This window comes from Nicotiana sylvestris, chromosome 8 (genome assembly GCF_000393655.2).
Source record: "Nicotiana sylvestris chromosome 8, ASM39365v2, whole genome shotgun sequence".
NCBI classification, from domain to species: domain Eukaryota; kingdom Viridiplantae; phylum Streptophyta; class Magnoliopsida; order Solanales; family Solanaceae; genus Nicotiana; species Nicotiana sylvestris.
Window position 1 is genome coordinate 29,671,922 of NC_091064.1, and position 72,089 is coordinate 29,744,010.

The 72,089-nt window shown below is 38.7% G+C and overlaps 1 protein-coding gene and 1 long non-coding RNA gene across 4 annotated transcripts; one reads left to right on the forward strand and one right to left on the reverse strand.

Annotated features, from left to right (window-relative positions):
• The first annotated feature begins 34,377 nt into the window (after nucleotides 1-34,377).
• Nucleotides 34,378-37,482, forward strand: LOC104217226 (cytochrome P450 703A2). The gene is made up of 3 exons (XM_009767415.1): nucleotides 34,378-34,680; nucleotides 35,299-35,999; nucleotides 36,776-37,482. Exons 1-3 carry the CDS (start codon nucleotides 34,410-34,412, stop codon nucleotides 37,430-37,432), a joined length of 1,629 nt encoding a protein of 542 aa, XP_009765717.1. The 5' UTR covers nucleotides 34,378-34,409; the 3' UTR covers nucleotides 37,433-37,482.
• A 1,060-nt stretch (nucleotides 37,483-38,542) lies between these two features.
• On the reverse strand, nucleotides 38,543-53,944 carry LOC104217225 (uncharacterized). Of its 3 annotated transcripts, XR_708717.2 has the most exons (4): nucleotides 53,818-53,944; nucleotides 53,331-53,726; nucleotides 52,143-52,294; nucleotides 38,543-51,786 (listed from the first exon to the last, which is right to left on the reverse strand). It is a non-coding gene; the product is annotated as an uncharacterized lncRNA (long non-coding RNA). The 3 variants fall into 3 exon arrangements; XR_708718.2 differs by lacking the exon at nucleotides 38,543-51,786 and having other exon boundaries at nucleotides 51,947-52,294; nucleotides 53,826-53,944; XR_708716.2 differs by lacking the exon at nucleotides 38,543-51,786 and having other exon boundaries at nucleotides 51,947-52,294.
• Between the last annotated feature and the right edge of the window lie 18,145 nt (nucleotides 53,945-72,089).

A 72,089-nucleotide genomic window follows, 5' to 3' on the forward strand; every position in this document is an offset into this window, starting at 1 on the left:
CTAATTACGCCAAATATTCTTAATGGTATTATGGGTTTTCCACGAATTGTTTATTATATCTACACATTTTATATGAAAATCCTGAGAAATTCACATTTAAGGGATGCCTTTAAATTTTTTTAAAAGAATTCACAACTTATTAAATGTTGCCCGTCGATTATAATTTTCGAGTATAAATTATATTTATCCAAACTATTCAAATTCAAAGAAAAGAATAAAAATATGATTAATACTATTTTTAGCAAATACAACATATATATATGCCAAAGAATGAATTGTATATGAAACTAAATAATGATATGAAGGGAAGAAGTATTTTTGAACAATTTTTATTTATTTTTATTTAGTTCAAATTCTATTTCTAATTACCATTGATATAAAGTGTTGCAATTTGTGCTTGTACATCTCATCTTATTCTCATATACTTGCTTTTAATCTAATAAGCCTAATTATTTTATTAATTCTGCTTACGATGGTAGCTAGGCATCAAGTTGATAAGAAAAGGAATTAATATACAAACCTGATTCGATAAAATTTTCTTACATGCAACCCAACTGTACATTGAAAACATTCATAACATTCTAACATCGTAACGAGTTATATCAAATCACTTTTCACTAATGGTTATACATGCATTTGTTATCTTATACATGAAAAACACCACCAACACCATTTTAACCTTATTTAACAATAGAGGTTACTCGTGTAGTTTTCTTGATATTTCTACATTACTCTTTATAACACCAAAAATAATGGCCAATCTTCATGCCATGTTCCCTACCTTGACAACTTAATTATATCTTCCCTTAATGAAAATTTAGAAATTAACCTTATTACAACACTTATACAAACTTCAAGAAATGACATTTAACTTATAGTCATCACGTCAACATATACTACTTATTTGACCAACATGAAACAAAGCTGAATTTTTAACTAAGGAACTCAAATGAATAGAAGACAGTATTACAATTCAAACTTTATTTATTTGTCATGTTGAATCTCTTTCCAACATAGAATTTAAAAGATATGTACCTGAAAATGAAGGTAGAAGGAGTAAATTTCAGCAGTTGCAGCAGTAACAAAAATCAGCAGAATAGCAGTATTTCCACAGATTTGAGCAATAATAAGACCCGAGGAACCCAGATGCACAGTAGCAGTATTTTTTAAGAAACTTCAGATTTTGACTGAACAATGGGATCAAATAAACCCGAACAGATTCAACGAAAGAATAATATTTCAGATTTCAGTTTCTTTTCTGTTTCAGATTCCTATTTCTGATTTTTCTGTTTCTGCTTTTGTATCTATTTCAGATTGTGTGTGTGTGTGAATGTTCTCTTTTTGTTTCTTTTTCTGTTTCTTCTTCCTCTTCAGATTTTCATTTCTGATTTTTTGCTTAATTCTCTTTCTTTCTATCTCATTCTAGGTGCATTCTTTCTTTTCAAAATCTGAATTTCAAAATCAGTTTCCTAAAAATCTTCCCCTCTTAAAAAACTCTCTCTCAAACTCTTATCTTCAGTCTTAAAATCTGATCTTCTAAAAAACTCTCTGAAAAAAACTCTCTTCAAAGTCTGCCTTTCAAATCAGATTTTTTTCTCTTCTTCTTTCTCTATCCAGCTCCCTGTATTTATACAGGCCTGCCCCTTTCTTTTTTAAGTGCTGCCTGGACCCCTTTCTTCTTTTAAAATCAGAAAGTTCCATTAACATCTGCTTTTGAATACTTTAGGTGATCTTATCCTGATTCTAAGCAGCCCCATTACCCTTTGTTTCCCATTATCATTTTAAATAATAGCCATTAACTTCCACTTTCAGCATACTACTATTAACATATTACCCTCATTGTTTTAACTGTTTCATTCCCAGAAAAGTCCCAGATTTCCTACTGTAATTATTGTCCAAGTTATCTGAATTAAACTGGTTCAGCAGCTAACAACCAATTCCTAATGATTAACCTCCTAATACAATTGTATTTACCCAACCTTTGTAAACTTGAATTCAGAACTAACATCATAACAACATTACACTGAAATTATTATAACAATTCAAACTGAACTTCAACATTGAACCAGAATCAAACACACAAGAGCATTGTCAATATACTGACAATGCCCTGAAACTCAATGCTCAGAAATCAACACTCATACAACATCCATTTGACGGATTTTATTGAACTATAAACAAAGATGTTTTAATTGTCGAGTATTAATTAAACTGATTATCAAATAAGAAACAACTGATTACAATAAAATAATCCATTCAAAACAGGTTGTTTCAGTGAACATTTTCAGAAACAAGATTTACAATACAACTAATCGACGAACTTAATCGAGTCGATCACACACATTGTAATTAGTCACAACCAATAGAAACAATTCATTTATTTGATCAAACATATGGGTATGAGACAAAAATGACAGAATTAATCAAACAAAAATATGAAAAAAAATTAACAGGTTATTGAAACATACAAAAATACACGTAGAATACACAAAAGAAATAGAAAAATACCTCTGAATCCTTCAAATTTATTCAGACTAGAACTCCACATGGATTCGGACTTTTTGAAATCAAACAGACCTTAGTCGAAGTATTTTCAACTGAAAATACTTTGACTAAGGTCGATTAAACCTCAATCCTTCATTTGAATTGAAAAAGATTCCAAGATTGGAAATTTAGGGTTTCAGATCTTGGATTTTACATCCGAACATTTCCGGGTAGATTCGAAGGGAACCAAAGACGACACAAGAGTGAGGGAAGCCTAGGGGTGATTTGGTGTTAACTAGGGGCTGTTTGGTTTAGATCTGAGTTTGGCTCGAATCTTCAAATGAAGATTCGAGAACCTTCAGGAAGATTCGAGCCAAGCGGCTAACATATTCGGATAGAGGGTGTTCAGGGGGTTCTGGGGTGTTAAGGTGGTGACCGGCGGGGTAGGGGTTTGGGCCTTATATAGGGGTGGGGTGGATTGATCTCATCCGTTGGATCAATTAAGATGCACGGTTGAGATCAATCCACTTAACCAAACGTTGTCGTCTGGTTGAAATTCGGGGTCAGGCTGGATAGGGTCAAAGGGTCGGGTAAAGGGTTACGGGTAAGGGGTGATATCTCCGCCGTTGGATTGATTCAATCCAACGGTCCTTGATGAAGCGTGACCAAACGCTGTCGTTTTGGCTCGTGTAAATTGGACCGGACAGGCTTGTTTGGACTGGGCTTATGGGGCTCATTTTGTTTGGGCCTGGATTTAGGTCCAGGTCCGATTTTCTTTTTACAACTTATATTTTTTTATTTTCTAATTTTATTATTAATCATTAAAATCTTAATTAAAATTATAAAAACAAAAATTACCCTTCCAAAGATATTAATTACCTTTTAACAATTATTTAACACACAGACCAAATATTATCACACAGTGAAATAGAACAAATGCATATTTTGTGATTTTATTTTGAATCAATTATTAAATGCATAATTAAATCCTAGATATGCATGAAACATATATTTTTATTTTAATTTTCATTTTGTTATGACAAAGTAAACATTTACGGATATAAGACAAATATTTAACAAACACCACACAAATTCAAAAATTGCACAGTAAAAGAAAATTATTTTATTTTTGATTTATTTTGGAGTAGTTTTCGTAAGGCAAAAATCACGTGCTCACAATACCAATAATTGGCATAAAAGCATTTTGTTCTCCAAATAAATGCACAAAATGTGATAGTGTCTGTTTGGGTTTTTGGGAAACCCAGGGGACTTTGGACAAGGCTATCTTAAAGAGTCATTATACGGACAACATAACTGACTCGGCTAGGTTTGACCATGATGCATGCACAGTTTAAACAGAGTAAGGTTTCTATGGGGTTTTAGACTGGTACCCTTGAGCGAACAACTCAAAAGGGAAAGGCACGAAACCGTCGACTACACCGTTGATCGACTGGTTTTACCGCAAATACGCCTTTGCCGGATTTAAAGGGTGATAATATTGGAAGAGTGCAACCACTCATTATAAGCGTTGCTATGGTATTTGTTTGGCATGAGTGGAATATGATGTTGAAAACATGCTTATGCAATAATTAAAACAAGTTGTCACGTATTTGCAAGTTCATAAAGTAATAATTACAATAATTTAAAATAGTAATAAAGGAGTGCAGTAAAGGAAAGCAGTGAAAGAAACAAGGGAAAGAAATAAGAGACAAGTTAATTTTTTGCAGTAGAAGAGGGAATTAAATGCTTAAAGGTATTAAACAAATAAGGCACATAAGAAATGTAAAGTCACAGTAATAGATTGAAATGGTAGAAGCCTAAAAGATATCCCCAGCAGAGTCACCACGCTGTCACGCCCCCTTTTTCTCGCGAAAATCGGGTTTGTGACATTTAGGAGACAACTCGTTCCCTTTCGGGAATTGAGTTTTAATTGAAGAGTCGTCACCTAATGATTTAAGTGCATTAGGACACTAATAAAGGTTTGGTTTGAACAACCAAAGATTGGGTAAGGGCTTGAAATTATCCCAAGGGGAAGGTGTTAGGCACCCCTCAGGATCCACTAGTGTGGTTCCCGGCCAAGCTATTGTTGTGACTTAAGAACAAATAATACATAGGCAAATAAAGACTTCAAATAAGAGGGGATTTTCACATAATGGTTATAAATAAACAAAAGTAAGAAAAAGGAACTAAAAGGAGTTGATTTTCTTAAAAGAAATGGTTTTAAAAGATTTAAAAGAAACAAAGAAAACAAAAGGAAGGGGGGTCCTAGGTTTATTAATAATATGGATCACCCCACACAACATCCGGTAATCACTCCTCAATGAGGGGCTACACGAGATGTTATCGCATGGTCATCATATCCATATCTACCCTTTCCCACCCCGTTGAGGTATTAAAGTGCGGAATGGTCTTGCTTACTTATTGCATGCTATTACCCGTCCCCATCTTATCAGCCCCGGAGGCACTTGGGACTACTAATCCTAAAGGGAGGAGGTATTGGGCTTGTTTGTGGTTTCAAAAGGTAAAATACTAAGGCGACAATCAAAACACGTATAGCAAGTATGGGGAAGCATATAAACAAATGAAAAGGCTCAAACAGACCTCCTTTAAGCAGAAAAAAACAAGTAGTTAGCATGACTTACACATACTATTTAGGGTCTGATTAAACTTAAAGGATTGAGGCAGTCTGTTTTATTACATAGTTCAGATAAGAAGCCCGAATCAGGCCTGCCTGCTGGTTGTAGCATATAAAATCTGATTCAGTTTATAAACTTTCACCCTATGGCTTGCCTAAGTGTTAGACAAAGACCCCTATAGGCATGATATCTATTGATTCCAGAAACAATGAAACAAACATGAATACATACTGATTTGAGAAAATTGTCTGTTATTAAAGAAAGGCGAGTTTTAACAAAAGAGCATGCGTCATTGTTACTGGTTTTAGACCTATAAGCGAGTGAAACGATTCAGATTCGATCAAGGCTCCTATAGGCATGTTATCTATGTGTTGTTAATTTTGGACACCCTTATAAACGTAGTAAAAAATGCAGAAACCTTATAGGCATGACATCTAAATGCTAAAATTTCATTTAAAGCCTATGAACATGATATCTTATTGCAGTTGATTATTTAAGACCTACGAATATGTTTGCCTGATGAGGAATGTATATGCAAGATTCAGAAAGAACCTATAGGCAGGATACCTACATGATGTGCAGAAATTCAAAAATTCCTATAGGCAGGATATATATATGCTATGCAGAAGTTTAGAAATAAACTATAGGCATGGTACCTACATGAGAATGCAAGATTCCTATAGACATGGTATCTATATGAGAATGTAGAAATTCTTATAGACATGGTATCCATATGAGAATGCAGAATTCCTATAAACATGGTATCTATACATGAAAATGCAGAAATTCTTATAAACATGGTATCTAGACGCGAATGCAAGATTCCTATAGACATGGTATCTATATGAGAATGCAGAATTCTTATAAACATGGTATCTATACATGAAAATGCATAAATTCTTATAGACATGGTATCTAGATGCGAATGCAAAATTCCTATAGACATGGTATCTATACGAGAATGCAGAAATTCATAAACTCCTATAGGCAGGTTATCTACCCCTTTTTGCATACATAGTTACCCTCCCTCTTTACTGATCATCCCCGATAGTTTTATTAAAAAATTATTACAACCCAGAAAAAGTAAAGTAAAGGAAAAATACATCAGAAATTAAAAAGTACAACCAAGGAGAGCCTGATTCAGACTTCCTGTCTGAAGTATGAAGTAAATCAACTCCAAGAGATCATATTTCAAAGCCTTTCTCCTATTTGGGGTGTGTCAGAGTTCCCTAAGAGTCTCATATGAACTCCGGGCAGTGCTTACACCCAAATGTATCACGGATTAAGCCATAGTGCAGTGTGGAAGGGCCAACCCTCAGGTGTCCAAGTTCAGAGGGAGCTCGAGGTCCTAAGGCAAGGCTCACAAGAGGGGGCAGAACTTAGGGACTAAGAGAGAGTCCAAGTGCAGAAGTAGGATTCTGAAAGGGGAAAAGGGAAAAGGGAAGCAGCTCACATCATTACACATAAGGGTATAGGGGAATGGGAAGCTGCAAGAGGCAACAGAAAAGCGGGCTGAAGGGCATACCCAGTAATGGGAGATGCTGACACACCCTCTGGCCTGTTTGCTTAGAGGTCAAGACCCCAGTGGTTCAAACTTAATTCATGGACAACAACTTACATTGCCATACCTTAAGTCACCACTCAAAACACATAGGGGTGATAGAGGAATGGGGGTTCATAACAAAACACACATAAGGAAATCAGCATGCTAATTTAAGTGCTGAGATATACAGAATAGCACATGAACATGGATACAAAAGCAGTAATTACACATTGTTGTGGTGCTAAGAATTAAATCAGAACATACCAATTTTCAGGGAAACAAGTAAAGGAAAGTAGTAAGTCTTGTAAAACAGGCCACAGTGCAGTCAAAAAAAGAATATTATTATGAGAGAGTGTGAGTTCAGAAGGATTCTCATGTTGTAGTATGTGAAGAGGGTCGTGCCTTTTATAATGTAAAAATCAGGTAGAAATAAGGAAAGAAAAACAGTTAAGGAACTGATTGTCAATCAATTACATAACGCTTCCCTTAATTAAGGGATTCAGATTCAAACGGGTGAAAACCATTTAAGGAAAGAAATTGAGTAAGCACTTTGTGCGCAACATGCAATCAGGGGCAAATACATAAAAAGTTATATAAGGACAAGGTTTTGAAATACACAGTTTGTGCAAATAAGGTAAGCAAATAAATTAACAAATAGTAAATCAAAAGAGTCTGAGATTTTGCATGAATGAACCGAGTCAGAAAAAATGAAGAAGGGTTTTAACTTAGGTCGAGTAACAGGGAGAATCAACAAACAATGGAAAGAAATCAATCAAGCCATATTCAGAAGGAAGTTTGCACTAATTACAAATTTAAAGACCATTTAGAGGAAAATTCATCATATATAAGGAGCATGTGAGCATGAAAGAAGACTGTCATGTAAATCAGTAGAAAAAATCCAATGTAGAAGAGTTTAGCAAAAAATTCAGCATTGTATGAAAACAAAGATGTCCAAACTCAGTTCAGAGACTCAAAGTCAGTCTGAAAGAGTTAAGGGTTCTAAAATAAAACCCTAGTTCAATCAAACCTCGGCAGAACCCCCCAAATTCTAGGGTTTCCTCCTTGAATCAAGTACAGAGATGAGGAGGCAAGTAGTCGAATAGAAACATGTTTAGAGGTTTCAGAAAAGAACTGAAACTTCTAACATACTTCTTCCAGCAACAAAACTCATGAATAGCATGTAAATACAATAGAGGGGTTCAAGGCAAACAGAGTAAAAAAATTAATTCGAAACATGATGAGAAAAGACTGATAAGAACAGTAGAAGAAAGCATGCTTAAGAAGATCCTTTTAAAAGAAACTTAAACAAAGTTCAATAGAAGCAAAATAGTAAGAACACTTAAGAACACGGTAGAACAATACAGTAGGCGAAACATACCAGAACATAGTAGAGGAAAATAGCAGGATATAGTAGAAACGCATACAAGAGCATAGTATAGAAAGAACAGTAGAAGAACATACAAGAACGAAACATAGAAAGCACAGTAGAAGAACATACATGGTAGAAGGAACATAGTAGAGGCAAATACACACAAAAGAAAAGGAAAAGAAAGTCAGAGAAATACTTAAGCATTTTCAGAAAATCTTAAATCGTAAAAGAAAGACTTTGAAAAGTAATTTTCAAAAGAAACGTTAGGGAGATCATTTGAAAACTCAAAGAGAGCACAGATACACAACGGATCTAAAGAGATCGGAGAAAACCTTGAAGGGTTAGGGTTTCAGAAGAACCCTAGAAATGAGAAAGGCTTTGAAAAGGTCACCGATCTGAGTCGGAGAGGTCAGAACCAGGCTCAAAACACCATGGTATGCCTGAGCATGGTTGGCGATGACTCTGGAACCTTGAATCAGCAGAGGTCTGGGTGCAAACCTTCAAGGCCAGGCCTTGAATCTTCATAGATCAGGTGTGTAAGAGCAACATGAGGTAGGTATAAGACTCCCACAGCCCTTGAAGCCAAGGATTCCCGTGGCTTTCAGGGTGGAAGCGGTGAGTGGCGGCTAGGGTTCTGAGAAGACTCGAGAGAGTTTGAGAGAGTGCAGGGTTTCAGAGGCGGCTAGGGTTGTGAAATGGTTAGGGTTAGGGGGTAGGTCAGGATTAAAAAGGAAAGGGTATTTGGTGGTCGTTGATCATTTTGATCAACGGCCTGGATTAATTGAGTATGTGGGGCAGTTTAATAGGGTTGGGTTTGGGTCGGTTCAAATAGGGATTGGGTCAGGGTAATTGGGTTTAAAATTGGGTTCAATTGGAGGTTCAAATAAGGCTAAAATTGAAATAAACGGGGCTAACATATAGATAGTCATTTTTCCCTTATTTTTTTTATAAAAAATATTAAAATAATTTCTGGAAATAAATTAAAGGTACTAAAATAATTAATAATATATAATAATAAAATTAAAGATACTGGAGTCAATTTTATAATTATGAAAATAATTAAATCTTAAAATAGGCTAATATTGCAATTATACGCAATTTAGATTTAAAAATACTAAACAAATTTGTAAAAATATGAAAAAATTATGCCAGCTATATTTTAATATAAATATAAGAATCCAATAAGTGAATCAAGCAAAATGATAATTTTGGATATAATTATTGGGTTTTTCTTGATAAAATAGTTGAAAGAGTTAAGGGTTCTAAAATAAAACCCTAGTTCAATCAAACCTCGGCAGAACCCCCCAAATTCTAGGGTTTCCTCCTTGAATCAAGTACAGAGATGAGGAGGCAAGTAGTCGAATAGAAACATGTTTAGAGGTTTCAGAAAAGAACTGAAACTTCTAACATACTTCTTCCAGCAACACAACTCATGAATAGCATGTAAATACAATAGAGGGGTTCAAGGCAAATAGAGTAAAAAAACTAATTCGAAACATGATGAGAAAAGACTAATAAGAACAGTAGAAGAAAACATGCTTAAGAAGACCTTTTAAAAGAAACTTAAACAAAGTTCAATAGAAGAAAAATAGTAAGAACACTTAAGAACACGGTAGAACAATACAGTAGGCGAAACATACCCGAACATAGTAGAGGAAACTAGCAGGACATAGTAGAAAAGCATACAAGAGCATAGTATAGAAAGCACAGTAGAAGAACATACAAGAACGGAACATAGAAAGCACAGTAGAAGAACATACATGGTAGAAGGAACACAGTAGAGGAAAATACACACAAAAGAAAAGGAAAAGAAAGTAAGAGAAACACTTAAGCATTTTCAGAAAATCCTAAATCGTAAAAGAAAGACTTTGAAAAGTAATTTTCGAAAGAAAAGTTAGGGAGATCGTTTGAAAACTCAAAGAGAGCACAGATACACAACAGATCTAAAGAGATCGGAGAAAACCTCGAAGGGTTAGGATTTCAGAAGAACCTTAGAAATGAGAAAGGCTTTGAAAAAGGTCACCGATCTCAGTCGGAGAGGTCAGAACCAGGCTTAAAACACCATGGTATGCCGGAGCAAGGCTGGCGATGACTCTGGAACCTTGAATCAGCAGAGGTCTGGGTGCAAACCTTCAAGGCCAGGCCTTGAATCTTCAGAGATCAGGTGTGTAAGAGCAACAGGAGGTAGGTATAAGACTCCCACAGCCCTTGAAGCCAAGGATTCCCGTGGATTTCAGGGTGGAAGCGGTGAGTGGCGCCTAGGGTTCTGAGAAGACTCGAGAGAGTTTGAGAGAGTGCAGGGTTTCAGAGGCGGCTAGGGTTGTGAAATGGTTAGGGTTAGGGGGTAGGTCGGGATTAAAAAGAAAAGGGTATTTGGTGGCCGTTGATCATTTTGATCAACGACCAGGATTAATTGAGTAGGTTGGGCGGTTTAATAAGGTTGGTTTGGGTCGGTTCAAACAGGGATTGGGTCAGGGTAATTGGGTTTAAAATTGGGTTCAATTGGAGGTTCAAATAAGGCTAAAATTGAAATAAACGGGGCTAACATTTAAATAGTCATTTTCCCTTATTTGTTTTATAAAAAATAGTACAATAATTTCTGGAAATAAATGAAAGGTACTAAAATGATTAATAATACATAATTATCAAATTAAAAATACTGGAGTCAATTTTATAATTATGAAAACAATTAAATCTTAAAATAGGCTAATATCGCAATTACACGCAATTTAGCTTTAAATATACTAAACCAATTTGTAAAAATATGTAAAAATTATTCCAGCTATATTTTAATATAAATATGAGAATCCAATAAGTGAATCACCCAAAATGATAATTTTGGGGATAAGTATTGTGTTTTTCTTGATAAAATAGGGCAATAAATAGATTTAAAAATCTATAAAAATTAAGAGAAAAAATAGTAAAACCTTGGGACATACTTATATATGCATATACCTACTATTTTGTTGCATATAAAAATATACAAGGAAAAATTAGGTATCAACACCGGTTCTACTAGTACCCACAGTGATCGTTCTTTGCTTCTGAGTTATTTCCTTAATTGTAGTTATGTACTCAGTCACCTTCATCATTTCATATCATATCTCAGTCTCTGTTGTTGTTTATTGTCACATCTCGTATCATTGATTAGGGCTTCTTAGCATGAGTGTTGTGAGCCCGAGAGACAGGAGAGATTAGTGATTGAGTTGGGGCCTAGGCGTTGTGATGTGAGTGATATATATATATATATATATATATATATATCTGTGTGTGTGTGTGTGTGTGTGTGGAGGGGGGATCGGGTTGCACACTACAACAAGCCTTATCTCTATATATATGTGGATCAGTTTACACGCCGCAACAAGCCGTATGGCTATATGTGGATTGGGCTGCATGCTATAACAGGTACCATATAGTGCTGAGTGACTGAGTGTGATGAGCGAGAATTTAGATGGTCAGGTCGAATGCTCTGAGAGTGTGAGTACTTGGGATTTCACTATGTTGCATCACATACGGTATTCATATTGGCATATAGATATAGAGATGTCATATTCTTCTTATTAGTCACACCTGACATACTTTATTTATGATGAACTTAACTGTTGAACCTTGAAACATGTCTACATTTTCGGTATTGTTAAACTCTATATTTTTATGTATTGTTTGAGCTTGTCACTACTTTCAGTCCTAAGGTCTGATTTGTTACTTATTGAGTTGGTTGTACTTACGCTACACCCTACACTTCATGTGCAGATCCAGGTATTTTCGGTCATGGTGGTTGCTGATTTACAGAGTTTAGTCATTTGGAGATTTTCGAGGTAGCTGCTCTAGCATTCGCATACCTTGACTCTCCTCCCCTATCCCTCAATTCTATTTACTCAGTTTCAGTTTCTTAGATGGTGTTTCAGTCTTGTATTGTATAGATGCTCATGTACTCAGTGACACCCTGATTTTTGGGAAAACTTATATGTCAAATTGTGATAGTTATCCGGTTTGTGAGATCTTTTACTTATTAAAAACCTGTTTTGATATATTCCAAATTTGAAAGTGTTGGTAAAGTTTGAATTGTCGGCTTGCCTAGTAGTATGATAGGCGCCATCACGACAAGTTGAGTTTGGGTCGTGACAAGTTGGCATCAGAGCATAGGTTACATAGGTCTCACGAGTCATGAGCAAGTTTAGTAGAGTCTTGCGGCTCAGTATGGCGACATCTGTACTTATCTTCGAGAGGTTGCTAAACCCTTAGAAAAACTTCACATTCTTGTATTCTTGTCATGCGAATTTGTTGATTCCGATTACTAAAATTTTGTTATTCTATTCTCTCAAAGAAGGTGAGGACACGTGCTACCGAACCGAATGAATACCACCGGCTAGGGCCGTGAGAGGCCAAGTTCGCGGTAGGGGCTGAGGTGCAGCTCGTATAGTAGCCGCAGGAACCACTTCTCAGTTCGCACTGGCCTTGCTTAGGCGGTCTCAGTTCCGGCTGCAGGAACCACTTCTCAGTTGGGGGAGACACTCAGACTCCCGCCTCCCATATGCAGAGCAAGTAGTGCAGGGACTTTAAACACCAGGAGTACTACCAGCCAAGCCGGTTGTAGTGGCTCAGTCCCAGGTGGGTCTCGTTATGAGTGATGAGGAGCAGAAGACACTAGAAAGATTTGAGAGGCTCAGGCCTCCATTATTCAGTAGGGCTGAGTCGGAGGACGCTCAGACTTCTTGGATAGGTGCCAGCGGATTCTTCGCACGACGGTTATTCTGAAGACCAGTGAGGTCCTATTTACTACTTTTTAGTTTACTGGGGCTGCCTTCAGATGGTGGAAGGCCTATGAGAGGTGCAGGCTAGTTGTTGCAACACCACTTTCATGGCATTAGTTCTCTGTTCTCTTCTTGGAGAAGTTTGTGCCACAGACCCGTAGGGAAGAGTTGCGTAGGTAGTTCGAGTAGCTACATTATGAGGGCATGTCTATGAACCAATATGAGATAAGGTTTTCATAGTTGGCTCATCACGCAGTTTGGTTGGTTTCCACTGAAAGGGAGAGGATTAGGAGGTTCATTGATGGCCTCACCTATCAGTTGTGTTTGTTTATGACTCGGGAGAGTGTATCAGGTGCTATGTTCGATGAGGTGGTTGATATTACTCGATAGATAAATATGGTCTGTAGTCAGAGCGTGAGGAGAGGGAGTCCAAGAGGCCTTGCGGTTCGGGTGGTTTCAGTGGTGTTCCTTCGGAGGAGGGGGAGCAGTCCTACCACAACAAGGGTCGTCATTATAGGACCGCTCAGATGACTCATCTAGTTCACCGTGGTCCATCATCTATCCATGGTTCATATAGTTCACGTCCGGGTCAGTCATCTCTTAGTGCTCTTCTAGATCAAAGTTCATCCCTTGCTCCTTTAGTTCAGGGTTCATCTGTGCCAGGTTTTTCTAGCGAGTATTTTGGTTCTCGGGGTCCGATCCAGTCCCCATCACCATTTTTTGGATTGGAGTTGCTACGAGTGTGTGAAGTTTGGTCAGATTAGGAGGCAGTGTCCCCATCTCTTGGGAGGTCCAATTCAGAAGAGGGGTTAGACTATGAGTTTTACACTAGTCACTTCACCACCCACGCCGCCATCTCGGGGTGGGGCTCAGGCAGTTGGAGGTCTCCCTATAGGGGGAGGCCAATCAGGTGGTAGTCAGGCTAGATTCTATGCTATTCCTGCCAGGCCAGAGGTTGTTTCTTCAGATACAATGATCATAGGTATTGTCTCAGTATGCTACATGGATGCTTTTGTATTATTTGACCATGGTTCCACTTATTCGTATGTATCATCATATTTTTCTTGATATCTGAATATGTCCCTTGAGTCCTTAGTTTCATTTGTTCATGTATCTATGCTAGTGATCGATACACTTGTTGTTGACTGTGTATATCGGTCGTGTGTAGTGACCACTGGGGGATGGAGACTAGAGTTAATCTCTTATAGCTTAGTATGGTCGATTTCGACGTGATTTAGGGTATGGATTGGTTGTCTCCATTTCATGTTATTCTAGATTATCACGCTAAGACCGTGACAATGGCGATGTCGGGGTTGCCATGGATCGAGTGGAGAGGTTCTCTAGATTTCATATTTGAAGGCTCAACGTATGGTTGGGAAGGGGTGTCTATCATATTTGGCCTTTGTGAGGGATGTTGGTGCTGATACTCCAACTATTGATTTTGTTTCGGTGGTGCGAGACTTTCCGAATGTGTTTCCTTCAGACATGCCGAGCATGCTGCTCGATAGGGATACTGACTTGGTGCTGGGAACTCATCACATTTCTATTCCTCCGTATCGTATGGCACCAGCTGAGTTGAAGGAATTGAAAGAGAAGCTTTAGGAACTTCTTGATAAGGGATTTATTATGCCTAGCATGTCACCTTGGAGTGCATCAGTTCTACTTATGAAGAAGAAGGATGGTACTATGTGGATGTGCATCAATTATAGGAAGCTGAACAAAGCAATCAAGAAAAAGTATCCTTCGCCGCGTATTAATGATCTATTTGACCATCTTCAGGGATCGAGGGTGTTCTCTAAGATGACTTTAGGTCTGGGTATCACCAGTTGAAGATTCAAGACTCTCATATTCTAAAGACGACATTGAGGACCTGTTATGGTCACTATGAGTTCCTTGTGATGTCTTTTGGGCTGCCAATGCCCCAAGAACATTCATGCATCTGATGAACAGTGTATTTCTGCCATATCTCAACTTATTTTTCATAGTATTCATTGGTGATATTCTGGTGTACTCACGTAGCTAGGAGGAGCATACCCAGCATTTGAGGATTGTATTACAGTGGCTGAGAGATGAGAAGCTTTATGCCAAGTTCTCCAAGTGTGAGTTTTGGTTTAGTTCGGTGGCATTTTTGGGGCACGAGGTGTCTAATGAGGGGATTAAGGTGGATCCAAAGAAGACAGAGACGGTTCAGAGTTGGCCCAGATCATCCTCAACTACTGAAATTCGTAGCTTTCTCGGCTGGGCCGGTTATTATCGTCACTTCGTATAGGGTTTCTTATATATTGCATCGCTTTTTACCAAATGGACCCAGAAGGGTGCCCCATTTAGGTGGTCGGATGAGTGCGAGGAGAGCTTTTAGAAACTCAAGACTGACTTGACCACCGCTCTAGTTATAGTTTTGCATTTAGCTTTTGGCTCTTATATAGTGTATTGTGATGCTTCTCGGATTGGTATTGGGTGTGTCTTGATGCAGGAGGGTATAGTAATTCCTTATTCTTTGCGCTAGTTGAAGCCTCATAAGAAGAACTACCTTTTCCATGATTTGTAGTTGGCAGCGTTCATGCATGGATATTTGGAGGCACTATCTCTATGGTGTGTCTTGTGAGGTATTTATGCATCATCAAAGTCTCCAACAGTTCAAATAGAAGGATCTAAATTTGAGGCAAGAGAGATGGTTGGAGCTGCTAAAGGACTATGATATTATCATTCTGTATCATCCTAGGAAGGCGTCGATGCCTTAAGTATAAAGACGGTGAGTATGTGTAGCCTTGCATTTATCCCTATTAGTGAGAGACCGTTTGTAGTTGATGTTCAGGCCTTAGCCAACTAGTTTGTAAGATTAGATATTTTGGAGCCTAACCGGGTTCTATCTTGTGTGGTTTCTCGGTCTTCCTTAAATGATCGTATCAGAGAGCGCCAATATAATGATCCACATTTGTTGTCCTTAAGGACATGGTTCAGCGTGGTGATGCCAAGGATGTTACTATTGGGGATGATGGGGTGTTGAGGATGCAAGGTCAGATTTGTCTGCCTAATGTAAATAGGTTACGTGAGTTGATCCTTGATGAGGCCCACGGTTTGTGGTATTCTATTCATTCAAGTGCCGCAAAAATGTACCAGGACTGAGGAAGCACTATTGGTGGAGGAGGATGATGAAGGATATAGTCGGGTTTATAGCTTGGTACCTAAACTGTCAGCAGGTGAAGTATGAGGATCAGAGACTGGGCGAATTGCTTCAGAGGCTTGAGATTCCGGAATGGAAATGGGAGCATATCACCATGGATTTTGTAGTTGGGCTTCCACGGACTTTGAGGAAATTTGATTCTATTTGGGTGATTATGGATCAGTTGACCAAGTCCGCGCACTTCATTCCAGTTGGGACTACTTATTCTTCGGAGTGGTTGGCTGAGATTTACATTCGCGAAATTATTTGCCTTCACGGTGTGCCGGTGTCCATCATTTCAGATTGGGGTATGTAGTTTACATCTCAGTTTTGGAGAGCCGTACAGCGAGAGTTGGCACACAGGTTGAGCTGCGTATAACATTTCACACTCATATAGACGGACAGTCCGAGCGCACTATTCAAATATTGGATGATATACTACGCGCTTGCGTCATAGATTTCAGGGGTTCATGGAATCAATTTCCGCCACTTGCAGAGTTTTCCTACAACAACAGCTACCTATTGAGCATTCAGATGGCTCTGTATGAGTCTTTTTATGGGAGACAATGTCGGTCTCTGGTGGGTTCGTTTAACCCGATGAAGCTAGGCTATTGGGTACTGACTTGGTTCAGGATGCTTTGGACAAGGTTAAATTGATTCAGGATCGGCTTCGCACGGCACAATCTAGATAGAAGAGTTATGCCGATTGGAAGGTTCGTGATATTGCTTACATAGTTGGGGAGAAGGTACTGCTCAAGGTTTCACCCATGAAGGGTGTTATGAGGTTCGGAAAGAAGGGCTTGTTAAGCCCTCGGTATATAGGGCCATTTGAGGTGCATTAGAGGATTGGAGAGGTGGTTTACAAGCTTGCCTTGCCGCTTACTCTGTTGAATGTTTATCTAGAATTTCATATTTCTATGCTCCGAAAGTATGTCGGCGATCCGTCTGATGTTTTGTATTTCTACACGGTTTAGTTGGATGGTGATTTGACTTATGATGTGGAGCCGATGGCTATTTTGGATTCGCAGGTTCGAAAGTTGAGGTCAAAGGTCATAGCTTCAGTGAAGGCACAATGGTGCGGACAGCCAGTTGAGGAGGCTACTTGGGAGACCGATCGGGAGATGTGGAGCAGTTCGAAGACGAACATTTGTTTAAGAGGGGGAGGATGTAACGACCCAGCCTGTCGTTGTGAGTGTTATAGCCTCGTACCCCATCTACTGCTCATTTTATGCTTAATTGTGGTCATATGACTTGTCGGGGTAGTTGATTCAGTTCTGGGGATTTTTTGGAATGTGATGAGACACTTATTCTCAAGGTAAGAAACTTAAGTTGAAAAGGTTGGACGGATGTTGACTTATGTATAAATAACACCAGAATGGAGTATTGATGGTTCCGATCGCTCCGTTGGATGATTTCGGACTTAGGAGTGTGTCAGGATAGTGATTTAGAGGTCCGTAGTTGAATAAAGCTTGAAATGGTGAAAGTATGAAAATTTAGAAGTTTGACCGAGAGTTGGCTTTGCAGTTGTGGGGATCAGATTTTGGTTCTAGGAGCTGGAGCAGGTCCGTTGTGACATTTATGACTTGTGTGCAAAATTGAAGGTCAATAGTACTTGATTTGATAGGTTTCAGCTTCAAATGTAGAAGTTGGAAGTTCATAAATTCACTAGGCTTGAATCGATGCATGATTCGTGGGTTTAGCATTGTTTGATGTGATTTGATGCTTCATGCGAGTTTGTATGATGTTTTAGGACTTGTTGGCATGTTTGGTTGAGGTCCCGTGTAACGACCCAACCGGTCGTTTCATGAGTTATCACTCCGTTTCCCCTATTTCTGCTTCTTATTGCCTTGTTCAACTGTATTTTGTGTTATTGGGTTAGTTGGCTCTGGTTCATAGAGGTTTTGGTAAGGTTTAAGACACTTAGTCTCTTTTGAGTAAGCTTAAGTTGGAAAAGCCAACCGAATGTTGACTTGTGTGTTAAAGGGCTCGGATGTGAGTTCGATTGTTCGGATAGCTCCGGGAGGTGATTTGGGACGTAGGAGCGTGATCAAAATGTGTTTTGGAGGTAGGGAGTAGATTTAGGCTTGAATTGGCGAAATTGGAATTTTGGCGTTTTCTAGTTGGTAGGTGAGATTTTGAAATCGGGGTCGGAATGGAATTCTGGGAGTTGCAGTACGTCCATTGTGTCATTTGGGATGTGTGCGCAAAATGTTAGGTCATTCGGACGTGGTTTGATAGACTTTTTGATCGAAAGCAAAATTTGGAAATTTTTAGAATTCTTAGGCTTGAATCCGATGCACATTTGGTGTTTTGATGTTGTTTTGAGCGTTCCGAAGATTGGACCAAGTTTTAATGAGTTTATGGGATATGTTGACATGTTTGGTTGAGGTCCCGAGGGCCTGGAGTGAATTTCGGGTGGTTAAACGGACCATTTCAAGTTGGATAAAATTGCAGAAAATCTGTTGTTGATGTTGTAGACAGTTGTTCTTCGCGTTCGCAAGTGGTCCCTCGCATTCGCGAAGGGTTGAGATGTGAGGCTGGGAAATTGGCCTTTGGGTTTGCGAAGGTGATCCCACGTTCGTGAAGGGTCGAGGCTCGTGGTCATCGTGCCTGCAAGGTTCATGCTGCGTTCACAAAGAGGTAAGTGAGCAGATGGGGTCCTGGAGGATTTGTTCTTTGCGTTCGCGGGTGGGGAGCCGCGTTTGCGATGAGAGGGGAAATCAAGCTTTCGAGTTCGCTTATGTGGAGTTGCGATCGCAAAGGAAAAAAGTGGTCAACGCTAGGTTGTGCTTCACGAACGCGAGACGTTGACCGTGTTCGCGATGAAGGATTTTTAAGTGCTGGGCATAATGTTTAAAAGACCCATTTCCGTGATTTTGGGTCTAAGTTCCTCCATTTTTGGGCGATTTTGAAGATTTTTGAAGGGGATTGAAGAGGGAATCAAGGGGTAACACTTGGAGGTAAGATTTATGGATTTAATACTCAATCCTAGTGTGATTTCTATCTAATTAATCATGGAATTTGTAGAATTTAAGCCTAAATATTGAAGAACTAGGGCTTGTAATTGGAGACCTAGAATTTGGGATTTGAGGGGTCGTTTGTGGTTGGATTTTGGTGCTTTTGATATAAATGAACTCGGAGAGTGATAAGGAGTCTATTGATGTAATTTTTATTGGATTTCGAGACGTGGGCCCGGGGGTCGGTTTGGCCAATTTCGGGATTTTTGTTGTAATTTGATTTCTTTCGAGTGGGCTTTGTTCCCTTAGCATATTTTGATAGTTTTGCACTGATTTTGGTTAGATTTGGAGCATCCGGAGGCTGATTTGAGAGGCAAGGGCATTGTGGGTTAGAGTTTGGACCGGATAGAGGTGAGTAATGATTGTAAATGTTGTCCTAAGGGTATGAAACCCCAGATTTCACAGCATTATGTTATATTGAGGTGACGCACACGCTAGATGATAAGCGTGGGACCGTGCCCCATTGGGGATTGTAACTTAGTCCATCCGGAATGACTGTTTTACCGCATATTTGATTGAAAACTGTTTGCTATCATCATGTTTTGGGATGAATGTCATATTTGGGCCTCGTACCAACTGTTTGGACCCTTAGGGAATTTTTACTACTATTTCCTCACTATTTTGACTTTATACTTGTACTCAGTCATGCTATATTTTACTATTTTTATAACTCAGCCATGATTATTCTATTTTGACATCTTAAATAATATTTTGGGTTGAGCATCACATTTTACTATGCCCGAGTGGCTTTTAGAGATTTTTGACTGAGTAGGGCCGAGGGCATGTGTTGTGAGAATTATTATGGGATCGGGCTGCACGCCGCAGCAGTGTTGTACTAATTATGATTATGAGGCCGAAAGCCTGAGTTGTACACCACAAGGTGGCTTGATATAAGGCCGAGAGCCTATTGATTATGCCACGAGATGGCTTGATATTGCGCTTGGGCCGTAAGGGGCCCCTCGCAGAGTCTGTACACCCTTAGTGAGCGCGGGTACCCAGTGTAATATGTGATATAGCCCGAGGGGCTAGCGTTGTTCCATGTTATTGCCCCAGGGGCTGATTCTGTTGATATTGTGCCCGAGGGGCGGATTTTATGTGTTTATCTTTTCTCGCTGCTTTTCATTTACTTGTTTAACTGTTCAAAAAGGTGTTTTAAAGAAGCTTATACTGAACTAAGGTGTTTTCTATAAGATTTCACTGTTTTATTGCATTGTATTGGTTTTACACTCCCTCTTGTAGCATTTTGCTGTGTTTTACGTATTTTCTTATCGTTCAGTCTTCATTTAATTTTATTACTCACAAAGTTGGCGTATTCACATTACTCCTTGCACCCTGTGTGCAGATTCAAGAGCTTCGGCTCCCGCTAGTGAGGGTTGATTGCTCCCAGCAGGCTATTCGGAGTCTACTAGGTAGCTAGCTGCTCGGCGTTCGCAATCCAGTGTTTCTCCCTCCTATCTTACTTTCTGTTTCTAGTTTTGTAATAGACTGTATAAACTCTTTCCGACTCTTAAACACATGTTTAGATGCTCATGACTGGTGACACCCCGATGTCGGGCTATGTTTGTTTCCGCAGTTGATATATTTCACTCTATTTTTGGCATTTATCATTATTAATGACTTAATTATGAATTATTATATTTGTTAATTTAATTGGGGGTTTGTGTCGGCTGGCTTGTCTTTACGAGAGGCGCCATCACGACCGGGTCTGGGTTTAGGGTCGTGACATCTTAGGGGCCTCGGGTAGATTTCGGATGATTAACGGAGTGAAATTTGGACTTGGGAGACTGCTGAAGCCTACTGGTGTGGAGTGTCTACTTTCCTTCTATGCGATCGCGTGGTTAGATCCGCAATCGCGAAGTGTTGTTGGTCATTAATGGAATATTTCTCTACTCAGTGACACCCTAATTTTTGGGAAAACTTATGTCTCGAATTGTGATAGTTATCCGGTTTATGAGACCTTTTACTTTTTAAAAACCTGTTTTGATATATTCCCAATTTGAAAATGTTGGTAACGTTTGAGTTGTCGGCTTGCCTAGTAGGATGATAGGCATCATCACTACATGTTGAGTTTGGGTCATGATACTCGTGTGTTGAAAATTTAGACCCAAATCTTCATCAATCAAGTGTTATATCACTAGTAAGAGAATGAAATCTATGAAACAAGCTACAATTATAATGTTCTTCCATCAATCTTGAAAGAAATATTTTTCTAATAGCTTTAAAATGTGCGCTTTAGGATTTAAATCTTTGTTAGTTTAATTATAAATTTATTATAATGTATTAGCTTTCTTCAATATATTTAGTAAAATATGCATACTTTTTGAGATTTTAAATTTGAATAATTTTCTTAACTTTCATATGTAACTTTAAAAAAGAAAAAATAATTTATTTTTAGATAATTTTGATCTATAACAGCCAAAGAATATTTATACCTCAAATGTTGTTATTAGTTGTCACGACCCGAATTTCCCACCCTCGGGAGTCGTGATGGCGTCTACTAATGTGAGCTAGGCAAGCTAATTATTTGAACAAATTGCTTCTTTATCCATTTTATACTCTTTAACAATTATAAAGACAAAGCGTGTGGACAGTGGAAAATTTCAATAAGCAGAAGTACAACAGTAAATTATCTGAATATATATGTCTAATACAACTGTTTGAACCTCGACCATCCAAAACTGGTGTCACAGTACCACAAACGATCTAAGAATGCTACATACAAAGTCTAAAAACAAAAAATACACTGTTTCTGAATTAAGGAAATGAAACAGGAATAAAGGGATAGAGGGAGACGCCTGCAGGTCTACGTTGTATCTCCGCGTGGACTGAAGGCAGCCACCCAATCTATGGTCCAAATGTTACTGCTCCGGGATCTGCACATAGTGCAGAGTGTAGTATCAACACAATCGACCCTATGTGATGGTAAGTGCCTAGCCTAACCTCGGCGAAGTAGTGACGAGGCTAGGACCAGACTACCAAATAAACCTGTGCAATTTAACTATATACAGAGGAAAAGAAGAACAGAAATATACGATCAAGTATGGGAGGGGTAACATGCTGAGGGGGGAACTATCAATTTACAATAGAAAGACAGCAGGAATTTGAAAGAAACAACATATCTCAAATATCAACAAAGAATCAGAAATCAATAAGTGCACGGCATCACCCTTCGTGCTTTTACTCTCGTCCTCACCAAAGCAATCAAGTAATGAACATGTGCACGACATCATCCTTCATGCTTTTACTCTCGTCCTCACCATATAATCAATATAATCGGCACAGAATGGTACATCGTGCGACACAGAATCACTCTTCGTGCTTTACACTCTTTCCTCACAAATCATACACGACATCACCCTTCGTGCTTTAACATTCTTCCTCACCCAACAACAATCACAAACAATAGGGCAAGTGAATATATAAAATTACGATAAGAATACCGGCAAGGGAACAATAGTCCAACAATAAAGTCCCGGCAAGGGAATAACATCAAAAGAAACCTCGACATCCTGTGAAGGGAGATAACATAAAAAATAACAATATCCCGGCAAGGGAGTTAATATAATGATTCTCTTCTCTTTTCCACTTTTACTTCATAACTCACTTCACAACTTTGAGCCAATGCTCTAAAAGATTCAATTTCCACTTATACTTTCACATTTCATTGTACAACTCGAGTCAATGCTCCTCAATGTTCAAATGTTACAATTACTTCCACAAACTTTGCCCAACAATAGAAATCATCATCAAAGCATTAATAATACAACGAAGCCATAATAATCACAATATAAGACTCACGGGCAAGCTTGACACCAACTTATAGATACTTGTCACCATGCCTATTCGTCGTACTCGACAAATACCACATAGCAAATATGACTCGACTCCTAATCCCTCAAGCTAAGGTTAGACCAAACACTTACCTCGATGCCACGAACACAATTCACGTCTCAACTATCGCTTTACCCCTTGATTCCACCACCAACTCGCTCGTATCTAACCACAAGTTACTTACTTACATCAATAAACGCTAAATGAATCAACTCTATTGCATGAAAATGAGTTTTCCAAAATTTTACCCAAAAAGTCAAAAATCGCCCCGGAGCCCACATGGTCAAAACCCGAAGTTTGAATCAAAACCTGATTACGCATTCCCCCACGAACCCAAATATATAATTTGTTTTGAAATCGGACCTCAAATCAAGGTCCAAATCCTCAATTTTTGAAAAACCTAGGTTCTACCCAAAACACCCAATCTCCCCCATGAAAATCATTGATTTTGGGTTGAAATCATGTGAAAGGATGTTAATGATTGAAGGAAACAATTTAAAATTGACTTACAATCTATTTGGAAGAAGAATTGTCTTTGAAAAATCGCCCAAGATTGTTTTGGTTTTGAAAGGGTGCAAAAATGAGAGATTTTCGGCTAAGTTATAAAATTGCAGGTTGCAGATATGGGAATTGCGACTAGGGTTCGCAATTGAAAACCCCAACCTCTGCTATGTTCGCATTTGCGAGTTGGGAAATGCGAACAAAGGATCGCATTTGCGATAACAGACCCAAAAGGGGCGTATCGCATTTGCGAAGGAAATCTCGCATTTGCGAGGAAGAGCTGGCCTGGGTTGTTTCGCATTTGCGACTCAACCTTCGCATTTGCGAGTGCGAAGCCTGCAAGCCTGATCACACCAACTAAAAACCTGCAATTCACCAAGTCCAAAATCCACCCCGTGGCCTATCCAAAACTCACCCGAACCCTCGGGGCTCCAAACCAAACATGCATACCAACCTAAAAACATCATACGGACTCGCTCGTGTATTCAAATCACTAAAATAACATTAAAAACTATGAATTTAGCATCAAAATCATGAAATTTTCTTAAGAACTTCAAATCTCTAATTTTCTCAAAAACGATCTGATTCACGCCGTTTCAAGTATGTTTCCTACCAAACTTCACAGACTTACTTTATATCACATATAAGAAATGTATTGGGTACTGGAACCAAATTACGGGCCCGATACCATCAAGTTTTAATAACAATTCATTTCCAAAACTCATAACATTTTCAAAAAATAATTTTCTTTAAAAATTCATTTCTCGGGCTTAGGACCTCGGAATTCGATTCCGGGCATACGCCTAAGTCCCATATTTTCCTACGGACCCTCCGGGACCGTCCAATCACGGGTCCGGGTTCATTTACCCAAAATATTGACCGAAGTCAACTTAAACTCATTTTAAATGCAAAATTCATCATTTTTCACAGATTTTCACAAAATGGCTTTCTGGCTACGCGCCCAGACTACGCACGCAAATCGAGGTGATGCCGAAAGATGTTTTAAGGCCTCGAAATGCAGAATCCACTTTTAAAAACAAGTTATGACCTTTTGGTTCATCACATCCTCCACCTCTAAAACAACCGCTCATTCTAGAACGAACAGAAGAAGGAAGTACCTGAGTTGGGGAAAAGATGGGGATATCAGATCCGCATATTGGACTCGAACTCCCAGGTCGATGCCTCAGCGGGCTGACCTCTCTACTGAACACGAATAGAAGGAAAACTCTTCGATCTCAACTGACGAACCTGCCAGTCTAAGATAGCTACCGGCTCCTCCTCATAAGACAAGTCCTTGTCCAGTGGATAGTGCTAAAATCTAACATGTGGGATGGATCGCCGTGATATTTCCGAAGCATGGACACATGAAACACTGGATGCACGACTGATAAGCTCGGTGGCAACGCAAGTCTGTAAGCCACTTCTCCCACTCGATCAAGAATCTCAAACGGGCCAATGAACCTAGGGCTAAGCTTACCCTTCTTTCCAAATCTCATCACGCCCTTCATAGGCGACACTCGAAGCAATACTCGCTAACCGACCATGAAAGCCAAATCTCAAACCTTGTGGTCGGCATAGCTCTTTTGCCTGGACTGAGCTGTACGAAGCTTATCCTGAATAATTCTGACCTTGTCTAAGGCCTCCTGAAGCAGATCCATACCCAACAACCGAGCCTCTCCCGGCTCAGACCATCCAATTGGCGACCGACACCGCCTACCATACAAAGCCTCAAAAGGAGCCATCTGGATAATTGATTGGTAGTTGTTGTTGTAGGCAAACGCTGCTAAAGGCAAAAACTGATCCCACGAGCCTCCAAAGTCAATGACACAAGCTCGGAGCATATCCTCCAAAATTTGAATAATCCGCTCGGACTGCCCGTTCGTCTGAGGATGAAACGTTGTGCTCAACTCAACCTGTGTGCCCAACTCTCGCTGAGCTGCTCTCCAAAAATAGGAGGTAAACTACGTACCTCAGTCCGAAATGATAGACTCGGTCACACCATGAAGGCGAACTATTTTCCGGATATAGATCTCAGTTAACCTCTCGAAAGAGTACGAGACTGCCACAGGAATGAAATATGCCGACTTGGTCAACCTATCAATAATAACCCACACTGCGTCGAACTTCCTCTGAGTCCGTGGGAGTCTAACAACGAAGTCCATAGTGATACGCTCCCACTTCCACTCGGGAAGCTCAATCCTTTAAGACAAACCACCAGGCATCTAATGCTCGTACTTAACTTGCTGACAGTTCCAACACCAAGCCACATATGCAACGATATCCTTATTCATTCTTCTCCACCAGTAATGCTGCCGCAAATCCTGATACATGTTCGCGGCGCATGGATGAATAGAGTACCGGGAACTATGGGCCTCCTCTAAAATCAACTCTCGAAGCCCATCCACATTAGGCACACAAATTTGACCATGCAATCTCAAAACTCTATCATCACCTAAAGTAACCTGCTTGGCACCTCCATGCTACATCGTGTCTCTAAGGACACACAAATAGGGATCATCATACTGCCGATCTCGGATACGCTCCAATAAAGAAGAACGAGCAACTGTGCAAGCTAACACACGGCTGGGCTCAGAAACATCCAACCTCACAAACTGATTATCCAAAGCCTGAACATCCAAAGCAAGCGGTCTCTCACCGAACGGAATATAAGTAAGACTGCCCATACTGGCTGAATTTCTACTCAAAGCGTCGACCACCACATTGGCCTTTCCCGGATGATATAAGATGGTGATATCATAGTCTTTTAATAGCTCCAACCACCTTCTTTGCCTCAAATTTAGCTCCTTCTGCTTGAAAAAATACTGCAGACTCTTGTGATCCGTGAACACCTCACATGCCACGCCATACAGATAATGCCCCCAAATCTTCAATGCGTGAATGATGGCTGCTAACTCCAAATCATGAACCAGATAGTTCTTCTCATGAATCTTCAACTACTATGAAGCATAGGCAATGACCTTGCCATCCTGCATCAACACCGCGCCAAGTCCAATACGAGATGCATCACAATAAACTGTATAAGGCCCAGAAAATGTGGGCAAAACCAACACCGGTGTCGTAGTCAGAGCTGTCTTGAGCTTCTGAAAGCTCGCCTCACACTCGTCAGACCATCTAAACTGGGCACCCTTTTGGTTCAACCTGGTCATCAGGGCTGCAATAGACGAGAACTCCTCTACGAACCGATGATAGTAGCCTGTCAATCCTAAGAAACTCCGGATCTCTGTAGCTGATACTGGTCTAGGAAAGTTCTTGACTGCCTCAATCTTCTTCGGATCAAATTGAATACCCTCTGCTGATACAACATGACCTAGGAATGCAACTGAACTCAGCCAGAACTCACACTTTGAAAACTTAGCATACAACTGACTATCCCTCAAAGTCTAACGAACCACTCTAAGATGCTGCTCGTGCTCCTCCCGGTCACGGGAATAGATCAAAATATCATCAATGAAGACTATCACGAACAAATCCAAGTAAGGCCTGAACACTCGATTCATCAACTCCATAAAAGCTACTGGGGCATTTGTCAACCCGAATGACATCACCAAGAACTCATAATGCTTATACCGAGTGCGGAAAGCTGTCTTAGGGACATCGGATGCCCTAATCCTCAACTAATGGTAGCCAGATCTCAAGTCAATCTTCGAGAATACCTTGGCACCCTGAAGCTGATCAAATAAATCATCAATCCTCGGCAATGGATACTTATTCTTGATTGTAACCTTGTTCAACTGCCGGTAATCAATACACATTCTCATCGATCCATCTTTCTTCTTAACAGACAATACCAGCACACCCCAAGGTGAAACACTAGGTCTAATGAAACCTTTTCAAGCAAGTCTTGCAACTGCTCCTTCAACTCTTTCAACTTAGGCGGGGCCATACGATACAGCGGGATAGAAATGGGCTGAGTGCCCGGAGCCAAATCAATGCAAAATTCAATATCCCTATTGGGTGGCATACCCGGCAGGTCTGAAGGAAATACCTTAGGAAACTCACGAACAACAGGCACGGAATCAATAGAAGGAACCTCAGCACTAGAATCACGAACATAGGCCAAATAAGCCAAACACCCCTTCTCGACCATACACCAAGCCTTCATATAAGAGATAACACTACAGGTAGAATGACTAGAGTCCTTCTCCACTCTAAATGAGGTAAACCCGGCAAGGCTAAGGTCACAGTCTTGGCATGACAGTCCAAGATAGCGTGATAAGGTGATAACTAGTCCATCCCCAATATGACATCAAAATCAACCATGTCCAGAAGAAGCAAATCTACACGAGTCTCAAGACCCCCAATCACAACTATACAAGAACGATGGACTCGATCTACCACAATATAATCACCCACCGGTGTAGACACATAAACAAGAGCACTCAAAGAATCACTAGGCATGACCAGATATGGTATAAGATTTTCGGCTAAGTTATAAAATTGCAAGTTGTAGATATGGGAATTGCGATCAGGGTTCGCAATTGCGAAGCTCGACCTCTGCTATGTTCGCATTTGCGAAGGGGTTCCCACATTTGCGAGTTGGGAAATGAGAACAAAGGATCGCATTTGCGATAACAAGCCCAAAAGGGGCGTATCGCATTTGCGAAGGAAATCTCGCATTTGCGAGAAAGAGCTGGCCTGGGCTATTTCGCATTTGCGACTCAACCTTCGCATTTGCGATCCCGCATTTGCGATGCGAAGCCTGCATGCCTGATCACACCAGCTAAAAACCTGCAATTCACCAAGTCCAAAATCCACCCCGCGGCCTATCCAAAACTCACCCGAGCCCTCGGGGCTCCAGACCAAACATGCACACCAACCTAAAAATATCATACGGACTCGCTCGTGTATTCAAATCACTAAAATAACATCAACAACTATGAATTTAGCATCAAAATTATTGAATTTTCTTAAGAACTTCAAATTTCCAATTTTCTCAAAAACGATCTGATTCACGTCGTTTCAAGTCTATTTCCTACCAAACTTCACAGACTTACCTTAAATCACATATAAGACCTGTATCGGGCACCGAAACCAAAATACGGACCCGATACCATCAAGTTTTAATCACAATTCATTTCCAAAACTCATAAACATTTTCAGAAAATAATTTTCTTTAAAAATTCATTTCTCGGGCTTGGGACCTCGGAATTTGATTCCGGGCATACGCCCAAGTCCCATATTTTCCTACGGACCCTCCGGGGCCGTCCAATTACGGGTCCGGTCTGTTTACCCAAAATATTGACCGAAATCAACTTAAACTCATTTTAAATGCAAAATTCATCATTTTTCACAGTTTTTCACAAAATGGCTTTCTGGTTAGGCACCCGAACTACGCACACAAATCAGGTGATGCCAAAAGAGGTTTTTAAGGCCTCGGAACACAGAATCCACTTTTAAAAACAAGTGATGACCTTTTGGGTCATCACATTAGTATATAACAGCTATTCACTATTAAAAAAAGACAGCCTGGTGTACTAAGCTGTCGCTATGCGTGGGGTCCGGGAAAGGGCCGGACCACAAGGGTCTATCGTACGCAACCTTAATCTGCATTTCTGCAAGAGGCTGTTTCCACGGCTCGATAACCCCTGACCTCCTGGCCACATCGCAGCTACTTTACTAGTTACGCCAAGGTTCCCCTTCATAATAGCCATTTACTATAAAAGTAAAAAAATATCGAACAAAAAATGTTGTTATAATCTCCAAGAAAATCCTCATATATATAAATACCAAAAAATACGAAAATATATAATTCCGGCATATCTTAATTAGCAATATATAATTATATAAAGGTATCATATTGGAATAATTATAGTATATTTCATAATTAATTATATAAAACATATAACAATGGAATAATTTTCTTATGTTTTATATAATTAAATGTTTCTAAATAAATTATACTAATACCATTCGAAATATTTATTAAGTGTAAGTTTACATTTTTTTTAATTCTTCAATAATAGCATCTATAATTATACCAGTAAATAAAAAGGAAAAAATATCAAGAAAGGAACAGAATATAGGGCAATAACTTCGCACATAAATTGTTAGGAATTATTTTTTAACGTGATTATCAGTCTAGTCTTTAATGTTTCTGTTAAGAAATGACGTTAATTAGTTACCATTTTTGTTAATTATTTACTGCAACTATGATTTTATTAAATTTTCTTAAAGACTTGCACCAAAAAAAAATTCTTAAAGACATAAGTTTTAAATAGAAACCATTTCTTTTAACCGTTTGAAAAATAGAGTGGATATTCCTGTTGAGTAGGACGAACTACATCACCGAGTAAAAATTCTTAAAGTATATGTTATTGAATGTAAATTATTTTATTATGATTTTTATTAAAAAAAAAAAACCTTTTTATATGTATTTATTAAGAACTCATTCTTTGATTCACTCTAGAAACAAAAAAATCGACTCTCGTAAACAGGACTTTATTATTGTTTTTAGGACAAAGAGAATGTCTAGAAAATGTTAAAGTTTCATGTTGATTGTGATGGATAGAGTAGTTCAAAAATTAAGTAATTTTCTCTGAGGACGTTAATTAGAAAAAAGTCTAAGTGTTATGCGGAAGCTAGCAAAGCAAACCTTGAACGATGATAAATTAGACAATAAAAGAGAAATATATCAAAAGAAACACAAATATTTAACGTGGTTCGATCAACTGACCTACGTTCACGGGCGGAGATGAGTATTCCACTATAATAAAAAGAGAGTACAAAATATTGAGAGAACAACCTCACGAAGAGGCAAATACAAGTGACATACTAACACTTTGTCCTGTAAAGTTCTCTCACTAAACACGACTTTCAAACCCCATATGGCTACATTGTGGATGCTGCTGAATGACAAGGACGAATCTTCAATTTATAAAACTCCAAACTTTTTCCTACAAGAAAAGGAACTATCCAAATATGAAAGATTTGTAATTTCCTTCTACAATAAGGAAAACCCAATCAAGGTAAATCTGTTGTCCTTTCCTTCAAGAGATAGGAAAACCAAATATGGTAAGAAAATCAGGACAAACACCTAAAAATTCTCTCCTTGGCCTGAATTTTCTGACAAAATAAACTTGATCCACCTTTTTCATATAGCTCTGATACCACTTGTTAGGATCGAAAAAAGCCAGGTGTCATGCGGAAGCTAGCAAAGCAAACCTTGAACGACGATAAATCAGACAACAAAAGAGAAATATACCAAAAGAGACAAAAATATTTAACGTGGTTCGGTCAACTGACCTACGTCCACGGGCGGAGATGATCAATCCACTATAATAAAAAGAGAGTACAAAAAATCGAGAGAACAACTTCACGAAGAGGCAAATAGAAGTGACACACTAACACTTATCTCGTAAAGTTTTCTCCCTAAACACGACTCTCAAACCCCATATGGCTAATTTGAAGGATTGAAATACCCCGAAGAACAATTTAGGCACAAGCAAGAAATTTAGCGAAAGCTATATAGAAGAAATTTATTAAACTAGGGAGAGAACTTGGTAGGAGGGTTTTTCAAAACTCATAAACTCTTGAATCTCTCTACATCGTAGCTACCTCTCCACAATAGAAAATATGTAGTAGCACCCCTATTTATAATACTACAAAACCAAAATTGACTAGAATCTAGAAAACTTATTCCTACTTGATTTAGGTTGTGAATCCTAATTAGACATAAATTAAATAAACTAGGCTCCCCACCAATTCCCTAAAATATGTTGCATCAACAAAGTCGCGAGTATCATCTTTAGTTAACTTCAATTTCTCTTCAATATTGGTCATATATGATTTGTCTTTACTCATGGTTAATCCCTTCAAAATATCATCAACATATTTTTTTCTCTACTTTGAAACCATCTACTTCTCTAAATGTTTTGTGGGTAGTCTTGTACACCCGATCAACTCCACGTGAAAATTTTATAGGTTGTAGAATAATGTCACCAATAGATATATCATCTTTCTCCTTAAAATATGTAATTTTGAACAATGACACGAAATCGATTGCATCTTCAATATCTATAATCATGTGTTGTTGTGTTTCTGGATCCCAAGCTATTTCTGCCTCAATCTTGGGTTGATTAATAAAAACTTTCTCTTGATGAACCATCTTGTTTCTTTCATTACTCGGTTCATCTTCAATACTATCAAATAATATTTCTTGTAAAATATCAACCTCTTTTGGACGGGCATCTCTTGCAACTTAATCGTCCTTTTTAACAATCTCAAAAATTTTGGTAGATCAATTTGAATATTATTTAACTTATCTTCGCATTCAATGGAACTATCATAACAAAAATTACATGTACCTTCTCTTCTTTTCTCCTTTGTTTTTGAATTTTGCCTTCTTGATTTATTTTCGTCATCTTTGATGTGTCTTCTTTTTCTTTTGGTTGATTATCTTTTTCTAGTGATGCATCATCTAATGTCTCATCTTTCCGTTGATTCAATGATCTCTCATATGTCACCAATTCGCCTTCTACAACATCAAGTCTTAGAGTGTTAAGATCTTTGGTAGACTCAAGAGTAACTTTCTTCTTGTTAAACTTTAAACTAAGTGACTGCAATATTTTTTTAACAATTTTAACTTCTTTCAATATTTCTCCATTTATCCTTAGACCATTGACTATTTCTTCAATTCTAGTAAAATATTCTTTCACAGACTCTGTTGGTCTCATGTAAGCCAACTCAAATTGACTCCTAAATTCTTGCAGTTTCTCTTTCCTTATGTTAACAACTTTTCGATGTGACTTAACTAAGATTGTCCAAGCGTTCTTTGATGACTTTGCATGCAAATATTTTTTAGATATATACAAGTCGACCTTTATGGCGAGTTAGTAGCGTGCCATATAATATAAATGTCTCTTCTTCTCCAATTGCATAACTGCATCACCCGTAAATGTTGTACCTTTTGGGGGTCCTCAAATCCTGTTTCAACAATGGGCCATAATCCAGCAACATTGAAAAAATATTTCATATATTGATATCAATCTTCAAAATTATTTTTGCCATCAAACTTGAAAATTTGGCAATCATGTAAATATGGAGTATCCATAATTTTTTTAGGATTTCCACCGACTCTGATAGAATCTCATATACCAATTTTAAGGATTGAAATACCCCGAAGAACAATTTAGGCACAAACAATAAATTTAGCAAAAGCTACATAGAAGAAATTTATTAAACTAGGGAGAGAACTTGGTAGGAGGGTTTTTCAGAACTCATAAACTATTGAATCTCTCTACATCGTAGCTACCTCTCCACAATAGAAAATATGTAGTAGCACCCTTATTTATAATACTACAAAACCAAAATTGACTAGAATCTAGAAAACTTATTCCTACATGATTTAGGTTGTGAATCCTAATTAGACATAAATTAAATAAACTACTAAATACCAAATCCTAGAAGACGTAGGAATACTACTTAATCTTGGTTTAATTTCCAACACTTGTCAAATGCTTCTTACTGGTAACTTAATTTATGATCTTATGATTTGTGAATGCATGTTGTTAATACAAAGGATGGACAAGGCGATGGTGAGGCATACCTACAGGAAGAAGAATAGGGTGGCCGATATACTAGCGAAAGAGGCAGCAAAGTCATGTTTTTTGGGACGAACCGACATACTAGCAGTTCCTCCGATATTTGCAAATAATGTATTTTAGGCAGACATCTTAGGAATTAAAGTCGTTAGAAAATTTTTGACATGTAATATTGATACAGTAGAGTAAAACATCGCAGTATTAAGGGATTTACAGTACTCCGGCATAGACAATACTATGCATTGTATTTCCAAGTTTAATTATAGAAGCTTTATATATAAATATCCTTCTTAACAAAAAAAAAAAGGCTCGAGACTGCACTGACGATTTTCATCATTAAACATTCACTATTATACATATGACACGTGGAAAACATTACATGTAATGGCACAACAATATAGAGTGAAGGGTATTCAGTTGAGTACTCTTAGGGGTCGTTTGGTTGGAATACGGATTATATCGGTATAAGTTATGTCGGTATAAGTTATGTTGAGATAAGTTATGCTGGGATTAGTTATGCTGGGATTGTTGTTTATTCACAATTTGATATGTTGTATTAAGAATGACAATTGCATAATTTCTAAAAAGAAGGTATAAGTTATACTGACACTAATTACCCCACCCTCTCTAAGGTATAAGTTATTCCGGTGTTAAAATTAACACTGAAATAACTTATATCTGGTTTGCTAACCAAACATAGTATTAAGGTGGTATTAAATTTTTGTATTATCCCTATGCCTTCTTATACCTCATACCAAACGACCCCTTAATCGGACAATTATACAGGATCTATAAAAAATAGTTAGAAATTAGTTTTTATAAATATATATATATTATTATTTATCTTTTGACAACAAACTACAGAGTACAATGATTTTCATTTTGCTCAAATGCGTACGTCTATTGCTGTCAACAGACATGATTAAGGACTAAATAGTAAAATAACTTACTACTTCCGTGCTACTGTTCAAATTCGAGACCTTTTAAACAAGAAGTGCAAAAATAATTTTTTTCGGGATAGAGGTTGGAATTTAATTCTTAACGGATCGGAAACTTGCAAGAATAATTGTTTTTTTTTAAAAAAAACACCCTAATTCACTATTTCTAAGAAAACATTTTCCAATTTTACAAAGCACTTCTGAAAAAGAAGAAAAATAACTTGCTGATTGGCCTTGTGAATTGGTATGTTAGCACATCACATGAATCTGAATCGAAGAAAATGATCTTAGCAGAATACCTTATATTATCTCTCCTCTGTTATTTTACTGAGCTCATATGTAAAGGATCATAACTAAAATAACATTTATGATGGACTATAAAACCGAATCTCCCTAACAAAGAAAACGAAAATGCAAGAAAAGTGAGTTAAAGATTATGAATATAGTGTAGTTGAAACATGTCAAGATGATGGGCTTCCTAATATTTTGTGGTCATGTCTTTTTGCAGCCGAATGTACACTGCTCAAAACATTATAAATTAGAATTAAGCAACATATTTTCCTAGTAAAGCTTGTAACAAACTACTTTCTTTTTTCCTCTTTGACAAGATAAGATGATCGACTTAACCAGTTTTATTCTACTTCTTCTTTGCACATGTCTTTTTGATCTGATCAATTGTGTTGTAGCCTTTCTTTGCGCATATCTTATTTCCAAGCTAGTTCATTTTTCACTTATCGACAAGTCTAAACAGAAAATCAATCGACTCCCTCCTGGTCCAAAACAATGGCCGATTGTGGGCAACCTTTTTCAGTTGGGGCAATTGCCTCACAGAGACATGGCTTCATTCTGTGACAAATATGGGCCATTGGTTTACCTCCGACTAGGTAATGTCAGTTAGAGATCTTTACACAAATAACCGATCACATTCGCTGTTTATTTTTCTTGGCCAGTATACATAAATTATACACTGATTATACGGCTATTTTTATTTAAGCAGTTGGGAGTGCAGCTATTTAGATTAAGTCTTCTTTGAATATAGTTTGTGACGTCCCACGTTGATGGACAAAAGCCTTTCTTATAGGCTTTATAAGTTAAATCTAACAATGGTCTTTATAACTTAGTATACCTACATATATGTGTATATCTACAAAGCCATATATATAAAAATATAATGCATCTATTACATTATATTACTTTTATTACCAAATACTCATCTGCATGCTTAAAAGGCTTAATTTTGTTTTCCTTTTCCTAACTATTATACCTTTCTTTCTTTTGTTTCTACTATAGAATATTCAATTTTGTTTAGGATGAATAGATATGTGTATTTATGAAATCAAGTGTCTATTTGGTATGATCTGATCTTTGCTCTATAAATAGAGAAATTCTACATGGGGTGGCTATTAAAAACCTGTAGTACAGATACAAGCAATAGTTATTTTTCACGCCTCAAAGGCTGCCTTCAATTTTGTCCCTATATTATATATATTTTTTACTAACAGGTAACGTCGATGCTATCACCACCAATGATCCAGAAATCATAAGAGAAATACTTGTACAACAAGACGATGTTTTCGCGTCTAGGCCAAGAACTCTTGCTGCTGTTCATCTAGCATATGGTTGTGGGGATGTAGCGTTGGCTCCCTTAGGACCAAAATGGAAGAGAATGAGAAGAATTTGCATGGAACATTTGTTGACAACCAAAAGGCTTGAGTCATTTGTAAAACATAGGGCAGATGAAGCTCAAACCCTAGTTCAAGATGTTTGGACCAAGACACAAAAAGGGGAGACATTAAATTTAAGGGAAATTTTGGGTGCTTTTTCAATGAATAATGTGACTAGAATGTTACTTGGAAAACAATACTTTGGGGCTGAATCTGCTGGCCCACAAGAAGCAAAAGAATTTATGCATATAACTCATGAATTATTTTGGCTTCTTGGTGTGATTTATTTAGGTGATTATTTACCTTTATGGAGGTGGATTGATCCTCATAATTGTGAGAAGAAAATGAGGGAAGTGGAGAAAAGGATTGATGATTTTCATATGAGAATAATTGAAGAACATAGAAAAAAAGGTAAAAGTAATATTGATGAAGGTGAAATGGATTTTGTGGATGTTTTATTGTCTTTGCCAGGTGAAGATGAAGGAGATGGGAATGGGAAACAACATATGGATGATGTTGAAATTAAAGCTCTCATTCAGGTCTAATTTTTTTAATACCAACTCTCTACCTAGATAATAGGTCCATTTATCTCAAACTATACTAGTATACTTACATTCAGTATGCATCTAATGAATTACTACTAGCACACACATGAGACTCCTAAGCTGAATCCAAATTACACACAAAAAAAATAAATGGCCCGTAGCAACTTTATATCATGAATTCAGTTTCTACATACTGACGATTACAGACTTTTAACACTATCAAAATATTTTAACATGTTGCAGTAAATTACCTGTTTTATTTTTCAGGTTATCAATCACACTTATTATGGTTAATTATATGTAATTATTTTTTAGATGACTAGAATAATTATTCTTTATACAGTTAGTGTATATAAATTAAACTCATTATATTATAGCTATAATAACATTAATGGTCTGAAAGTAGACATATTATATCAAAAAGGGAAATGTCCAAGTTTATCTCTCTAAATATTTCAATTTTATCCTTCGTATACTTGGGGATTATCCATACCCCTGTTTATAGTAAATCGTTTCCTATATTTTCGTGATCTTATACATGTACAAAGCTTTCATATACACTAAGTGGATTTCACATATCAAAATACTTCGAGAAGAATGTGCAAATGTATTTCCATACTTTTAGTTATGATTTAAAATTATCTTCCGTTGTACTTCAGATTAAAGCTTGGTAAAAGGTATGAATGTCTCCGAAATATAAAATAAGACATTTCATATACTAGTGGTGTATCTTTTGTGAGAGTTATTTTTTTTTTTTCTGTTTATTATAGGATATGATAGCTGCAGCCACGGATACATCTGCTGTAACCAACGAATGGGCAATGGCTGAGGTGATAAAGCATCCCCACGTCCTCAAGAAGATCCAAGAAGAACTTGACATAGTTGTTGGATCGGGTCGGATGGTAACCGAAACCGACTTGGTTAATCTCAAATACCTTCGTTGTGTAGTACGTGAAACTTTTCGAATGCACCCTGCTGGTCCATTTCTAATCCCACATGAATCAATCCGAGATACGACGATCAACGGCTATTATATCCCAGCCAAGACACGTGTCTTCATCAACACGCACGGTCTTGGTCGAAACACCAAGATTTGGGACAATATTGATGAGTTTAGGCCAGAGAGGCATTCGCCAAAAGATGAAAGCATCAGAGTTGAAATAAGTCACGGGGCGGATTTCAAAATTTTGCCATTTAGTGCTGGAAAAAGGAAGTGTCCTGGTGCCCCATTGGGAGTAAAATTGGTGCTTATGGCTTTGGCTAGGTTGTTTCATTGCTTTGATTGGAGCCCACCAAATGGATTGAAACCTGAAGATATTGACACAAGTGAGGTTTATGGAATGACTATGCCTAAAGCTAAGCCTTTGATGGCTGTTGCTAGGCATCGACTGCCTGCTCATTTATACCACTGCCACTCAATCAAATGAATATACAAACCAAAAGTGTGTTATTAATAAAATTATTGTGTTACGCCATATACTGAAATGACATAGAAATGGATATCTTTTTTTTTGTTTGGGGGGGGGGGGGGGATATAGTATACAAGATAAAGGAATTCAATAGCTTTTAGGTCTCTCTGTATATATATATATATATATATATTTAAAACCCGCATTAAATATGTACAACTAATAAATTTTAAACTCAAAAATCAAATAGACTATTATAGAATTTCGTAAAGGTCAAACATCGATCTGCCTTATTGAGTCAATAATACTATCATTTGACACAACGTAAATCTAGATGAGTCAGTATTCTAGTACTCTCATACACGACAGCATGAGTGGCTAGAGATCCGCAAGGGAGAAGAAAGCTAAGAACTTGTTAGGGAATGAAATAGAAACTATTTTCCTCAAAGCATATATCATAAAAATTCAAAAAGAAATCTAAAATATAAAATGTCGCGAGTTTCTTTTCCTCCAACCCACAATTCGAAGGTTTGAACTATGTTGGGAAGCAAGTGAGAAACCACAGAAAATTTCTCTTTACAATTATTTTTTTCCGTCACAAATAATAATTTTTTTAGAAGGAAATAAGACTATTCTACTTTACAAAATAGTAAAATACTATCAATAAGCTGGATACCTATATTTGTTTTGCTAACAGAGGAATTGCAAAAGGGAAAATGATCATGGTATGCATAAGGCAAAGGCACAGGACGTGGTTGGAACAAACCAAATCTCACCAAGTCACAGGACTTCCACTTGTGCCTGTTCCTCCATCACTTGTCACTTAAGTATGTACACTACAGAATTAAAGGGATGTTACTATTTTTAACGCAAACCTATCATTACATTTCTCATAGAAAAAAGAAAGGGAGTTTTTAATAGGTTGACAATCAATTAAAACTAGTCAAACGAGGCCTTAGCTAGTTTTGTAAAAAAAATTCAAGATTGCTATATAAATTATGAACAACCAAAAAACTCACAAGGATTTCTAGAACAAGAACATTGTTAAAATGTAGAGAGAGCTGAGACGGATTCAACCATTTAAGCTCAAGAAGCTTCTGTAAGAAGAAGAAAGGGAAATGAGTAAGAAGCAAAATGATAACCGCTATTGTTCTATTGCTTTTTCGTGTATTTATACAATCATCTCATCTCACTAATACTCATTAAGATACAGATAACTAACTACTTAACTTAATACACCTGTTCACTACATGGTTATGACACAACTGAATAATTGTTAACCACTAACTTCAACTTGTGCTCCTTTCCAGTAGCACTGGCATTGCCATCTCATACACTCCCCCTCAAGTTGGAGGGAGCAAAATGTTTAGAACCCTCAGTTTGCCAAGCAAATTAACATGTTGAACTTGCCCCCAAGACTTTTGTTAAAAGATCTGCCAGCTGATCCTTGGTGTGGACATATGAAATTTTTACTATCCCTACCTTAATTTTTGTCTCTAATGAAGTAACAATCTATTTCTATATGTTTTGTCCACTCGTGAAAAAAGGAATTAGCTGCAATATGCATAACAACCTTGTTATCACTGAACACGGTCAAGACAGCTTACATTAACTCCCAGCTCCTTGAACAGTGCAAGCAACCATGTTAATTCTGCTACAGCTGAGGCCATGCTTCTATACTCTGCTACAGCTGAGCTTCTAGATACTGTTTGCTGTTTTTTTGACTTCCAGGAGAATTAAGATTTCCAAACTTGACTACATACGATGTAACTGACCTCATTGTATTTGGGCATGCTGCCCAATCTGAATTACACCAACATGTCAATTCTTGTGTGACTCCAGCCTTTAACCAGATTCCTTGTCCTAGTGAATTTTTCAAGTACCTCACCAGCCTTGTTGCAGCTTCCTAGACTTCTTGGGCTAATTGACTCAAGGTCGGGATTGTATAATTGATGTCAGATCTGGTGACAGTGACATATATTAATCTTCCAACCACTCTTTGGTATGAGCTAACGTCATGTAGAACCTCATCTCCTGTGATTCCAACTGTTCTGTCATACTCTACAGTTGTCAACTTTGAATTGGACTTTAAAGGTGTGTTAACTGGCTTTGCTCTAATCAATCACATATTAGATATCAAGTCAAGCACATATTCTCTGATTGAGAATCACTCCAGACTTAGATCTCAACACCTTTATACTAAGAAAATATCTCAATTCACCAAGGTCCTTTATTTTGAATTTCTGATGCAGGATTTTCTTTAGTGTAACAAGAAATAATCATGATTGCTTTGAGTAAACCCTGCATCTAACAGTGCATCAGTCAATTTGATGTTCCACTGCCTAGATACTTGTTTTAGTCTATATAGAGACTTAATCAACTTGCATACACTTCACTCCCCGTGTCTTCTAAAGCCTTCAGGCATATCCATATAGACTTCCCACCTTGCAAGAAAGCGTTGTACTGTAACGATCTGGCCGGTTGTTTTATGAGTTACCACTCCGTTTCCCCCATTTCTGCTTCTTTATGTGTTGTTCAGTTGTATTTTATCGCATTATGTTGGTTAGTTTGGGTTCAGAGTAGTTTTATAGAGAAATGAGACACTCAGTCTTTTAAGTTGGCCTTTTAATTGAAAAAGTCAACCGAAAGTTGACTTGTGGGTAAACGATCTCGGAATTCAATTTTTATGATTTGGATAGCTTCGGGAGGTGATTTGAGACATAGGAGCATGATCAGAATGTGTTTGAAAGTCTGGAGTAGATTTAGGCTTGAATTGGCGAAATTGGAATTTTGGTATTTTCTGGTTGGTAGCGGAGATTTTGATATAGGGGTCGAAATGGAATTTTCAGAAGTTGTATTAGGTCTGTTGTGTAATTTGCGATGTGTGTGCAAAATTTCAAGTCATTCGGACGAGGTTTGATAGACTTTTTGATCGAAAGTGGAATTTAGAAGTTTTGGAATTTCTTAGGCTTGAATCTGATAATAATTTGGTGTTTTGATATTGTTTTGAACGTTCTGAAGGTTGGAAAAAGTTAGAATGATGTTATGGGATATGTTGCCATGTTTGGTTGAGGTCTCGAGGTCCTCGGGTGAGTTTCGGGTGGTTAAACGGGTCAAATATTGCTTTGAGAAATTGCAGATTTTCTACTGTGTGTGTTGCAGAGTTTTGGCCTTCGCGTTCGCGAGTGGGCTCTCACGTTCGCGAAGGGATGAGAAGTGAGGCAGTCAATTTGGCCTTCACGTTCACGATGTTGGTCCCACAATCGCGATGGGTGAGGTTCAGTGTGCAATGCGAACGCGATGAGGTTCCCGCATTCCCGTAGAGTAATTGGAGCAGCTGGGGGTCCTGGTCATTTGTGCTTCGCGTTCGCGCTAGGTGTGTCGCGTTCGCGATGGTCTGAGAAGCTGAAGCTTCGCATTCGTGAAGAAGGAATAAGTGGTCAACGGATCTTTGTGCTTCGCGAACGCAAGTCTTTGACCGCGTTCGCGAAGAAGGATAGGTCATCTAGACAGAATATTTAAATACCCATGTTCGCGATTTTTGGTCTATCTTCCACCATTTTTGAGCAATTTTGGAGCTTTTTGAGAAGGATTGAAGAGGGAATCAAAGGGAAACACTTGGAGGTAAGATTTTTGGACTCAATACTCGATCCTATAGTGATTTCTACCTAATTAGACATGAAATTTGTGGAATCTAAAGCGTAAAATTGGGGAGTTAGGGCTTGAAATTGGAGACTTTGATTTAAGGATTTGAGGGGTCGTTTGTGGTCGGATTTTGATATATTTGATATGTATGAACTCGTGCGAGTGTAAGGATTCTAGTTTTGCAATTTTTATCGGAATCCGAGACATGGGCCTGGGGGTCGTGTTTGGCCAATTTCGGGATTTTTGATGTAAATTGGCTATTTTCGAGTGGGCTTTATTTTCTTAGCACATTTTGATGGTATAAATTTGTCTTTGGTTAGATTTGGAGCATCCGGAAGCCGAGTTAGGAGGAAAAGGCACTGCGGGCTAGAGTTTGGATCGGATTGAGATAAGTAATGATTGTAAATGTTGTCTTGAGGGTATGAAACCCCAGACTTCACATCGTTATGGTACTTTGAGGTGACGCACATGCTAGATGACAAGCGTGACGTCGTGCAACATTGGGGATTGTAACTTAGTCTGTCCCATATGACTGTAAAATCGCGTATTTGATTGAAAACTGTTTGATATCATTGTATTTTTGGAAAGTATTATTATGTTTTGGTATGAATGCCATATTTGGGCCTCGTGCCAACTATTTTTGACCCTTAGGAGATTTTTACTACTATTCCTCACTATTTTGACTTCATATTTGTACTCAGTCATGCTGTATTCTACTATTTTCATAACTCAGCCGTATTTACTTCGTTATCATATTTTAACTGATATTTTAGGGCTAAGCATCATGTTTTACTATTGTCTGAGTGGCTTGAGAGATTTCTAACTGAGTGAGGCCAAGGGCATGTGTTTTGAGGATATTATGGGATCAGGCTGCGCGCCGCAACAGGTTGTTACTGATTCATGATTATGAGGCTGAGGGCCAGATTTGTTTTGCCACGAGATGGCTTGTTATAAGGCCGAGGGCCTGTTTGATTATGCCACGAGATGGCTTGTTATAGCTCTTAGGCTATAGGAGCCCCTCCGGAGTCTAAACACCCTCAGTGAGCGTGGGTACCCAGTGTGAGTTGTGATATTGCCCGAGGGGCTGTTGTTGTTTCATGTTATTTCCCGAAGGGATGATACGAGTGATTGTATATTTTACGTTTCTATCATTTTTCTCACTGTTTTCATCACTCGTTTGAAATTATTGAAAGATGTTTTAAAAAGGTTTTTAATGAACTGAGATGTGTGTACGAGTTTTACTGCTTTATTGCATTATTCTGGACTTATTCTATTTTACTGTAGCGTTATGCTATGGTTTACTTGTTTTCTTACTGCTTAGCTGCATTTACTTTTATTACTTACTGAGTTAGCGTACTCACATTACTCCGTGCACCCTGTGTGCAGATCCAGGAGTCTTGGGTCGCGATAGCGAGTGTTGATCAGCTTTCCAGTAGGTCTCCGAAGTTGACTAGGTAGCTGCTTGGCATTCGCAGCCCAGTGCATCTCCTTCTATCTTATTCAGCTTTGTATTAGTTTCTGTTTCAGACTATGTTGTCTTTTTCTTATTCCTAGACGAGTTGTAGTTGCTCATGACTGGTGACACCCTGATGTCGGGCCGTGTTTTGTTTCCGCACTCTTCTATTCTACCTTACATTTTGGGATTTTAGCTTATTAATGACCTTAAATGCCTTATTATAATTGTTTGGTTGGTATTGGGGTTTGTATCGGCTGGCCACTTTTCACTGTAGGTGTCATCACGATCGAGTCCGTTTTAGGGTCGTGACAAGTTGGTATCAGAGCCTAGGTTACATAGGTCTCACGAGTCATGAGCAAGTTTAGTAGAGTCTCATGGATCGGTACGGAGACATCTGTATTTATCCTCGAAAGGCCGCAGAACCTTTAGGAAAATATTATATTCTTGAATTCTTGTCGTGCGAATTTGTTGATCCGAGTACTAAACTTCTGTTATTCTATTCTCTCATAGACGGTGAGGACACGTGCTACCGGTCAGGATGAACAACCACCAGTACCACCAGCTGGGGTCACTAGAGGCCGAGGTCGCGGTCGAGGCCATGGTAGTGGCAGGGGTGTAGCCTTCACAGTAGCTAGGGTAGCACATGCAGTTCCATCAGATGCCCCAATTCATGATTAGGTCCCAATTGTGGTCGCTCCAGCAGCACCGACTGTGCCTATTGTAATTCCAGGCGTTCAGGAGGCCCTGGCCCAGATTCTATCAGTGTGCACTGGCCTAGCTCAAGCGGTTTCGGTTAGTATAACCGCAGCTACTTCCTAGGTCGGGGGAGGCACTCAGACTCCCGCCGCTCGTACACCTGAGCAGGTCGTTTAGCGACTTCAGACACCGGGGGAACCTCCAGCCCAGCCGGTTGTAGCTACTCAGGACTATGTAGCTCTTGTTATGCCAGAGGATAAGCAGCGCAGGTTGGAGAGGTTTGGTAGACTTCAGTCTCCGACTTTCAGTGGTGCAGAGGGCAAGGATGCCAAGGGTTTCTTGGACAAGTGTCAGAGGATGCTTCAGACTGCAGGTGCTCTGGAGGCCTGTGGGGTCTCATTCACTACTTTCCTGTTTTTAGGGGCTACACTTAGATGGTGGGAGGCTTACGAGAGGCGTAGGCCAGTTGACGCAGTGCCCCTTTCTTGGCAGCAATTCTCCATTCTCTTTCTGGAGAAGTTTGTACTTGAGTTTCGCCAAGAGGAGCTGTGCAGGCAGTTCGAGCAGCTTCGGCAGGGTGACAGATTTGTTACGTAGTATAAGATGTCGTTCTTTGAGTTAGATCGTCATGTGGTCTGGTTGGTTCCCACAGATCGAGAGAGGATCAGGAGGTTTATAAATAGCCTCGGTTTTCAACTTTGGTTGCTTATGACCAGAGAGAGGGTATGTGGTGCTACCTTTGATGAGGTTGTTGACATAGCTCGATTGATTTAGATGGTTCGTGGTCCGGAGAGGATTAAGAGGGAGGCTAAGAGGCCTCATGGTCAGGATGGATTCAGTGATACTCCTCATGGGGTCAGTTTCAGTACGGCAGAGGCCGTCCATTTAGGCATGCTCAGTCAGCTCGCCTAGGTTATCGTGGGGAATTACTGGGTCATGGTTCTCACAGTTCTCATCAGGGCCATTCATCACTCAGTGCCCTTCCAGCCCAGAGTTTGTCCCGTGCTTCATCAGTTCAGGGCTATTCTATGCCAGATTCTTCTACTAGTCATCTAGGTGCTAGGGGTTTTCTTCAGTCCCCGTCTCTCGCACCAGGGAGTTGTTATGAGTGTGGAGAGTTGGGTCACATGTGGAGGCAGTGTCCTCGCCGTCTTGGGGGTGCATCTCAGCAGAGGAGTCAGTCATCGACTTCAGCGCCAGTTACTTCACCACCCACCACCCAGCCAGCTAAGGGCAGAGGACAGTCAACAGGGGGTCACCCCAAAGGGAGAGGTCGATCAGGTGGTGGCCATGCCCATTTTTATGCACTCCTAGCTAGACCCGATGTTATTGCTTCTGATGCTATGATTATAGGTATTGTCTCAGTCTACCACATAGATGCCTCTGTGTTATTTGATCCCAGTTTCACTTTTTCATATGTGTCATCATATTTTGCTCGTTCTTTGGATATGCCTCGTGAGTCTCTTGTTTCATCTGTCCGTGTATTTACTCTGGTGGGTGATACTATTGTTGTGGATCATATGTACCGGTCGTGTATGGTGACTATTGGGTGTTTGGAGACCCGAGTAGACCTTTTGTTGCTTTGTATGGTGGACTTTGATGTGATATTGGTCATGGATTTGCTATCTCCGTGTCGTGTTATATTGGACTGTCATGCTAAGATAGTGACATTGGCTATGCCGGGTGTGCCACAGATTGAGTGGCGAGGTTCGACTGATTTTATTCCCAATAGGGTGATTTCGTTCTTGAAGGCCCAACGGATGGTTGGGAAAGGTTGTCTTTCATACTTAGTATTGATTCTATTCCTGTAGTGAGAGATTTTCCCGATGTGTTTCCTACAGACCTGCCGGGCATGCCACCGGACATGAATATTGATTTTGGTATGATGGGCACTCAGCCCATTTCTATTCCATCGTATCGTATGGCACTAGCGGAGTTTAAGCAGTTGAAGGAGCAACTTCAAAAACTCCTTGATAAGGGGTTTATTCAGCCTAGTGTGTCGCCTTGGGGTGCGCTTGTTCTATTTGTGAAGAAGAAGGATGGCACGATGAGGATGTGCATTGATTACAGGCAGTTGAACAAAGTTACAATCAAGAACAAGTATCCTTTGCCTCGTATTGATGATTTGTTTGACCAGCTTCAGGGAGCGAGAGTGTTCTCCAAGATTGATCTTCGTTCAGGTTATCACCAGTTGAAGATCAGCGACTCGAATATTCTTAAGATAGCTTTCAGGACCCGATATGGTCATTATGAGTTCCTTGTGATGTAATTTGGGCTGACCAATGCCGAGCAGCGTTGATGCATTTGATGAACAACGTGTTTCGACACTCGACTTGTTCGTGATTGTTTTCATTGATGATATTTTGGTGTACATGCGTAGTCAGGAGGAGCATGTAGAGCATTTGAGAGTTGTGTTGCAGAGGTTGAGGGAGGAGAAGCTTTATGCAAAGTTATCCAAATGTGAGTTTTGGCTCAGTTCAGTAGCTTTCTTGGGGCACGTGGTATCCAGTGAGGGTATTCAGGTTGATCCGAAGAATATATAGGCGTTTCAAATTTGTCCCAAACCATCCTCAGCCACATAGATTCGCAGCTTTCTTGGATTGAAGGGTTATTACTATCGGTTCGTTCAGGGATTTTCATCTATAGCATCACCCTTGACCAAATTGACTCAAAAGGTTGCTCCATTCAGGTGGTCGGATGAGTATGAGGAGAGCTTTCAGAAGCTCAAGATTGCCTTGACCACAACTCCAGTGTTAGTTTTGCCATCAGCTTCAGGTTCATATACCGTGTATTGTGACGCTTCGAGAGTTGGTATTGGGTGCGTGTTGATGTAGGAGGGTAGAGTTATTTCTTATGTTTCTCGTCAGTTGAAGCCCCAAGAGAAGAACTACCACGTTCATGATCTAGAGTTGGCTGTTATTGTTCACGCGTTGAAGATTTGGAGGCATTATTTGTATGATGTGTCTTGTGAGGTTTTTACTCATTATCATAGCCTCCAGCACTTGTTCAAATAGAAAGATCCCAATTTGAGGCATCGGAGATGGTTAGAGCTGCTAAAGGACTAAGATATCACTATTTTGTACCATCCGGGGAAGGACAATGTAGTGGCCGATGCCTTGAGTAGGAAGGCGGTAAGTATGGTCAGTCTTGCTTTTATTCTTATTGGGGAGAGACCTCTTGCAGTTGATGTTCAGGCCTTGGCCAATCGGTTCGTGAGGTTGGATATTTCGGAGCACAATCAGGTATTGGCTTGTGTGATTTCTCGATCTCCTTATCTGATTGCATCAGGGAGCGCCAGTGTGATGATCCGCATTTGCCTGTCCTTAAGGACAGAGTTCAGCACGATGATGCCAGAGATGTGACTATTGGTGATGATGGGGTGTTGAGGATGCAGGGTCGGATATGTGTGCCCAATGTGGATGGGCTTCGGGAGTTGATTCTAGCGGAGGCCCATAGCTCGCGGTATTCCATCCATCCGGGTGCCACGAAGATGTATTAGGATCTGAGACAACATTATTGGTGGAGGAGAATGAAAAGGACATTGTGGGGTTTATAGCTCGGTGTCTCAATTGTCAGCAGGTGAAATATGAGCATTAGAGACCGGGTGGCTTGTTTCAGCAGATGGATATTCCAGAGTGGAAGTGGGAGCGGATCACCATGGACTTTTTAGTTGGGCTCTCACAGACTTTGAAGAAGTTCGATGTTATTTAGATGATTTTGGATTGACTGACCAAGTCCGCACACTTTATTCCTGTGTGTACTACCTATTCTTCAGAGCGGTTGGAAGAGATCTATATCCTAGAAATTGTTTGTTTGCAGGGTGTCCAAGTTTCCATCATTTCAGATAGAGGTACTCAATTTACTTTGCAGTTTTGGAGAGCCGTGCAAAGAGAGTTGGGTACTCAGGTTGAGTTGAACACAGCTTTTCACCCTCAGACGGATGGGCAGTCCGAGCGCACTATTCAGATATTAGAGTATATTGGGGAGGTGGCTTATGAGCTAGCTTTGCCACCCAGCTTATCGAGTGTGCATCCGGTATTTCATGTTTCTATGCTCAGGAAGTATATTGGCAATCCGTCTCATGTTTTGGATTTCAGAACGGTTTAGTTAGATGATAATTTGACTTATGATGTAGAGCTAGTAGCTATTTTGGAGCGTCAGGTTTGAAAGTTGAGGTCAAAGGATATAACTTCAGTGAAAGTGTAGTGGAGAGGTCGGCCCGTAGAGGAGGCTACCTGGGAGACCGAGCGGGAGATGCGGAGCAGTTCTTCTCACTAATTTAAGGCTTCAGGTATGTTTCTTGACTCGTTCGAGGATGAACGTTTGTTTAAGAGGGGGAGGATGTAATGATCCGGCCAGTCGTTTCATGATTTACCGCTCCGTTTCCCCCATTTCTGATTCATTATGTGTTGTTCAATTGTATTCTATCGCATCATATTGGTTAGTTTGGGTTCAGAGTGGTTTTGTAGATAAATGAGACACTTAGTCTCTTAAGTTGGTCTTTTAATTGGAAAAGTCAACCAAAAGTTGACTTGTGAGTAAACGATCTCGGAATTTGGTTTTTAATGATTTAGATAGCTTCAGGAGGTTATTTGGGACTTAGGAGCGTGATCGGAATGTGTTTTGGAAGTCCGGAGTAGATTTAGGCCTGAATTGGCGAAATTGGAATTTTGGCATTTTTCGGTTGGTAGCGAAGATTTTGATATAGGGGTCAGAATGGAATTTTCGGAAGTTGGAGTAGGTCCGTTGTGTCATTTGTGACGTGTGTGCAAAATTTCAGGTTATTCGGACGAGGTTTGATAGACTTTTTGATCGAAAGCGGAATTTGGAAGTTTTAGAATTTCTTAGGCTTGAATCCGATGATAACTTGGTGTTTTGATGTTGTTTTGAGCGTTCTAAAGGTTGGAACAAGTTTGAATGATGTTATGGGATATGGTGGCATGTTTGGTTGAGGTCCTGAGGGACTCGGGTGAGTTTCGGGTGGTTAAACGGATTAAATTTTGCGTTGAAAAGTTGCAGATTTTCTGTTGTGTATGTTGTAGAGTTTTGGCCTTCGCGAGGCTCTCGCGTTCACGAAGGGATAAGAATTGAGGCAGTCAATTTGGCCTTCACGTTCGCGATGTTGGTCCTGCATTCGCGAAGGGTGAGGTTCAGTGTGCATCACGAACACGATGAGGTTCCCGCATTCGCGTAGAGTAATTGGAGCAGCTAGGGGTCCTGGTCATTTGTGCTTCGCGTTTGTGCTGGGTGTGTCGCGTTCGCGATGGTCTGAGAAACTGAAGTTTTGCGTTCGTGTTTAGGAGGTCGCGTTTGCGAAGAAGGAATAAGTGGTCATCTGATTTTTGTGCTTCGCGAACGTAAGGCTTTGACCGCGTTCGCGATGAAGGATAGGTCACCTGGTCAGAATGTTTAAATACCCATGTTCGCGATTTTTGGTCTATCTTCCACCATTTTTGAACGATTTTGGAACTTTTTGAGAAGGGTTGAAGAGGGAATTAAAGGGAAACACTTGGAGGTAAGATTTTTGGACTCAATACTCAATCCTATTATGATTTATACCTAATTAGACATGAAATTTGTGGAATCTAAAGCCTAACATTGGGGAGTTAGGGCTTAAAATTGGAGACTTTGATTTAAGGATTTGAGGGGTCATTTGTGGTCGAATTTTGATGTATTTGATATGTATGAACTCGTGAGAGTGTAAGGATTCTAGTTTTGTGATTTTTATCGGAATCCAAGATGTGGGCCTGGGGGTCGTGTTTGGCCAATTTTCGAGATTTTTGATGTAAATTGGTTATTTTTTAGTGGGCTTTATTTCTTTAGCACATTTTGATGGTATAAGTTTGTTTTGGTTAGATTTGGAGCATCCGAAAGCCGAGTTAGGAGGCAAAGGCATCGCAGGCTAGAGTTTGGATCGGATTGAGGTAAGTAATGATTGTAAATGCTGTCATGAGGGTATTAAACCCCCGACTTCACATTGTTGTGGTACTTTGAGGTGACGCACATGCTAGATGACGAGCGTGGGGTCGTACACCGTTGGGGATTATAACTTAGTCCATCCCGTATGACTATTAAATCGCGTATTTGATTGAAACTGTTTGATATCATTGTGTTTTGGAAAGTATTATCATGTTTTGGGTTGAATGCCATATTTGGGCCTCGTGCCAATTGTTTTGGACCCTTAGAGGATTTTTACTACTATTCCTCACTGTTTTGACTTCATATTTGTACTCAATCATATTGTATTCTACTATTTTCATAACTCAGCCGTATTTACTCCGTTTTGATAGTTTAACTGATATTTTGGGGCTGAGCATCATGTTTTACTATTGCCCGAGCGACTTGAGAGATTTCTGACTGAGTGAGGCCAAGGGCCTATGATGTGAGGATATTATGGGATCGGGCTGCGCGCCGTAACAGGTTGTTACTGATTCATGATTATGAGTCCGAGGGCCTGATTTATTATGCCATGAGTTGGTTTGTTATGAGGCCGAGTGCCTGTTTGATTATGCCACGAGATGGCTTGTTATAGCTTTTGGGCTGTAGGAGCCCCTCCGGAGTCTGAACACCCCCAGTGAGTGCGGATACCCAGTGTAAATTGTGATATTGCCCGAGGGACTGTTGTTGTTACATGTTATTGCCCGAGGGAATGATACGAGTGATTGTGAGGTAGCCCGAGGGGCTGGTTCTATTGATATTTTGCCGAGGGGCTGTTTATGTTTCTATCCTTTTTCTCACTGTTTTCATCACTCGTTTGAAATAATTGAAAGATGTTTTTAAAAGGTTTTTATTGAACTAAGATGTGTTTACGAGTTTTGCTGCTTTACTGCATTATTCTAGACTAATTCTATTTTAATGTAGCGTTATGTTATGGTTTACGTGTTTTCTTACTACTTAACTGCCTTTACTTTTATTACTTACTGAGTTGGCGTACTCACATTAATCCCTACACCCTGTGTGCAGATCCAGGAGTCTCGGATCGCGATAGCGAGTGTTGATCAGCTTTCTAGCAGGTCTCCAGAGTTGACTAGGTAGCTGCTTGGCGTTCGCATCCTAGTGCATCTCATTCTATCTTATTCAGCTTTGTATTAGTTTCTGTTTCAGACTATGTTGTCTTTTTCTTATTCCTAGACGAGTTGTAGTTGCTCATGACTGGTGACACCCCTATATCGGGCCGTGTTTTTTTCCGCACTGTTCTATTCTACCTTACATTTTGGGATTTTAGCTTATTAATGACCTTAAATGACTTATTATAATTGTTTGGTTGGTTTTGGGGTTTTTGTCGGCTGGCCTAGTTTCACGATAGGTGCCATCACAATCGGGTCCGTTTTAGGGTCGTGGCATGTACACATTCATTTACCATAGGGTCCAACCTCTAGATACTGCAAGAGTTATGACTGACCTCATAGTTTCCATCTTGACAATAGGTGAAAAGGTATCATGATAGTCAAGGTCTTCCTTCTGATTGTAGTCTTGTGCTACAATTTTGGCCTTGAACCTCTCGACTTCTCCATTAGCTTGATATTTTATTTTGTAAATCCATTTTGATCCCACTGCATTCTTTCCTTTTGGGAGGTCTACCACTTCCCATATGTCATTTTCTTCTAATGCTTTAATCTCTTGCTTATTGTTTCTATCTACCTTGCATCCTTGGCTGCTTCCTTGAAGCATTAAGGCTCCACAAGTGCAGAAAACTTGTCAAGGTAAGTTTGATAGGTTGATTTGGTTTTGTCATAGAACAGATGGTTAGAAATGGCGTACTTGTTGTTGCCCTGTTTGGTGGTTATCTAATCTTTCATCCAAGTAGGTTGTTTGGAATCCCTTGATGACCTCCTGGCAATTGGAGCATGAACTTTTGTATTCTGTTGTCCATCTTATGGATTGTGCTCCTCATTTGAGGAATTTGAAAGTGAATTTGGCTCCTCTATCAAGTCATCTCCCCCTTCATGCCCCAAGGTAGAAGAATGATCATGTGCCAAATCAGTTAGGTCAGACACTTGAGCAGTAGAACCAGATGATCCCTCAGAGTCACCATTAGTCCAAAAAGTTGAAGTTGAGTCATTAGTGGTGGATCTTGCAGTATATCATGAGACAGTATGTGATTAGTAGGTGCAACCTGTTTCTTTAAGGAAGAAATGGCAAAAGGAAACTCAGTTTCTCTAAAGGTAACATCTCTATTAACAAAAAACAGTTGTGTTCGTAGGTCTAAAAGAATGTAGCCCTTCTGTAATTCTGATAGCCGAAGAACACAGTTTGTCTTACTGTTTCTGCAAACTTGTCATCCTTGGCAACTGTAGTTACATAACACAGACAACAAAATGTCCTTAGACGGTGTAAGGTTGCCTGCTTCTTGTATAGTAACTCATAAGGACTTTTACTACTAGTAGCAGTAGAGTGTGACCTGTTCATGAGACACACTGCAGCCTTTACACACATACCCCAGTACTTGAAATCTAAGTGCTCTTGCAATATTTAAAATATGTGTGTGTTTCCTCTTAACCACCCCATATTGTCGACGGGTATGAACATAGCTGCTTTGGTGAAGTTTGTCCAAGTCTTGAAGAAGGTCATTGCACTGTGAGTTAAAAAACTCAATGTCATTATTATTTCTAAGGACCCTAACCCTGACACTAAATTGTGACTGCACCATAGACATGAAAGATTAATGGCTACAATAGCTTCAGATTTAAGTTGTAATAAGAAAATCCATATATACCTACTGTGAACATCCACAATAGTCAAAAAATAATATGTGTGATTAAAAGTAGGAGTTTTAGAAGAGACTTAGAGATCCATATGTACAAGGTGGAAAGGTGAATCAACTCTAGAGTCACTACTAGAAAACATTATGTTTTGCTAAGGGGCAAATTGGGCACTTATTCAACTATAAACTATCTACATAATTATGCAACAAATTCAGAGACTTCATGCCTGGTATGATAGGATGTCCAAGTCTTTGATGCTATAAAGTATTGCCTTGTCCATGAACTATTAATATTATTGGGTGTTTTGTGTCATGCTTACGGTTGTCTGCAACTTTGTATATGTACAAGTTTCCTCTCCGGCTACCAATCCCCTTTATCCTGCCATTCCAAAGTTTATGAAAGACAAAAAGTTAGGGAAAAAGTTGACTGAGCAGGACAGTTCCTTTGTCATTTTAGAGATTGATAGCAAGTTAAACTTGAAATCAGGAACAATCAGTACATTGCTCACAATTGCAATACTAAACAAAGACACATGACCAGTATGAGTGATATCTGCCTTATCTACTGTGGGCAAATGAACTTTGTTATTACCACATATTATTTTACTGTGGTCACATTTTAACATGCTCTCCTCAGAAGTTACAAGATGAGTAGCTCTAGAATCCATAATCCGTTCATCATTATCTCTTACTTTGGATATCATACAAGTCACATGCTACATTGGTATGATTCCCCTTATTACTTTGACTTCCACCGGCATCTTTATTTAGCAAATTGAGAATCTGCTTCTATTGTTCTTCTATGAAATATTGAGCCTTGATCTCAGTAGGACCTAGGTTCCTAGAAGGCACCTGATGTGGTGGTGGCATGTCAACATTTTCAGACACATTTTTATAGCATTAAGGGGCTGCTTACCATACTCAAATTGACCACCATAGCCTACTGGACTTTTAGATCCCCCATAATCAGGCTTAGAGGTCTTCTTAGGCTTAAAATCATAGGGGTACCCAACAAGCTTGTAGCAATTTTCTTTGATATGACCCCTTAAATTGCAATACCCATATTGTATAAATGGTTTTTTGTCGTTATAAGGTTGTCCATGAGTCAATTGCATACCTAAAGGGTCTATGTTTGTAGTAATTGCATTTAAACCAGCTGAATGTTGACTTTCATCTTCAATTATCATAGCTTATGCCCGATTAATCATAGGATAAGTTGATTTCAACAAGATTTGTTTCCTAGCTTGGTCATATGAATCATTCAGTCTACTAAGGAATTGCAGTAATCTCTGCTGATGAAAGTGCTCCACTGACTCCTTAGATTTTTCACAATCACAATCAAGAGGGGAACCATGGCATCATATTCTACCCATATGTCCTTCAATTTAGTGAATAGACAGAAACAAAGTTAGTACCTTGTGAATGATTGGCAATTTGACAGTGAACTTGGAAAATTCTCATGTGATTGACTTTGTCAAATCGCTTCTTGAGATCCTTCCACAACGTAAGAATTAGAGGCATATACAATTTCACTAAGTGGATCTTCAGAACCTATATTGATAATCCATGAGAGGACAATTGCATCGCATATTTCCATTGTTCCTGCAGCTCCTTGTCAAAGGATTATTTTTTACAGGTACCTAGTACGAACCCTAGCTTTCTCTTTGCTTGAAGAGCGATGCGCATTGATCTACTCCATAGGTCATAATTCTCTGATACAGTGAGTTTGACTGGAACAAGTACCGAACTAGGAGTATCAGCAGGATTAATGAATAATAGATGTGTGTAGGTGAGTTTTTCTGCCGCCATAGCTGCAAACAAACGAGCTTAATTAAGAAGAGGTTTCACACAGTAATTTGATAAATTGAATCGAAAATTGCGTGTATGACCAGAATAAATTACTTTGATACCATGCTAAAATATTGAGAGAGGTGAGACAGATTTAGTCATTGAAGCTCGAGAAGCTTATGTAAGAAGAAGAAAGGGAAATGAGTGAATAAGCAAAATGATAACTGTCTACTGTTCTATTGCTTTTCAATGTATTTATACAATCATCTCATCTTACTAATACTCACTATGATACATCTTACTAACTATTTAACCTAATACAAATGTTCACTACATGGTTGTTACACAACGGGATAATTGCTAACTACTAACTTCCACGTGTGCCTCCTTTCCGGTAGCACTGTTACATTGCCATCTCATAACAAGTATAGAGAATGACAGACGTAAAGAGCAGTTATGTGTATAATCAAAAATTAGTTTTTTCACCGTGTAATTTCATATTTTTAGCATTAACGGTGATAATATAATAGAAAAATAATAAATAGAAAAATAATTCCATTTTCCCATTCCCATCCTTTCTAAAAGGTAAATCAACAAGGAGCTAAAATGTATAACATAGAAAAAAACCAAAAGCATTTATAATTAGAAGAAATATATTTTCCTGGTTTAAATATTTTCCTCTTCATCCATTTTCTTTACTTTCTGTGCAAGTGTTCAAACCCCTCTAATCTCTTTTCCTGGTTTAAATATTTGGCCTTTTACTCTTTATTTTTTTTTATGAATTTGAAATATGGTTAATGTGAATTTAGATTAAGTACATTTGGTCCTAGGTGGTAGAGTTTCTTGTGTTAAAATTACTTATTTTGCTAAAGATTCATATTTTAATCGGAAAAGGGTAAAAATGCTCCTAAACTATTGAAAAATATTTAAAAATATGCTTCATCCACCTATTAAGCTAAAAATATGCTTTCATTTACCTTTTTGATTCACCTATACCTTTTGACCGTTAGGTCAATGCTGCATTTAAAAAATAAGTATTTAAATTCCACGTGACAATTTCTTATTGGTCGAAATTAAAACATCTAATTTATTAGAAAGACCCACACATATTTACCCATTTTTCGGACTAACCCTCCCAAACACTAACCTGACCCGAATAAAAAGTTTAAATAAAAAAAAAAAGACGCCCTACTTCCATCTAACTCATGGATTTACATGTGTTCATTTTCTTGATTAATCTCATGTATAGAATTATCATCGAATAAATGTTCATGAACAAATTAAACAAACAAGAAAAGCCTAGCATGAATGAGCCAATGATTTTCTTTACAATAACGTGGGTCGGAAAACTAGGGGTAATCCAACGGTTTATGATATCTTCCAAACAATCACTTTGAGATTTTTCCATTATATGAAAATAATTAAATTAAACTCATCTTGAATATAATACAATTTGCGTCTATCATGTAAATTGAACTGGATGCCATAACAAAGAAAAAAAATTACATAGTAAATTTGTGTCTATATGTTCACTGCAATTTCTATAGAGCTTTTGTTCCATGGAGTTTGATAGAAGTGGGCTCTCTTTTTTTTAGTTGAACTTTTTGTTCGGGGTCGGGTTAGTATTTGAAGCGGGTTAGTACGAAAAACTAGTAGATATGGGTGAGTCTTTCTTGGGTTAGATGTTTTAATTTTAGCGAATAAGAAGTTACCACGTGGAATTTAAACAATTATTATTTAAGCATTGACCTAACCGTCAAATTCATAAGTGAACCAAAAAGATAGATTGAGGGGTATTATTATCCCAATAGGTGAATGAAGGGTATTTTTAGATTTTTTTCAATAGTTAGGGTTAATCTCTTTCCGTATTTTAATTTTAATTAGAGAGGAAAGTTTGTTTTCATTGTTGTCATTTTATGCACGATCCTTTATGCGGTGGGTGAATACTGAATACCTAAAAAATAGTGTATACAATTGTTTCTAGAATGTGCCTAATATGGAAAGAATAGCTATATCAGCGGGCAGAACGAAATAATTGAAGCAAATTGTGCATCTTTAACATCAATTTGAGGCTACAAGAAGAGAGTATAGAATTGGTCAATGTATTGGGAAAAAACTGAATTTACATTGTAGGTGACATGGCATGACACGTGGACTGGTCAAACGGTCAAAACACAATAAATAGCCAAGAGGCACGGGTGACAACAGATAAGGAAAAAAGAAAGCAACATTGGTGCGGACCGTTATTAAAATAGGTACGAGTCTCGTACCTATCCAAGTCATCTAAAGACCGAAGATCGGAAGAAGTTGAAGATACGAATCTGATGACGTAAAAGAGTTTAAATATAGCATTAAATATCAAATACGTTAGAATATTTGTTTTAAAAAAAATGATTGTGTAATATTTCTTTTAATGTCATTTATTGCTCATAATTGCCTCATTAAGACAAAGGCATTACCTCTTCTCCTAGGATTAGCTATAAAAGGAGAAGAACTCACCATCTGTAAGGATACGAAATATTATTGGGATCTTACTGAAATACAAAACTATTTACTGCTTTACCATCATTCTCAGAAGTATTTTGTTTTCGTCTCCTGATTATCAGTAACCCGAATTTCTTTTTAGCGTTGACCAAAAGCCTCAGATTTTTGGTTAAACAAATTGGTTCCGTTACCGGGAATCCGATAATCTTTTCTTTTAATCTATATCTTGTCCATTGTCGTCACCATGTCAAACAACAACACCGACAATAATAGTAATAACACATTGGGAAACCATGAAAATCAAATCCATCAAAATCAAGGTGACGTGGTTCCCTCCCCTCCAGATTCACCACGTCAATCTCGTGAAGGCACTCCTGTTACTGAATCCCGTGCTGATCAACAAGAACAATCTGAACACTTTGAAGGAGTTACAACTGAAGCTTTACAAAAGCTAATTGATGCACAGGTCGGCAAAGCTCTTCAGGCACTTGTTAGTCGATTGCCTGCTGCACCACCCACACCAACTCCTAATAATAATACATTGGAGAATCCCCGTTTTGGTCTTGATAATTCTGGAAATGGAGCAACCCCCAGTGAACCACAGGAAGGGGGACCAGGTAATTCAAATAATTCATATTTGCAAAATTTAGTACTAACCTTGTAGAAACAGATTAAGGAACAAAATGAGCGTATTGAGCAAATCCCTGGAGTTCCGCCTGTAATAAAAGGAGTAGACATGGACAAATACTCACAACAACCATGGAAGCCAAGTGTTGCTCCCCTTCCAATTCCTAAAAAGTTCAAAATGCCTAACATCCCGAAATATGATGGTACTACAGACCCACGTGACTGCATTTACAACAGGCGTGAAAGGCAACGACTTGACCAAACAAGAAATTGAATCAGTACTGGTCAATAAATTTGGAGAAACACTCACCAAGGGTGCATTAACCTGGTATTCTCTTTTATCTGAAAATTCTATTAATTCTTTTGTTGAGCTTGCAGATTCTTTTATTAAAGCACATTCGGGAGCACAGAAGGTTGAGAAAAGAATGGAAGATATTTTCAAAATCAAACAAGGGGATTCGGAGTTGCTTAGAAATTTTGTTGATAGATTCCAGCGTGAAAGAATGACGCTACCTCGTGTGCCTAACAACTGGGCTGCAATAGCCTTTGCAAGTAATTTAAATGATAAAAGTTTTGAAGCCACGAGACGACTCAAAGAAAGCCTTCAAGAATTTCCTGCAACCACGTGGAATGATGTTTACAACAGGTATAGTACGAAGCTGCAAATTGAAGAAGATACCGTACCTAAGTTTCATCATGAAGAAAGGGGTGGTCCCCGAAGATCAGAAACCGAAAAAAGATCAGGTAAAAACAGGGACGATCCATATATGGGACCTGCAGGAAAAGACCCACGGTCGAAACAAGATAGCCAGTAATATGATCAAAAATTGAGGAACAGGGACTCTGGTTCTTCTTCAAAGTTCAGGAATGATCGGAACAGACAAGAATCACGAGATGATGACAAAAGTTTAAAGGCACGATTCGGCGGATATAATTTTAATGTCTCTACCTCCGAGCTCGTAGCTGTTTTAAGAAGCATGGGAGATAAGGTACGGTGGCCAAAAGAGATGCGGTCAAATCCAAATAGACGCAATCCAGATCATTGGTGCGAATTCCACAATGATCACGGGCACAAAACTTCAGAATGTAGATTCTTGCAGAGTGAAGTGGATCATCTATTGAAGCAAGGGTACCTCACTGAGTTATTTAGCGAGAAAGGAAAACAAGCTTATATGAAAAACAGGCAAGAGCCACCACAACCTCCTTCACCCAAGAGGACAGTGAATGTGATAAGTGGGGGAGAAGATATTCACGGCATAACCTACACAGCCTCCAACAAGGTTTCTAAGGTAACAATTACACACGGGAAACGGGTGCGGCAGGTCTTAGAAAATGAAAGTATTTCGTTCGATGACGCAGATACTGAAGGAATGACAACTACACATAATGACGCACTGGTAATATCTTTACTTGTACATGATACTAATGTAAAACGAGTTTTGATTGATCCAGGGAGTTCTGTAAATATTATACTACTAAGGATATTACGTGAAATGCAAGCTGAAGACAAAATGATACCCAAGGCGCACACCTTGTCAGGCTTCGACAATTCCAGTGTGGTAACAAAAGGAGAGGTAATTCTAACAACTTTTGCTACGGGTGTTGTTAAAGAAACTAAATTTCAGGTAGTTGATATGGAAATGGCCTACAATATGATCATGGGGAGTCCATGGATACACGATATGGATGTTGTCCCATCAACTCTACATCAAGTTATTAAATTCCCATCACCATGGGGAATTTGCCAAATTCGTGGGGATCAGCAGATGGCTAGAAGTGTCAACGCTGTAACAAGTACGAGCACCATAAATAAAGAAAAATAGCAATTACAGGAAACAGTTGAAGGTAAAAAAGATCAAACTTCAGCTGAACAAGAAAAGACAGATTTGGACTCAAGGTCTGACACGATTCAGGAACCTGAACAAAATGAAAGCATCAAAACGACAATTGAAGAGCTCGAGGCAGTGATATTATTTTAGCAATGGCCTGAACGGAATGTTTATGTCGGAGCCAATTTAAGCTTAGACATGTGAGGTATGATAATCGAATTTTTAAAAGCTAACTTAGACTGCTTTGCTTGGTCCCACGCTGATATGACAGGGATACCACAGGATGTGATGACTCACAAACTCAATGAGGACCCTTCTTTCACACCAATAAAGCAAAAGAAAAGAAAGCAAGGTTCTTTCAAGAACCAGGTGATTCAGGATGAGGTCCAAAAATTATTAAAAATCGGATCGATCCGTGAGGTAAAGTATCCTAATTGGCTAGCTAACACGGTGGTCGTACCCAAGAAAAATGGTAAGTGGCGCGTTTGTGTGGATTATACCGATCTAAACAAAGCCTGTCCAAAAGATTCCTTTCCTTTACCGCATATAGACCAACTAATTGATGCAACCGCAGGTCATGAACTTTTAAGTTTTTTAGATGCATACTCGGGATATAATCAAATTAAAATGGATCCTGGTGATGAAGAAAAAACTTCTTTCATCACAGACAGGGGGACTTACTGTTATAAAGTAATGCCCTTTGGTCTCAAAAATGCTGGGGCAACCTATCAAAGGTTGGTCACCAAAATGTTCCAAGAGCATTTAGGGAAAACAATGGAGGTATATATAGACGATATGCTCATCAAAACCTAGCGATCTCATGATCATATTTCTCATCTATCTGTTACATTTGAAATTTTGCGAAAATTTAATATGAAACTCAACCCAGAAAAATGTGCATTTGGAGTTGCATCAGGTAAGTTTTTGGGTTTTCTTGTTTCTAACCGTGGTATTGAAGTGAATCCTTCTCAGATCAAAGCAATAGAAGAAATCCCTGATATCCTTACTAATAAAAAGGAAGTACAAAGATTAACGGGAAGAATTGCAGCTTTGGGGAGATTTATTTCCAAATCCTCAGAAAGGTGTTTTAAGTTTTTCTCTGCACTCAAAAAGCAAGATCATTTTGAATGGAATGAAGATTGTCAACAAGCCCTTAGAAATTTGAAAGCTTATTTGTCAAAACCACCGTTGTTGGCAAAACCAAAGGTGGGGGAAAAACTTCTCATCTATCTGGCCGTATCTAAAGTCGCTGTGAGTGTTGTTTTAGTCCACGAGGACCAAGGTAAACAATCTCCTATTTATTATGTAAGTAAGTCCTTATTGGATGCTGAGACACGATACCCACACCTAGAAAAATTAGCATTAGCTTTGATCATGACATCTAGAAAATTAAGACCTTATTTTCAATGTCATCCCATTAATGTAGTTACTGCTTTTCCGCTTCGAAATATTTTGCATAAACACGAGCTTTCAGGAAGATTAGCAAAATGGGCTATAGAACTAAGTGAATATGAAGTTGTTTATCAACCCAGGACCGCTATAAAATCTCAAGTACTAGCTGATTTCGTGGTTGATTTTAGCTAGGGGATGCATTTAGAAGCAGAAAAAGAATTACTAGTTTTTAATGGTGCAAACCCGGGGACTTGGGTTTTATTCACTGATGGTTCATCTAATGTAAAAGGGGCAGGCCTAGGGATAGTCCTCGTACCACCTACGGGTGAACTATTAGACAGGCTATAAAATGTCATTCTATAACTAACAATGAAGCAGAGTATGAGGCTGTAATTGCAGGTTTAGAATTGGCACGAGAACTCGACATAACACAGATTATAATCAAGAGTGATTCTCAACTCGTGATCAATCAAATACTGGGGACTTATACAGCCAGAGAGACGCGAATGCAAGAATACCTCGCGAAGGTACGGGAGTTAATAAAGCAATTCCAAACTTGGAAAGTAGTGCAGATCCCAAGAGATGAGAATGTAGAGGCAGATGCTTTAGCTAATCTCGCATCTGCAGCAGACGTAGCAAACGATACAAATGCTTCAGTCATACATTTATTTCATTCCGTTCTCGAATCTGATAAAAACGAGGTAAATTTTAATCATTTAACATGGGATTGGAGAAACGAAATTGTTGCCTTTTTACAGCACGGTACCGTGCCTAATGACAAAGGAAAGGCTCACGCGCTTCGCAAAAAAGCTGCTCGATATTGTTTATATCAAGGAAATCTTTATCGAAAGATGTTCGGTGGACCACTAGCAAGGTGTCTCGGACCCTCTCAAACAGAATATATGATGAGAGAAGTGCACGAAGGATATTGTGGGAATCACGCAGGGGGACGGTCACTGGTAAGAACATTAATTCGCACAGGATATTATTGGCCTAAGATGGAAGAAGAAGCAACCAGTTTCGTGTCCAAATATAATAAATGTCAAAGGTACGACAACAATATGCACAGATCAGCTGAGTTACTACATCCTGTTATAGCCCCGTGGCCCTTTATGAAATGGGGAATGGATATCGTAGGTCCACTTCCACAAGCAAAAGGTCAGGTAAAGTTTCTACTTGTACTTACAGATTATTTCACTAAATGGGTAGAAGCAGGGGCATTTAAACAGGTACGAGAGAAGGAAGTTAAAGACTTCATATGGCGAAATATAATATGCCGCTTTGGAACACCAAAGGTGATCGTGTGTGACAATGGACCACAGTTCATTGGATCTCAAATCACAGAATTTCTTCGAAGTTAGCAGATCAAAAAGATAACGTCTACGCCATACCATCCAGTAGGTAATGGACAAGCGGAATCTACTAACAAAGTCATTATCAACAATTTGAAGAAGAGGTTACAGGATTCAAAAGGTAATTGGCTTGAGGTGTTACCTGGAGTATTATGGGCTTATCGTACAACGACCAAAACAGGCAATGGAGAAACACCATTTTCAATGGTTTATGGTGCGGAAGCCTTAATTCCAGTTGAAATAGGTGAGCCAAGCACACGGTACGATCAGGCAACGGAGGAATCTAATGATGAAGAGATGCGGGTCAACCTTGATTTACTTGAAGGAAGAAGAGAAGCTGCATTAATAAGAATGGCAGCACAAAAGCAAGTAATTGAACGATATTACAATAGGAAAGCACGCCTCAGATTTTTCAAAATTGGGGACTTCGGTGCTTAAAAAGGTGTTCCAATCTGCAAAGGCTGCTAACTCAGGAAAGCTAAGTCCAACATGGGAAGGACCGTACAAAGTCCGTGACATTGCGGGAAAAGGAGTATACCAGTTGGAGACAATGGACGGCAAAGTTTTACCCTCACATTGGAATGCCATCCATTTAAAAAGATATTACTTTTGAGAAAGTACCTACGGTCAGGTATCACCATGTTAAAATTTCTCTCTTGAATTATTAATGTTTTACTAACGATTTTAGATGCTAGGCAAAACACCCTAACTCGTGCCAAATGATGAGTCACAACCTGCAAGGCAAAATGGAGTATTCTTAAATTCCCAGCCCAGGGTTACAATTAATCTGATGGAAATACACACGAGTTAGGCAGTCTTCATCTATAATTGCATCTCCGAGTCCCGTATATCTTTCTATTTCAGGAAAAGGGCCAAAGTAAAAGAAATAAACAAGTGCTCGAGGCTTCATACTTCACCGCTCAAACACTTGGGGGACTACATATTGTACACATATATGTGTAGAAGTGCAGATACGAATATCGAACAAAAGTCGGCCACAAAGAGACAAGTGTTGAGAAAAAGTTACGAAGTCTTCAGCATTCATGAGAACAACAGAGGCATCTCTCAAACTCATAAACAAAGTCACCTCTCAAACCCTTCTTAATATATAAAGATAGGGTCATGACTATGTACTGAAACAGGTTATGAAGAAAAACCTTGTTTATTCTATGTTATGTACAAATCTGTTACAAGAAAAACAGTTACGAGAAAGTTGTAGATGTATTGTAATACATGTAATAGTCAAACACTTGTTAAAGTTCATGAATAAAAACTTGCCAAAGTTGTTTCATACAAAACATGTGTATTCCTATTTCTTTCATCGTATTATAACACCATTATGAAGTTGAGACGTCTTCTTCATTAAGTGTCGATAAAATAAAAGGGCCCTCTTTTATAAGCCTCATGTTGATAATCCATGAGAAGAATCATAAAGCATTTTAAAAGAATAAAAATGCTAAGCTATTCTATAAGTCCTAGATAAATGGGCAAGAATAAAATATACGGAAGTACCAATAAAAACTTCTTAATATAAAAGACTAAGTACAAACTTAGTCAGCAAAATATTTGTTTTTTACAAATGCCCCATTATGATAACTGGGGACTTCGTCAAAAGATCCCTTAAAGTTGCCAAGGGATAACACCACCAATTAATAAAAACAAAAACAACAATTTCATTTTCAGCTAGTCACTGAAGGGGTTGGAACATCAGAAGTTGCAATTTCATTTTCAAGAGCAATTTTAATTGGGCTTGGAATATTGAAATCACCAAGGGGAGCAAGAATCACAGGAGCTTCAGCTTCCATGGAATGTGTCATAGAAGTTTCACCCTCGGGAGCTGGAATTGCAACCTCAATTGCTGCAGTAGCCACTTCTTCATTTAAAAGCTCTTGCGTTCCAGGAGCTTCAAGTGCAGGAGAAGGAGTATCAACAGGTTGTTGACTTTTCTCGATAGTGTCTAAGACTTTGGCTAATTCAGATTGCAAATCGAAGCTTTCCTGAGCAGCTTCCATCAGAGCATCACGACGAGATTTCAGGAAAGCCCAACTCACTCTATGTTTAAGTTCTCCTCCAGAAGTCCATACTCCCTTTCCCACATAGCAAGATCATTCTTCAATATTTGATGTTCAGCTAAATGGGAATCAAGGGAAGCTTCAAGGGAGGCATGAGAGCTCTTCAAAGCTCGAATCTCGTCAGAGGAGGTATGTAAGTCAGCTTGAGCTTGAGTCAAGCTTTGCACTAATTCTCCTGCATATTCTTCTTTCTTGGCTAAAAGTGCCTTAAGCTCCCTGACTTCTTCACTAGCCTTTGATAATTGTTCTAACATTGAGCACTCCAAAAGCTCTTTATCTCTTTTAAATTGGCTTGAAGAAGCCTTGGCAGTCGCTAGTTTAGAAGTCAAACCACGCTTTTGCTGCTCCAGGAGATTTCTACTTTCTTGCAACTCCTCTATGGTCCCCTGAGCATTCTCAAACTGTTCTTTCCAATTAGCTGCTTCAAGCTGGGCTCCCCTGGCTATTTCCTCGGCCTCATGGATGGATTTTTCAGACTCACGGGTTTTTCTTTCCAGAAGGGAAATTCTTCCCATCAATTCGGTACCAATAAGGTTAGCCTACAGAGACAACTCATAGAAATGAGGATTTGTAGATCGAAAATAAAAAACTTGTTGGTAAAGGAAAAATACCTTCAAAGTAGAATGAATTGTGTCATTCATCAGAGTAAGGGAGTTGTGGCTCTCCATCTTCTTCTTCTCAATATCACCGATTAGAGGCTCGAGCCAAACATCAGCTCTACCAGTCTTTCTCAAAAGGCTATGGTTGGCAGGAACTTCAAGAGTAACACTTCTCATAGCCATGGTTCTACTGCTAAAACCCGCCTCTGTATGATGAACAAAGGGAGGAGGAGCCATGGAAGGAGGAGTAGTAGAAAAGGAAAACACAGCAGCAGGAGCCATAAGAGTCAAAGAAGGGATGGAAGGAGAAGATGAAGAAACTGACACAGGAACGGAAGCAGGTGCAGTTGAAACTGGCAAAGGAATGGAGGAAATAGGAACGAATGAGGAGATAAGAGCTTCATCAAAAACAGGGCCGAGCTTGCCACTCTCAAAACCACTATCAAAAAGACGCTGAGTTAATTCATTAGTATCTTTTGGCACGATGTCCTCATCAGAATGAATCAAAACAGGCTCGGTGGACGAAGTTTGAGCAGGGGTATCCTCAATTTCATCACTATTAATGACTCATCTCTTAACTCTTGGCCTGGCAATTAAAGAGGTATCTTCCTCTTCCTCATTCTCAGAACTTTCTCCTATAGCTTTCCTTTTCGGAAGCGAAGCTCGAGCTTTGTTCAAATCAAGTGCAGCATTAGCAGACATGCGAATGGCCATAGCTACTTCAGCTGTCATTCCTCTAACACCAAATCCTGATCAAAAGAAGGATACATAATCAACATTGAAAAAAAGGTGCTTGGCATGTAAAAAAAACGTGTAAAAAGGGACATACCATGTGTTTTCACCTTCCAGCCATGTAAAGAAGAAATTGATTTCCAAGTTCTTTGATCCTTAGGAGCAATCTTCAAAATTGAATCTACCCAACCACGGAAGTTAGGAATAAGTTCCACATCTCCCATGGTTGCTACAAAAAACCAAAAAGAGACGAAGTGAGAAAAAGAATCAGAATTCTCAAAAATAGGTGCGGTAAATAAAAGGAAACTTACGTGCAAAATTCCACTTCTCAGAGAAGGGAATATTTGTTTCACCAAGCAAGTCCACCGTACGTACAGCAACGTAACTGGTGTACCATCCACGATCTCTGTCATCTTCAGAGTTTACCAAAACCTTTTTGCTTCTTGCAGTTAAGGTAAAAACCCCATGGCGCATTAAATTGGGATGATATAAATGAATAAGGTGAGAAAGGGTGAAGTCGACATTGGCTTTGGCAGATAAGTATCTCAGACAAGCCACTGCTCTCCACACTAGGGGACCGACTTGGGCCAAACAGATTTTAAAGAAACGACAAAAGTTAATAATGACTGGGTCAACCGGAGGATTAAAACCCAAAGTAAATGGGTAAGTATAAACGAAAGAATAACCATTTCTAAAGGAAGAAATTCTTTGATTTGGGGAAGGAATTGACATTCGTAGACTATTGCTCCAGTTACAATCCCTTCTGATGGTAGGGATTGTAAGCTCGGTTACTAATAAAGGATAAGTGTCAGCTTTTTCTAAATTTGCAATTTGCCTTTGAAGAGACATTCTATCACTCCCAAAAGACAAATCACTAGGAACAATTTTATCGACTAAAGGTTCTTGAGAAGAATCAAGGATTTCTTTACCTTTAGAAGAAGGGGTCTTCGGAATAGAACTCCCGATATTAGGAGAAGAAGAAGCAGGACCAGATAAACCATCACGAGCGGACCCTAGGCCCAAGCTCCGAAGCCTACCTCCTCTGCCTCTCCTATGTCTTGTAGGGGCATTGGGGAAGTGATCAAGAATTGGAACTTTTCTAGGGTTAGGGTTTGGAGATGACATTGTTGAAGAAGGATGTACTAAAAGGGAGAGAAAATACAAGTAAGTAAGAAATTACTTGTTGAAGATCTATGAAGAAGAAGGTAAACGAAAGAGGGTTAAAAATGCTTATAATGACAACCGTCAAACTTAGAAGTGCAATGAAGGAAAGCCTATAATAAAGGCAACTATCATTTCATGAATAGTGTGAATGAAGAAGTCTCGAAAAAAGGGGTAGAATTGCAGAATCAATCAGAAGGTGACACGTATGTAAAGCATTAAATGGAAGGGACAATTGAAGCGTCAATATTTGTCATAATATTAATTACGGCAAAAAATCCTTTTTTATGAAAATCCACTTCCCAATTATTTACTTGATAAATAAATGGAAAGTGGGGGGACTATCTGTATTGGGAAAAAACTGAATTTACATTGTAGGTGACGTGGCATGACACGTGGACTGGTCAAACGGTCAAAACACAATAAATAACCAAGAGGCACGGGTGACAACAGATAAGGGAAAAAGAAAGCAACATTGGTGCGGACCGTTACTAAAATAGGTACGAGTCTCGTACCTATCCAAGTCATCTAAAGACCGAAGATCGGAAGAAGTTGAAGATACGAATCTGATGACGTAAAAGAGTTTAAATATAGCATTAAATATCAAATACGTTAGAATATTTGTTTTAGAAAGAAATGATTGTGTAACGTTTCTTTTAATGTCATTTATTGCTCATAATTGCCTCATTAAGACAAAGGCATTACCTCTTCTCCTAGGATTAGCTATAAAAGGAGAAGAACTCACCATCTGTAAGAATACGAAATATTATTGGGATCTTACTGAAATACAAAACTATTTACTGCTTTACCATCATTGTCAGAAGTATTTTGTTTTCGTCTCCTGATTATCAGTAACCCGAATTTCTTTTTAGCTTTGACCAAAGACTCAGATTTTTGGTTAAACAGTCAAGTCATGTTGTTAACCTTTAATGGTTGTGTTCCTGATCAATGTCAATATTTAAGAAATGCGAGAGACTATCAAAATTCTTGGATAGTTAATGCAAGGTAAGACTTAAGAGTGCGTATAATAGACCTTTGTAGTCCGGTTCTTCCCTGAATCCAGCGTATAACGGAAACTTAATGTATCATATTGTCTTTTTTTTTAATAGCTTATGTATCAAAACTCCCCTAATGTAGCATATTCAATTACACGAATAATATAAGATTTTTACATTATTAATTTATATAACTTACATCCAATAAGTAAAGCTCATACGTTCAATGAAAAGCAAAAATAACAATAATATCCAATGACACTTGTGGTTTTAAGTCAAATAACTCTAACTAACAAAACTCATAAATAACCAGCAGGTCGTAGATCACGAGCTACCAAACAACCAACTAACCAATTTTTCCAACACCGTGGCATCATGTATGGACATTAAAGAGTAAAGACGTAGTAAAGGCAACATACCATATGTGACCAGACAGTCGCATAACAGCTGGCACTTCGGTCACCAAATATCAAGACATTGAAAATCCATCAGGATATATCAGCAAGAATACACACACATTGGCATCTTTCTTAACTTTCCAAATTCACTATAAAGTAGCACTAGCTTCCCAACATAGGCGTCACATATTGAGTCCAAAACGCTTTTGATATTTTTTTTGGACAAAAATCATTTTTATACTGCTTAAAAAAAAGGTACATAAATGAGTAAAATATAGTACTATATTGCGAACTAAGTTAACAGAAATTAGTCCGTTAAAGTAAAATGCAGTACCATACTGCGTTTTACTTTAATTTTTTTTTTAATTCGCAGTACTGTACTGCGTTTTACTTCAATTTTTTTTTTGTAATTCGCAGTATAATACTGCGTTTTATAAAGCTATTCGCAGTATTATACTGCGTTTTACCTAAAACGCAGTATAATACTGCGAACAACTTTATAAAACGCAATCCCTTCTTCTTCCTTGGACCACTGAACGCATCCCCTTCTTCTTCTTTGGTCCATTTCACATCTGTGCTCGCTAATAAATTTACCCACTTTCCACAAACCTGATTTCTTCTTGGTGGCACGCAACATCCAGTGACAACTCATAAAGTCTCTACGTCATACAACCTTGTATTTCTCCGTAGTCGACTCACTTACTGTCATCTCACGGCACTCTCTTATACTGTAGATTTTTACAGCCCTAATTAAGCGAGCTTTATCAGGGAAATACATGCCCTTTGTCAGAATAGCTGGTCTAGACTCATCCCACATCGCTGACCGAAATTCATCATCATCCCTTGTGAGGGCATCCACGTTCGGCATGCTTGGCAAATTATCAAGGTAGGGAATATTCCGCTCATGAAATGGCACGTGGGACTCGTACACTCTTGGTCTAGCGGGAGGTGGAGGAACATGCTCCCTCGTCAGCTCAGGTTCAACATTCACTTCCTCCTCATCATCACCCTCATCATGGAAGGGTGTGTCATCCCCAGACTCATCCGCATTGTTGTCATAATCATTATCATCTTTCTGACTCTGCGCATCTGCCAAATCACGAGTAAATACGTCGTCTATGGGCAACTGTGTGAGGTTAGGAGCTTCAAGAATCTCGTTTTCACTGCACAAAAATAACAAAATGATAATATACCCAACTAGATAAATACTTTAGATATAGCTATATCACTTTACTTACAAGTCGTACTGTCTTGACGTTTCATGATGGATATTTGCTTGTTGGTGATGACTCCCGGATGGACCACCGTGGTCCAATACTCCAGAAATACACATATTCCAACTAGGGGCGGGGTCATAACTTGTAAAATTCGTATCCGGACGGTACCCCCTATGAAAAATATGAGTGTTAATACAAATCCAATTAAAACATAAAATAAACATCGCTAAAGCACCCACGGAATTGAAGTTTACCAGTCGTCTTGTTGATTATATAAAGTCGAAAAATTATTTTGCAGCTGCTCATTCGCTGGTGGTGACAAGTTTAAATCAAGGAAAGCTCTTTCATCAGCAATCTGTCCGGCAAAAACTGCTCCATAATAACCACCCGATTACTGGGGGTTATCCCTACTATGCACGCCCTCATTATTGGAAACGTCTTCCACCTTGACGTACATTTCCAATAATTTTATTACAATAAATTTCCTGTATTCATCCAGAATCTGCAAAAAATCTCTAAGAGTTTCATCATCCTCGATGTTAAACTCAAAATAATAAGCAAACTCCTGCGGAGTCACTGAATACGGAAATATACCGGTTATTTTAAGGTTAACTGAACGTCACCTCTCATTCATTTTTTTACGTAACAACGATACCAATTTATCGTACTCCATATTAAGAGGCAATTTAACATGACATTGTGGAGGTGAGCTATACCTCATAGAGTTATTCTCCAACACAACCTCCCCCCCCCCCCCCAAATATAGTGAAACCCTTATTTTTGCCACTTCAGACATTGTAAAAAAATGATTGATAAGAAGAAGAGAGAAGTATGAACGTAAGTTTGAAGATTGAATAAATTTTCATAAAATTGAAATGCCTTTAAATAAGGCAAGTCCGAATGTAAAACGCAGTACAATACTACATTTTATGTATTGAATTATTGTTATGTCAGTTCATTATTGGTGGGCCAAAAACCAGAGTAAAACGCAGTATAATACTGCAAACAGCTTTATAAACGCAGTATTATATTGCGAATTACAAAAAAAAATTGAAGTAAAACACAGTACGGTACTGTGAATTACAAAAAAAAAATTAAAGTAAAACGTAGTATGGTACTGTGTTTTACTTTAACGGACTAATTTCCGTTAACGTAGTTCGCAGAATAGTACTGCGTTTTACTCATTTATGTAACTTTTTTTAAGCAATATAAAAGTGGTTTTTGTCCAAAAAAACATCAAAAGCGTTTTGCACTCGTCACATATTACCTCTGACTAGGAGTGTCAAAAAGGGAAATTAACAATTATGTGAGCCTATAAATAAGTTAGTACAAAAATTAACCAATTCATAAAATATTATCAATACTAGTTAATTAGCTACTTGTAGATAAATAAATGGCAGATTTTTGTTTCTTTTTTTTTAGTGTGTATTGTTGGAATAGATCAGATACATCTTGAAGAGTTAAAATCTCAGTTTTGGGATGATGTGGTAGAGTTTTTGTAACACCATGTAAATCCGGAGTAGTTGTAGATGCGTTAAATGAGTATTAATGTGACCTTTTAGACATGTGAAGTCCTATCGGGATGAGTATGGTTGGAAACAATTATATTAGAATCAAGACCGAGAGTGCATAAAATTCAATAAAATTGACTAAGTTTATGGGAGGTCCGTCTTATGTCCATAGACAGTGCAAGGCCATGAAAACTCACGGCCATAGACAATGCAAGGCCATAAAAACTCACGGCCATAGATAGTGCAAGGCACTGTCCTGGGCATTAATATCAGCGCCCAAGACAGTGCAAGGCACTATAGTTTGACACCTCTGATGGCTCCTTGCACAGTTAGTTTGGCACCCCTGATGGTACCTCGCGCCGACTTTATTTATCTGAGCTACTTTTATTTCCTCAACAATTTTTGGGACGCATTCATTTATTTAAAATCCCTTCCTCGTTTCCCCACACCCCAAACACGAAAACCTATTCTAGAAAGGGAAGCTCTCAAGAACCTAACTTCCCCAAGGTCACTCCATCACCCAAGGTAAGTTCTAATGATAATTCTAAGTTAATTTCAATTGTCCAACACCATATTAATATGGGTAAATCCTTCAAATCATTAGATATTCGATCGAGGCATTATTGTTGAGAAAAAAAACCCTAGAACTCGAATTCAAGAGGATTGAACACCAACAAGGTAATGCTTCTACTCCCTAATCATTTATAACTATGAATTGCTGAGTTTTTAGGAGAATAGTAGATGGGTTTGATAAAGGGAATGAAATGAACTATGCTAGGGTTTTGGGTTGTTGACTTATGATTATTGTAAACATTTGGGTGATGAGAAATAGTGCTAGTTACATCTATTTGGGATTGTAGAATCACCTAGAAGTAGTAGAATGAAAACTTAGTGAAGAAAAAGACCAATTATTAAGGGCTGTGAGGCTTTACGCCCATAAGGTGTTTGATGAAATGCCTAAGTGACTAAAACATGAGAATTAGTGTTAATATTGTTTCCTCTTGATATAAGTTGCCATAGATTATCGTTAAAAGAGGCGACGAACATTATGATACGCTTAAAAAGGCTAGAGTCAATGTATGTGAGACTGTCACACCTCCTTTTTACCCACGCCCCTTTTCCTTTATTTACATCACTATGTCTTGTTCCCGACTAACCCTTGTCTTTTCTTTATTTAATCAATCCTTTTAAACCTCCCCATTATGTCGTGTTCCCAACTTTTATTAAACAAATGTATTAGTTCCCAATACCCTATGTCTTGTCCCCCACTATGTATTAAATAATGTATTAGTTCCCACTACCCTATGTCTTGTCCCCCACTATGTATTAAATAATGTATTATTTTAATATATTAGCGCTTAGTGGACAGAACACTCAAATTAATCAATTACTAAACAAAATACCGCTGAAACTACTGAAATTACCATTCTACCCCCATCCCTTTCAATCTGTACCAAAACCATATCAACTATAACCAATTCACCTAATCAACGATCCAATTAACAAACAAACTCTGAATAAACAAACTCACCAAACAAACTCCTAATCGACAACATTCATGAATTAACAACAGAGTCAGATTCATATCAACAAACTTAACAGGACAAACAAGTAGATTTAAATCACTAAACTCAACATCAGTTGAACTCAAACTAGTAGGAAAATCGTCAAAACGCACACACACATAATTTCAACGAATATGCAGTAGGAATATCATGCGAAAACTCTATAAAAAATGAAACCACATATTAAAATGAAACAAAAAAAAAACAACAAAAATCCGTGAACGAGCTACGACTGACCTTTATGCTAACGATCCGTCGTCGAACAACGATGAACTTCCGATGAAACACAGCTTCGTTCACGACACCGTTTCGACGCTTGATTAACACAGCTGGTTGTTTCCGGTGAGTTGGGGTGTTGAAGACGTGACAGTGGAGCTGGCGTTTGGAGTTGTTTCACGGCTGCTGGACGTGGATGCTGCTGGGGTGTTGAAGAAGACGACGCAGCGGCAGTG

What these genes read in the sequence shown, in the direction of transcription:
- LOC104217226 (XM_009767415.1), top strand. Translation starts at nt 34,410, where the DNA reads ATGATCGACTTAACCAGTTTTATTCTACTTCTTCTTTGCACATGTCTT. An exon ending in ATTGGTTTACCTCCGACTAG is followed by an intron (nt 34,681 to 35,298) that starts GTAATGTCAGTT and finishes TTTTACTAACAG; the next exon opens with GTAACGTCGATGCTATCACC. An exon ending in AAATTAAAGCTCTCATTCAG is followed by an intron (nt 36,000 to 36,775) that starts GTCTAATTTTTT and finishes TGTTTATTATAG; the next exon opens with GATATGATAGCTGCAGCCAC.